General features: G+C 39.3%; 1 long non-coding RNA gene across 1 annotated transcript; it reads right to left on the bottom strand.

Annotated features, from left to right (window-relative positions):
- Positions 1 to 31,827: 31,827 nt before the first annotated feature.
- On the bottom strand, positions 31,828 to 58,102 carry LOC132775384 (uncharacterized). Its single transcript, XR_009631520.2, has 3 exons — positions 58,000 to 58,102; positions 33,767 to 33,858; positions 31,828 to 32,048 (listed from the first exon to the last, which is right to left on the bottom strand). It is a non-coding gene; the product is annotated as an uncharacterized lncRNA (long non-coding RNA).
- Between the last annotated feature and the right edge of the window lie 13,987 nt (positions 58,103 to 72,089).

Below are 72,089 nucleotides of genomic sequence, written 5' to 3'. Positions count from 1 at the left end.
ACTTCAGCTTCATTCTTTTTCAACCTTAGTAGATCCCAACTACAGGTTTTTTTTTATTAAAAAAACTCACTTTTTTACTTGTGGCAATATTTGATTTATTTTTTTTTTGTTATTATTGGGAACTATATAGAATTTTATTGTGGAAGTTATTTTGATGCCCTCGTGGAAATGTTGCCAAACTACATTTAGTTTACTTTGGGCAAGAAGGCAATTTCACTTTACAGATAAAACTTCTGCCTAAAATAGCAATAGGGTAAATCCACGAGGCAGGCAAACATTATCTATAATGTTTATTACAAGCACTCACCCTCCATGTTTCTGATTTGCTTTTCAGATGTTTAGTCAGAATTTTTGAAGAACTTCCATGCATATGGGGAGGCACGTGAAGAGGGGCAGAAAGATTTGGGGTTAGCATTTTCTTCATCTTCATTCTTTTATCCCATGGGGTTTTTGAAGTCTGAGAGCTTAAGAAAAAGAGTCTTTACTGTGAGTATGAATACAAGGTGTTGTAGCTTTATTTCAGAGGAAGTGGAATAAGGTTGAACACTGAAAACCATCCATTGCATGGCTATCATCCTCCTCCCAGTAGAATCAAAACAAGGAAAAGCTTCATGAGAACCACCACTCCTCTTAATGTTCCCCCAGCAACTGCAAGAGCATCCCTCTGGGAAGCTAAACCAGGGAATCCCAATTGGATGGTTGCCATGAGGGTCTGCCTCTAGAGGCAAACCAAAAATGGACAACTTGGAAGTCCCTGAACAGACTCAAAAGTGGTGTGGGCAGATCAAAAGACAACCTAGCAATATGGCACTACCTAAAAGAATCCTTGTGCAACTGTGGAGCAGAACAGACAACTCCGCATCTGTATGCTTGTCTGCAATGTCCTGCCTCATGTATAGAGGAAGAATTGTTGGAGGCTACAAACAATGCAGTCATTCTTGCCCGTTTTTGGTCAAAATAATTAGCTGCTTGTGCTCCTTCTATTTTTATCAGTTTTATACTAGTTTGTGCAATGCTTTTCATACAAAATAAAGAGGAAGGAACTGGCAAAATCACCTCTGAGTATCCCTTGCATAAGAAAACCCTATGAAAATCATTGGATCACCAGAAATCAGCAAGCAAGTTGAAAGTGCATACAAAGACATGACATTTCTTCTATGGCACAGTCACACACCATTTAGCATATATCATATGGTGGTTAAAGTTTGAAAATTTGTGGTGCCTACATTCTGTTTTGCTGTTTCCTTAGTGAAACTAAATGCATAATTCCAGTGGAACTGGACTGCCTGTGATAAAGGACTTTGCCATAGAAATGTCTGGGCCTGGATCTACACCGCCCTATATCCTAGGATTTGATCACAGATTATTTGCTTATCCCAGATATCTGACAGTGTATATAATCTAGTTAAAAGATTATAATCTGGGATCAGATCCTGGGATATAGGACAGTGGGTGCTTCCACACAGCCCTTTATCCTAGGAGCATCTGCATTTAAAAAACGCAGATGTTCCTGGGCCCCTATCCACACACAATTCACACAATGTTTTGGATTTTCCTCTTCCCCCCACCCCATTCTCCTGGCACATCATTTCTATGTGCCAGGAGAACTCTGGCAGCCCTCTAATGGAGGCCAGGTAAGTCCTTTTGATTTTTACAGTGTTTTTTTTGGGGGGGGGGGGGTGTTTGGGGAGGGGATTGGTATTATCACAGTTTTCTGGGCTAATATATCCTGGAAAACCATGGAACTACTGTCTGGACTGCAGTCCAGACACTGGAAGTAGTGGGTTTATTCCACACCTTCCAAGAGGGCGCGGAATAAACCAACCAACAAATTAATTTGTCAGAAATCAGGGTTTTCCTGGTTTGTGATTAATTAATTTGGGTTTGTATAGGACGTCATCTGGATAGTCTCTTTTTTATTGCAATAACTCCCACATTAAAGGGGCTACCTGAATGCCTGGGTTACTTACTTCATAGAAATGAATGGAGAATTTTGTACACACAAGTATATCAAACATGTATAGATAAAGGTTTCCCCTGACGTTAAGTCTAGTTGTGTCTAACTCTTGGGGGGGGGGGGGGGTGTTCATCTCCATTTCTAAGCCAAAGAGCTGGCATTGTCCGTAGACATCTCTGAGGTCGTGTGGCCAGCATGACTGCATGGAGCTCTGTTACCTTCCTACAGAAGCAATACCTATTGATCTACTCACATTTGCATTTTTAACTGCTAGGTTGGCAGAAGCTGGGCCTAACAGCAGGAGCTCACCCTGCTCCTGGATTCAAACCACCGACATTTCAGTCAGCAAGTTCAGTAGCTAGTGATTTAACCTGCTGCACCACCAGGGGTTCTATCAAGCATGTATAAGAATGGATAAAGCTCAATGAATTAAAGTCGATTGTGCCCACAACGTCTACACAAATTTTGAGCAAGGTTTTTTTTCTAGGGAAACTTATTGGAATGGCAGCTGAATGCCTGGAATCTCAGACACAAATGTGTCTCAAATGAAAAGGAATGGATGACCCTTTGGTTGGTGAGAATGTGGTAGAAGCAGACTAACGCAGAACAATCTCCTTCTTTCATGAATTTAATGCTTTAGGGGAATTTTTTTTAAATCTGCATGGCAGTACATCTCACCATTTCATTAGTCTCGCAACATCTGTGTTGACTTAGGAACCTGTAGCTAAAGTAATTAGTACCAGGTGGCGAAGAAACTGCAAACAATTTATCTGCCATTTCAGTATGTTCCTATTAATTTTTTCCCTATCACCATTTGACTTCAAATTACAAGTAAATTATATCTGCTGTATTATACTCACTCTGGTCAGCTTGGCCTGGAAAACGGAATGAGCAGCCTTTACAATAGAAAAGAATGATAGATGTAGTGATCCTGGTAGAATACATCCTATATCCTGTATCTGCACATACGGGTAGGAAATATATCCATCATAGTAAATCCTCAAAAGGTGCAGAAAGAGCACCGATGCCCTTGTGTAAAACTATCAACGCCATGGCTAACGTCTAAGCTGCCAAAACACAGAAGCTCAATGAATCCATAATGCTGAAGAGGGCTCCTAGATAAGCATATAAGTGGGAGTTATCAGCTTTAGACTTAAACAATAACCAGTCCATACTCCAGGAAATAAAGCTCGGCTGCTCACTGGAAGAAAGGATATTAGAGGCAAAGATGAAGTACTTTGAAAGGAAAGCTTGGAGAAGACAATGATGCTGAGGAAAATGGAAGGAAAAAGGAAGAGGAGTTGATCAAGGGCAAGATGGATGGCATCCTTGAAGTGACTGCCTTGACTTTGAAGTAACTGGGGGTGGCCACAGCCGACAGGGAGCTCTGGCATGGGCTGGTCCATGAGGTCACAAAGAGTCGGAAGTGACTGAACGAATAAACAACAACAAACAAAAAAAAATGAAATATAGCAATATATGTGATGGTCAAGTCATCTTTTAATTCTAGCAAGTATTACATAGGGGACTTCACTTATTAGCCTTAATGTATGTATGATCAGCTATTTAACATCTAAATAAATTTTAGCTACATTTGTTTTAGCTTTTGTAAACAGCCTTGAATCCTGCAATGGGAGTGGAAATGGGAAATTAATAATACTAAAACAAACAGAAAAATCATGGCTAGGCAGAAATTTTCCACAAATATACAAGTAAACAGTTGCAATTTCACGGCAAAAAAAAAAAAAAATCAGCATGATTTCCCCTGTCACTGGAGAACATCTGAAGAAGGGTTTGTATTGCAGTGTTCAGTGATGTCTGATGACTTCCATGCCACTTTAAGAAAAAATCACTTTTGTCTGAATTTTAAGAGCTGTATGGATCCTAACTTCAGACTAGATTCTAGAACTTCACACCATGCAGTACCTTAGTTAGCTTTTTTGAAGTTACAACTGGAACACATTCACTTAACTGACATGGAAGCCACCCAAAAATGCATAAATAGTTTCAAGACTCTTTTCAGTTTCATCTTTGCACTGAAAGGGTGTTTCCTGACACAAAGGTAAAGCAGACATGAGTTAAGCATATTACTATACTGAAATGGGAATGGTTACCATGAAGGAAGAACAAGATTGTGTCCAAGATAAATGAGGAACAAGAATTTAACTCTTTTTCTCCTGTGCTAGTCCTACAAAGATTGTCTTCCTCTCACCACTCCCCAGATTGCCATTTCAACTCAGAATTTCCCAGTCAGCATAACACTACTGGCTGACATTTCACCACACATTATAGTGAATACGTGGGATCCCAGCAGAAGGGCATGGAAAAGCCATTGCTCCATGCCCCACATCATGCAACTTGCCTTTTTCCCCATCCCACTGAGGGAAGCATTGCAACCGGCTTCCCCCCATTGCTGGTAAGGCAACATGAGAAGGCTCCATTGTGTGATGGGTTCAATCCTGAAATGGGAGAACAAGCAGCATATGATTGGGAAAAGTGCCAAGTCTGTTGAGGTTATAGGAGACATTAAAATGTAACTTTCCTAAGCTCTTCAGCAGGAGGTTAACATTCTTTCTTCTTACCTGTTAAAGACCCTATAGTATGTTGTTCCTCTTCTGTGGTGATGATTTCCTTTTTTAAGGCATACACTGAATGCAATAACATGTTTAACTTGTGCTTGGTTTCACCTCACTGCAAAGGTATAAAAGAAAGGTGGTCCTTTTTGGTCCTTGCAATTTTTGAAAATAGGTTGGATAATTTACAATTAGCAGTGCACTAATTTATGTAATGAGGAAGACTGGGGACTGGATGAAAGTACACATTATTCCAACAGTAAATGCCAGGGCCTCAGGCATCTGTTTTGGAAATAAAATTGTAATATTATTTTAAAATTATAGATAACTAGAATATTCTATTTATTTATCACATACATTTCTATCCCGCCCTTCTCCCCATAAGGGGACTCAGGGCAGCCTTACATGAGCATCCAGTGATGCAATCCATATATATACCAATAAAATTACAATTAAAACAATAGAATCCATTTATTTCTTCACATTCTCAGTGGTTAATAATATCTGTGGGATTTGTCTCATGGGTAATTCTGTTATTACAAAAATAGCAAAAATAATCATGATGCCTTATAAACTATTATGGCATATGCTTGATACTTCATGGTGTATTTAAAATCTTATTAATTATAATTAATTCCTCCAAAAAAGAAAGAGGGAGAGGGAGAGATTAATGGCCAGTACCAGAGTAGATGCGAAAGTTCTGCATCGCTAGCATCTGTCTTCAATAGAAATTCCTTCAATAAATAATTTTAGAGAGTCTAATGTATTCTTACCGTGATTATTCTGCTGAATAAGATACATGGAAATCTTGAGAGAAGTTTTTTCTTTCTTTTGAAAGCTGGAGAGCAATGTGCTGTTGAACTGGGTATATTTGTGAATCTATGTCTGCATTCAAAATCAGGCAAATGTTATCTGAGGATTCTTTACATTTGTGCATAGGGAATAATATTTTATTGTAAAAAAAAAAAAGGAAATGAAAAACGTACTTCATCTTGACCAAAGCTGGCAATACTGTACTTTAACTGTGAAAGAGGGTCTAGCCTAGCAAACCTTTTGTATCATTACCCCAATACCCCCATGCATATGGGATATATTGAGTATGGTGATCAGATCATGATATGAATAAACATAACAGTTTAAATAATGCACCAGTAAGGCCTTTTTGCGAACCACCATGAGGATTTCGGGGGGGGGGGGGGCTGAAGCCCCTCAAGCCCCCCCCCCTCACACCTACATGCCTGATGGAACTGTTGGATTTCTCAATTTTAGATTCTTTTAGTGACATGAAAGTCACTAAACAGGGGGTCCTCCATGAACTTGCATGTTGCTGTGAAATGACGGTACGTAGAACTATACATGCAGAGATAGATATACAAGGGTTATCTGAAAATTAAGGTTACAAGTTTTTTTAAAAAATACAAAAAATGAATATATTTTAATAAAACTTACATGAATTATAGCATAAGTATTGCATTATTTTGCCACATAATCACCATTGAGTTCAATATATTTTGTCATCTGTGAGATGGGTTTTTGATGCCTGTGTCATAGAAGTTTCCATACGCCTTTTTCAGCCCGTTCCTCACTTTGATTTTCACCTTGCTGTCATTGGAAAAGTGTTTTCCACCAAGGTGTTCCTTCATTTTAGTGAACAAATGATAGTCACTGGGTGCAAGATCATGGCTGTGAGAGGGATGGCTTAAAACATCCCAAACAAATGAAGTCAACAACTCTTGTCTTTCATAAGCGGTGTGTGGACACTCATTGTCATGAAGGAGACAGACTCCCACTGTCAGCATCCCAATATGTTTGCTTTGAATGACTCTACAAAGTTTCTTCATGGTCTCACAATATAGTCCACACCCATTTTGTCACATGCTGTCTTGACATTACGTCCTCTCCATAAACTGAAATGATTTCACAACAAATAGCAGCAGCATTCATTCCCTTAGCATTTAGGTAGTGTATTACAGTGTGAACTTCGCACTTGGTGGGGAAACAGAATGAGAACACTCATTCTAACCTTCACCACAATGCCAGTCGGTGAGCTATTGATGACTGGCAGTATTCCTTCACATCTGTTGGTCTCCCACTACATGGCAGTGATACCAACTTCCCCCAAGAAAATTCCCCATGAGAGCTACGTGCCTTGTAACATTACTTTCTGGATAACTCTCATACATGTAGGGTCTTGACCATAGTCTGTAGTATACTTTTGAGGGTTAAGGAATCTGGGCTAGAGGAAGAAGGAACTGATAGAAAGTGATTCTACATGTAGTGGGAGATGTATTTTAGACGCTGCCTCCAGTATGCCTCCTATCATGTAGCATCCTTGCGAAATATCTACCAGGTCAGAGGCATCAGAATACCTCTGAGGTGTATCAAATGTCAGCATACAATTCAATGATATAGCATGTGAAACATGGTTTCTCACCAGCTCAAATAATTCTGGGCTGAAATCCAAGACTGTTGCTCTTTCACCATGCAAATAAAGACCTCTAGCTCTTTAAAAGGAGAAATGTAGAAAGGTGAAGCCCAACCACACCTGACTTGACTGACTATCACTCACTTAGAAATAATCAAAATCATCTAGGTTGTGCACTATAACAGTTAAATAGGCTGTGTGATAGGAACCCTCCTGTATATCATTTTTAAAAGAGACATTATAGGAGATGAGGTTTCCGTGGACTGAGAAATGTCTATCTGAAAGTTCTGCTTTTACCCTGTTAATCTAACCTTACTTTCATTAAAGGCAAAATGGCCATTCCATGCATAAGCATAGAAAGCTTCTAGGTGACTGGGTCATGACTGAATATTAGAGAAAAATATCAATCATGTGTCTTCACTTTTCTTCCTTCTCAACATCAGTGTAAACGTATAACTCTTTGATATATCATAATCAAAAATTGGCCTTACTGCATCCCACCTTTATCTATGTGTATGTGACCAAGTTCTAATTCTATATATCTTTTAGTATCAAGATGCATTCAGGACTTCCCTCATAGCATTGGCATGTACTGTAGTTAGAGCTGATGGGAGTTGAAGTCTCATAAGCCCTTCAGCAAATAAGTTGTTTCTATCATTCCCATATTGTGGCAAAATTAGGGAAAGTATTCATATTTCACTTTTTAAAATTAATTGTGAAATTGTGTTATGAAGTAAAAGACTCCAAAAAATGGGAAAACCAACATGTATTTGGTGAAGTACCTCACTATAACTTTTAAAAAGGGATATACCTTGCAATATGTATTGTACAAAACACATATTTGTGTTTTACAGTACCAGGATTTCTTCATAATAGCGGTGCAGAAAATACTGTCTTTAGTTTGTCACTGGCTAAAGCCAGTTCTTGATAGCCACAAATCTCATCACAGACTGTTATGTTAATCAATGGTTCTTTAATATTCTTTCTAGTAGAGGTACAGAAATTTATATCCAAGCTTCATGGATTTCTCAGCTACTCCAAGGCAATCATTTTGGTTGCTGTTACATTTTCTGATACATGTGTTCCACTATGTGATTTGTAATTACTAGTTTCAAATTCAATACCTGATGTAGTACCACATGACTCAAGTTTCATTGGCTATTTCCTCTAGTACACCATACACTATAAATAAAGACACTGTGGAGTTTTCGCCTGGAGTTTTCATAGTCAATGCAAGTATTCTATTGTCACTGATGTGTCTGTGGCTGTGTACATACACACATCCTTGTTAATATATCTATATATGCAAAGACAGAGTTAATACCAAAAACTTCATTTACATGAATCATTTTGTTTTTCATTTTTTTAAGTAATGTCAGATGACATTACTCAAACTGACAACACTGAATGGCAAAAGCTGAAACATCTGACTCTTTATTCCTATAAACAGTTGATATCAATCATTCCACTTATAATTTCTTTTACAGTTTAATCCTTCTAAGATCCATTTTGTAACTGTTTGAAGTGCTGATTAATGTTTTATCCACCTATTTAGTACTCACACATGATATGTATGCACACACAGATGCATACATACAAAATGTCTGCGTTGGAGCCCAGGAGGCCAAATTCTAACTTGGGGAAGGGCTTGATGACAACATTCTAGGCAACATCTAGTTGGCAAGTCTAAGTGTAATTTTTACAATATCACAGAATCCTAGAGATGGAAGGGTCTGCAAGGGATGTCTAGTATAACCTTTTGTCATGCAGGAACACACAGTGAAAGATGTCCATCTAGGGTTTCCAAAGATGGCACTCTCTTCCACTACTGGAGGTTCTAAGAGTGAAAAAGGTTTGCCCTATTGTCTAAGTGGAATCTGTTCTCGTGTTATCAGACTCCATTGGTTTGTGTTTTAGTCTCTGGAGCTTCTATATGACATTCCTTGGGATATTTAAAGATAGCTATAATGTCTCCTCCCATATCACCACCAACCATAAAAAGCAGGTGAAAGCTCCTCATTCCACCCCAACTGCCATTACCCTGACTTTGGAGGGAATGAAGAAGAGGCAATATTTGCAGAGCATGCTGTATTTCTTCAATTCTAAGATATGCTCCCCCCCCCCCCTATATAAACATCTCTAAAACGGAGTGTACTTAGGACCTCATCAAATTGAAGTCCTTAATGTGGGGATAGCAGAAGGGAGACATAGGGCAGCAGAGCAAATCATGGGGCAGCAGCATGGTGGGGAGAATCTGTCACCCGGTGCCCCGCATCACCTGCACCCCCTGCTTGCCCATAGCATACTTGACAGCATAGCTTTCTGGCATGATTCTGCATTGTCCCCATGATTCTCTACCTGAACACAGCTAATCTCCCCTGTTCAGGTTTTCCCCTCCTACCATGCTTCCTCTGTCAGCTGGCACAGAGCCCCTCAACAAGTAGATTTGTGTTGTGGGATGAGATCCATTGGACTCCATGCTGTCTAAGTTGTGGAAGTGTCATAGAATGGGGAATTTATCTAATGTGATGAAGTCCTTAGAATCACAGGTGTATCTTATGTATTTTTGTTGGTGGTAGTGCTGAAACTAGGGTGCATCTTATAGTTGATGGCCTCTTACAGTTAAAGAAATACAGTAAGGCCCCTTCCTCACTGTCATTCCCTTTTCCACATGTATTGTATCTTATTTTGATTGTAATCCTTATGGCAGGGACAGTTAAATTTACTATTGTAAATAACTCTGGGAGCTGGGTTGCTGTGAGGTTTTTGGGCAATATGGCCATGTTCCAATAGCATACTCTCCTGACATTTTGCTGGCATCTTCAAAGGGTTTCATGGCAACCTAGTGATTCTGGCCATGAAAGCCTTTGACAACTCTACCTTTTTGGCTGGCAAGGAGGTTATGAACAGTCTAAATAAAGAAACCAATTGGAGAAGCATTCCAGGGTATTCCAATATAATACTTTTCTGTGAATGGTTCTTTATACTCAAGTTCTGATTATTAAACAGCCTCCCACAACTGAGGAATAATAAGGATAACAGTTGAAAGAAGATTCAGGCTGGATGGAGAACCTATAACTAGAGGTAACTCATCCCTGCAACCATACTATCTATCAGTTTTCCCTTATGTATTGCCCCTCTCATGTGCATTGGGTATGCTGGCTAGGGATGGAGAGAGTTGTAATCCAACACATCTGGATAAAATCAGGTGCACTGATGGTGACCTGTATCACAAAGGGGCCAGGCTTAAAAACTGTAAAAACATCCCCACTATTTTTGCTAGACAAACAAAATTAAAAGACACCCAGTGAGCTAAAATTGGAATATGTCTTTTAAGCTCTGGTGATATTTCCCAGGTGTCCCATGCAACAGCTTTCCAAAAATGGAATTGGTTTGCAGTTTCATAATTCTTTAAAATATTTTCAGGACACTATGATGCCACCTTATCATGTGACTTTTATTTTCAAATAACACCCCTTGGGAAAATCAAGAAAAAAAGGAAATACATTACTTTGCCCTGATGCCAAGCTGAAGTTGATTGGTCCTGAAAACAATCAAATCAAATAATATTAACCCCCCCCCCCCACACACACACACCAAAGTGATGTAAAATCTTTTTTTCCAATTTTTGTTGTGCTTTGCTCTTTTTTCCTGGCCCCTCCATTCCTCCTCCCCCACTCTTTGCCAGCAAAGCAATAGACATGCTGATTGTTCAGATGGGTGCAGCTAAATTGATGTGATGCTAAGGAAGAACAAGTACTTGCATCTTTCTTGACAGAGAGAGCTTTCTGGTATCGCTTCTTCCTCCATGATCTGTTAAGAATTAAATTTACAAGAGCCCCATCCCATCTCAAACTTGGCAACCATATGCATTGGAAGTGTTGAAATAACCATTTTTGTGTTCCACATTTTTCTAAAAGACACAATATCAGTATTCAACCTAAAGATTGTATTCTACAACCACTAGGTAACATACATATAGATTTGCATTATGCAATCACAATGTAAGACCTTGGCCTACATTTTTCTAATAATGTTTCCATCCTTTTAATCCAATCCATGGCTAACATCCAGTGTATGTATTTTCATAGCTATATCACTGATGCCACATCCCAGTTGCAATTTTCTTTCCATATCCAAACCTAGGGCCTAAGCAAGGGAATCTATATGATGAATGAACATTTGGGAGGGAATAAGGTTTCCATTTCTGTTTAGAATACCGCACATATAGTTTTGCGCACATGCTCTCATGCATGCACATGTTCTGGATATGCATCATATGTCTATACTATGTATGTTTTGTGGATTTCTACTGCTGTTTAAAGAAGAAAGGGGGGAAAAGAAATGCTAATTTAGCTTTATGATTGGGTTTTTTTGGGGGGGGGGGGCTAAATCCAATCTCTGTTCTATTAATTTGATTCCAGGTTCAATTTTGAAACCTGGATTGACCCTTTCTGCTACATTCGATTGCCACTGTACTTCTAATATACTTTACCAGATGAGATGATTCATAGTTCAATTGGATCCCTATGAGCTATTCAGAATAATAATTGGATAAAGGAATATTGGATGTCTTTGCAAATGTAACTAATTTTAAAACCATTTACCCCGGACAGTTAAGTAGAGCTAATATGCTAAAGGTGTAATGATTTTAAGTGTATATGGAAAAATAGTAGAAGACAGGAATTGTGCTGCTACAGTGTTCTGTATAATGAAATTAGATCTTTTGTTAGCAGTGAAAATATTTCAGATTGGCTGAAGTAATCAATCCTTTGTAAATGTGTTTTTGAAATGACCTTATAATTGAGTCAATATGACTAGCATCTATACTGATAGCAGGACTTGTCTAACCTCAAGGTATAGAAAAGGAAAAAGAAGAGAAGAGAGAATAAAAGAATAGAGAATAAAAGAATCCATGGCATGATCAAGCAAATTTCAGCTCAGCTCTCCATTCTAACACTTGCTGGAAAAAGTCCACCTATGTTTTTTTTTAAGATTTCATGTCTTTACTTATTTGATCTCAAGTGAATACAATACATAAACATGTCATGAGCAGCATTGAAGCGCTGTAAAGAACAATTTTTCCTCCACTTTTAAGCCAAGGAGATTTTTGGACAGTCAGCAACATTTCTGCTTTTAAATCTTGGCATTCCCGAGTCCTGTCCTCTTTTCAAATAAGCTTTCTCCATAAGCTTTCTCTCTCAATGCCATTTTCCATGTTCTTTAAACATACATCTGAATGAAACAAGCTTGTGGTACAATGCACACCTCGTACAGTAAAACATTCACAACAGTGCCTTCTTCAGAATAGACAACACAAGTAAACACTTAAATAATATGCCAACCTTTCATTGATTCTGATGAAACTATGCCTCTGTAACTACAAAAAGTAATTAAAAGTTACAGCTACCACAAAAAAAAAATACATTTCCTCCCTCAAGTTATAAAGACAGTATAATTTAGTGATTTTCATGTGGGATAATAAACAAATTGCAACTATTTATTTGTAACTAATTACATCCATAGTCTGCACCTATAGAGCAGTTTGAAATGATCCCAATTGCATTTCCGTAAATCAAAAATCGTACTTGGTACCAAGTGAATAAAAAAATAGGCAAAGTCTGTGCATGTATATGTGTGTGTGTGAATGCCTTTAAAATACATCTTTTGTGTGAGAAGAAAGTGAAGGAACTCACATTTAGTGAGACAAAGCTGTTCTTTAGATTTAGAAAACCAGCTGGTAATCCTTCCTTTGTTCAGTGAAAATGGAATATACCCTCCGATTCCTGAAGAGAAAGCAAGCAGGCAAGCAGGCAAAGTAGGTTACGTTCACAGAATACTGCAGATGTTCAGCCTGACTTACAAAAGACCACTTAGTCTTTCTTTGACTGCTAATGCCACTGAGACTTGCCCACAGGAAAGCCAAGGCATGGATTTGAGGGTGGAAAATGCCCCTGGCCTTTGATCAGTAACTCAGCAGCCATACAATTATGGTTCCTCAGACTGTTCTTCCAGAATAGAGTGCCTTGAGTTGGTTTGCACTTATTTCTTCAAGTAAAGTGGCAAGTTTTCCATGGTGACCAGCTTGACTACTATACCAGAGATGGAGGTGTGAGCTGTGTAATACGCTGCCATGTTTTCCATTGCAATGCCAAGGTTATTTAGATGCTTCGGCAACAGCTACCACCAGGGGCCCATTGCACTGCTGTAGCATTATGATTCTACTTTTACTCCCATATTTCCATCCTGTACAATCCTGGGTTTGGCAATTTAGAGCAGGACATCCAGAATTCTCACCCCGAGGGCGCCAGCTTTTCACCAGGCTGCAAATCATAGGATTCCATGGGATGGAACCATGGCAGTAAAAGTAGAATAATAAACATAGGCCTGGTTTTTTTTAATGTATACATATATATTAGAATATTTAGTGAATGTACACAGTAAAATGGTTGGCTTGTAAATAATAATGGCTGGCCACTGAAGCAGTTTCCACCTTCCATGTTGGAGAGACACACTCTGAGTTTTAGTTTGATGGAGCTATCCAAGGTACTGAGATCTGTCTTCAAAATCATGTTGTGTCATGTTGAAATATGATTAAACCATCATCCTATTTAGCTCCTATGTAGTAGTTTGTTGGACTATGATTCTGTAAACTAGGCCCCTTCTACACTGCTATATAAAATCCAGGTTCAGTTTTGAACTGGATTATACAACAGTGTAAACTCATACAATCCAGTTCAAAGCAGATAATGTGGAATATTTGCATTGGTAATCTGGATAATATGACAAGGCAGAAAGGGTCTTAGTTTCAAACCCCCACTTGACCTTGGAAACCTACTGGGTGGCTTTGGGCAAGTCACACTCCTCAGATTCAGAAAAGGACAAAGGAAAGCCTTCTTTGAACACATCTTGCCATCAAAACTCTATGATAGGTCCATCTTAGGGTTGCCAAACATTGGAAGCAATTTGCACACAACAAGAATATGGAATAAAGGGGTGCATGGACTTTTGGTATTAAAATGTTATTTCATTTACTATGCATATTAAGGTAATTTGCACTAGTAGAAGAGGTAATAAGGCAAGGAATTATTAGGAGGGGGTTGGATAATGGAATGTTGAAGGTGATTGGTGGAAGGTTTGAAGCAAGGTTTGAAGGGATTTGTATAAAGTTTGTGAATGATAGTTGAAATGACAATTCACATAGTCAATTTTGGGAGTTAGAAAAAGGAATGATGATGTGAAGAGTAAGGTTAAGAATTAGTCAGCCAAGTTTTGCAATTAATGAGTAATTTTTACTAGGCATGGAGTGTGTGAGATGATGTGAGTTGTCTTCTAAAGATATGATGGTAGAGATAAAGATATGAGAACAAGGGAAAACCTTAATTCTTGGTGATAACTGAGATTCATGGAAGTTTTTACATTTGATAGTAGCAGAGATTAAGCTAGAGCAGTGGTTTTCAGCCTGTGGGTCCCCAGGTGCTTTGGTCTACAACTCCCTGAAATCCCAGCCAGTTTAACACCTGTTAGGATTCATGAGAGTTGAAGGCCAGAACATCTGGGGACCCACAGCTTGAGAACCACTGAGCTTACCCCTAGTGGAAGAATGCATAGACTAAATATCATAAGAAGCATCTTAGCATTCAGGAAGCAAAATGTCTTTGGCTAGCCCTGGTGCTTGATGAAGTGTAGTAGGAGAGAAAATACCTATTTACACAGCTATGAGGTTGAATCTGTAGCTTTCAGGATGGTTAGGCCCTGGACAAGAGCCACTGACTTATTATAATTATACATTATTCTTTCTTGGATGTGTCCAATCAATTGCACATTGTTTGTTTTTACTTTCTCATTTTTAAACTTTTGGTACATTTTCACAAATGTTACTATTTTATATAAAATGCCACCAGGTACAGTTATTTGAAATAATCTTAGATTAAATATATAAATTCCTTGGTAATTAAAAAATTGGGGCTGTGCATTTTGTTAAAAAGACCATAAAGCCAGAACAAGAGAAACTGGGTAGTATAATTAAGAGTAAGCTTTTTTTTAAAAAAAAAACCCATCTTCCTCTAATCCTGGGACCAGTCCAATCACATCTTTATTAATTACTTAGATGAAGGGTTAGAATGCATGATCATCAAGTTTGCAGATGACATCAAATTGGGAGGGATAGCCAATACTCCAGAAGACAGGAGCAGAATTTAAACGATCTTAACAGATTAGAGAGATGGGCCAAAACTAACAAAATGAAGTTCAGCAGTGATAAATGCAAGATACTCCACTTAGGCAGAAAAAAATGAAATGCAAAGGTACAGAATGGGGGACACATGGCTCAAGAGCAGTATATGTGAAAAAGCTCTTGGAGTCCTTGTGGACAACAAGTTAAACATGAACCAACAATGTGATGCAGTCAACAGGATTTTGGCCTGCATCAATAGGAGCATTGTGTCTAGATCTAGGGAAGTCATGCTACCCATCTATTCTGCCTTGGTTAGACCACAACTGGAATACTGTGTCCATTTGAAGGGAGAAGTTGACAAGCTGGAATGTGTCCAGAGGAGGGAAACTAAAATGATCAAGGGTCTGGAGAACATGCCCTTTGAGGAGTGGCTTAAAGTGCTGGGCATGTTTAGCCTGAAGAAAAGAAGGCTGAGAGGAGACATGATAGCCAATATGTGAGAGGAAGTCATAGGGAGCAGAGAGCAAACCTGTTTTCTGCTGCCCTGGAGACTAGGATGCAGAGCAATGGCTTCAAACTACAAGAAAGGAAATTCCATCTGAACATTAGGTGGAACCCTCTGCCCCGGAGTGTGATGGAGGCTCCTTCTTTGGAGGCTTTTAAACAGAAGCTGGATGGCCATCTGCCGGGGGTGCTTTGAGTGCGATTTTCTTGCTTCTTCATAGTTGGTTGGACTGGATGGCCCACGAGGTCTCTTTCAGCTCTATGATTTTATGAATCCTGCTTCTGAATGGCTGAATTAAATATTTTCTGAGTTATACAAGAAAGAAAGTAAACCATATTGGACCAGCCTTTAATCTTGTGTGTGTGTGTGTGTGTGTGTGTGTGTGTGTGAAGAGAAGAAGCATTAAAGTTATTCCAGCTGAAAATACTAGGACAAAAAATGTTTAACGACAACTAGCTCAACCTCTCAAATAGATGTCACAAATCTAGTTTTCTGAAAATTACAGCAATTTCTTCTGCTGAGTACATCAGTTGCATCTCCTCCATTGATCAGCATTATCCTTACATCTATCTTGTAGTGTTTCAAACAGCAGCTTGATTTGGAGTTGTTTTCTGCTATTAACCCACATGTTGTCTGTTATAGGTTTCAGAATTATATAGCATCTCAAGCATTTCTCTTTTACAGGAATTCTAATACAACTGCATTGCTGCTTGATCCTTCCATAAGAGCAGGGCACCTTCATCTCCAGAATAATATTTCATTCTATACGCATCACCCACTTTTATGACTAAATACCCATGAGGCCAATGTTTGCTAACAATATAATTGTTGTTGTGTGTCTTCAAGTTGCTTTTGACTTTTGATGACCCCAGGGAGAACCTATCCTTGGGTTTTCTTGGCAATATTTATTCATAAATGAAATGGTTTGTCTTTGCCTTCCTCTAAAGCAGAGCAAATGTGACTTGACCAAGGTCAAGAAGGGATTTGAACACTGATCTCCAGAGTTGTGACAACCTAACCAGTACACTATATTGGTTGGCCATATAGTGATCCTATTTCACCATGTTCAATAGCTATCCTGTATTAGAGGATTCTTTAAACACAATAGAGATATTATTTGGAGTTTGATAATAACAGTAAAATCCAATAACATTGGACAGTTGCTGTTAAGAAGGATGGAAGACATCATATATTTCACAAGAAATTTTGTGTTGCTGAAATCTCACATGTTTACTTTACCCAGATTCTAATGTTTTTAACAGTGGATGAAACAGAAAAGAGAATGAGAATTCCTAAAACAAGGAATTGGGAACCTAATAGCCTTCCTGACATTTTCAGACTACAATTCCAGTTTTCCTCCAATGGCTCTGCTAAATAGGGCTAATGGCAGTTGCAGGGGAACAAGATTAAAGGGCTACATGTGGCGGAGGTTGGAAGGATTTTCTTTTCTATTCTGTGTAACAAGTAATGTGTATTAATTATTTATCTTGTTAAGCTAAATACCTTTAGGGCTGTTAAACATTTCTCCTCTTCAGCCTGTAAGCCATTTTCTTACCAATTTTGAATTGATTTTTCTAAAAGAAAAGGAACACGGAAGACTTTGAATAACTTCAGTTACTGAAAAAAAGAAGAGTAATATTAAAAAGATAATTTGGGATTTTTGCAATGTGTTGCATGATCAGTAAATCTTAAAAAGTAGCTATCCAAAGGAACCATTTTTATTACCTTCAGTAGGATTACCATAAGTCAGAGTCATTTTGAAGACACATAACAACAATAACAAAGCCACAAGTTATCATCATATTAGAAATTAAAAGATGAAATCATGAAATTACAAAAATGGATTTTTTTTTTACATTTAGAAAAAGATCAACTCATTTGAGCAAAATATGGGGAAAGAAAATGTCTGTCCTTTCCCACACAAGTTCCAAGGATTTAGGCCAAAATGTATTGTTTTTATTAGTATTATTTAGCACTAAATTCTGAGTCAAGGGTCTTCAAACTTTTTAAGCCAACAGATAAGCTGGTTCACAGACCCACAGGCTTTTGGAGGAGTCAGACTTAGTTTGGAGAAAAATAAATTCCTTTGTACACTGCACACATCTTATTTGTAGTGCAAAAAAACCCACATAAAAATAATATAATATTTAAAATGAAGTATAATGTTGACCAACATAAACTTCTCAGTGTTTCAATGGGAAGTGTGGGCCTACTTTTGGCTGATAAAATAGTCAAGTTAATTAGGATTATTGTTGCTGTGTGCCTTCAAGTCATTTCAAATTTAGGGTTACCCTCGTTCTAAAGTTTAGGGCGGGTGGTGGATAAATGACCTTGGAGGGCCACATGGATCTTGGTTTGGGGACTCCTGCTCTGAGGGAGCCATCAGCCAAGGCAGATGAAGATTCCCCCATTTGTGAGGTAATGAATCTGTTTTGAGTTTTATTCCAAACATCAAATGAACTATCCAAAGTGCTGAACTCGATTGCCCCCAGATTAGTTTAGAATCTTGGATTGTTCCTTCAATCTGACCAGGAGTCCCATCCCGCAGACCACAAATTTCGAATGCGTCCACCTGAGGGTGGGTGACCGGGACAGAATAGGGATTCTTGTAGTGTACCGTCCACCTCGCTGCACTACAGTCTCCCTGCCTGAGCTAGCGGGGGTGGTCTCGAGCCTGGTGGTGGAGTCCCAACGGCTTCTTGTGCTGGGGGACTTCAACATCCATGCCGAGGCAACCCTCACAGGAGCGGCTCAGGACTTCATGTCTGCCATGGCAACCATGGGGCTGTCCCAACAAATAACTGGCCCCACCCACTGTGCTGGACACACATTGGACTTGGTCTTCTGCCAGGGATGGGAGCAAGGTGGCGGTGTGGAGGAGCTGTCTATCTCTCCGTTGCCATGGACCGACCACTTCCTGATCAGATTTAGGCTCACTGCGCCCCCTAACCTCCGCAAAGGTGGAGGACCCATTAAGATGGTCCGCCCCAGGAGGCTTATGGATCCGAACGGATTCCTGATGGCTCTTGGGGAGTTCCCCGCTACCTCGGTAGGTGACCATGTCGAGGCCTTGGTCGCTCTCTGGAATGGGGAGATGACCAGGGCAATTGACAGGATCGCTCCGGAACGTCCCCTCTCAAGTAACCGAGCTAAACCAGCTCCTTGGTTCACTGAGGAGCTGGCAGCGATGAAGCGAAGGAAGAGGGAACTAGAGAGCGTGTGGCGCTCGGACCCAAGCGAGCCAAATCGAGCACGGTTTGTGTCCTTTCTAAGGGCATATGCCGCGGCAATAAAAGCTGCAAAGAAAACTTTCTTTGCGGCCACTATTGCGTCTGCAAAAAACCGTCCGGCGGAGTTGTTTCGGATTGTCAGAGGTCTTTTAACTCCCCCTACCTCAGGAGGGAGCCCTGACAACTCGGCCACGCGCTGTGAAGCATTTGCTCGGTTCTTCGCAGACAAAGTCGCTTTGATCCGTTCTGGGCTGGACGCCACATTAAATGCAGTCTCGGTGGATGTGACACAAGCACCTGCTTGTCCTATTTTGATGGATTCTTTTCAGTTTGTGAAACCCGAGGATGTGGACAAGATACTTGGAGGAATGAGGCCTACCACGTCCATCCTAGACCCCTGCCCATCCTGGCTTCTGAAAGAGGCCAGAGGGGGATTGGCTGAGTGGGTAACGGTGGTGGTTAATGCCTCCCTTCGGGAAGGCACGATTCCAGCGAGCCTAAAACAGGCTATTATAAAGCCGCTGTTGAAGAAACCATCACTGGACCCCACCAAATTTGACAACTTTCGGCCTGTTTCCAATCTTCCCTTCTTGGGCAAAGTCATGGAAAGCGTGGTGGCCTCACAACTCCAGGTATTCTTGAGAGACACGGATTATCTGGATCCGGCACAGTCTGGCTTCAGACCGGGACATGGTACCGAGACGGTCTTGGTCGCCTTAGTGGATGATCTCCGCCGGGAGCTAGACAGGGGGAGTGTGTCCCTGTTGGTGCTCCTGGACCTCTCAGCGGCCTTCGATACCGTCGACCACGGTATTCTTCTGGGACGCATTGCAGAGATGGGCCTTGGAGGCACCGCTTTGCGGTGGCTCCAGTCATTTCTGGAGGGTCGTACCCAGAAGGTGTTATTGGGGGACTCCTGTTCAACACCACAGCCGTTGACCTGTGGTGTTCCTCAGGGCTCCATACTGTCCCCCATGCTGTTTAACATCTACATGAAGCCGCTGGGTGAGATCATCTGGAGTTTCGGGGTGCGGTGTCATCTGTACGCAGATGACGTCCAACTCTGTCACTCCTTCCCACCTGCTACTAAGGAGGCTGTCGAAGTCCTGAACCGGTGCCTGGCCGCTGTGACGGTCTGGATGAGGGCGAACAAACTGAAATTAAATCCAGACAAGACAGAGGTACTCCTGGTCAGTCGCAAGGCCGAACAGGGTATAGGGTTACAGCCCGTGCTGGACGGGGTCGCACTCCCCTTGAAGGCACAGGTTCGCAGCTTGGGTGTGACCCTGGACTCATCACTGAGCCTGGATCCCCAGGTTTCGGCGGTGACCAGGGGAGCATTTGCACAGCTTCGGCTCGTGCGCCAGCTGTGCCCGTATCTTGGGAAGTCTGACTTGGCCACGGTGGTACACGCTTTGGTCACATCCCGCCTCGACTACTGCAACGCTCTCTACGTGGGGCTGCCCTTGAAGACGGCCCGGAAGCTCCAGCTAGTCCAGCGTGCGGCAGCCATGTTGTTAACCGGAGCGGGACACAGGGAGCACACAACGCCCTTGCTGTCCCAGCTCCACTGGCTGCCAATTAGCTACCGGGCCCAATTTAAGGTGCTGGTGTTATCCTACAAAGCCCTAAACGGTTCCGGCCCAAAATACCTTGAGAACCGCATCTCGGCCTACGAGCCCACGAGGACCTTAAGATCATCCGGGGAGGCCCTTCTCTCGGTCCCGCCTGCCTCACAGGCACGCCTGGCGGGGACAAGAGAGCGGGCCTTCTCGGTGGTGGCCCCCCGGCTGTGGAACTCCCTCCCTGCTGAAATCAGACAGGCGCCTTCCCTCATGGCCTTCCGCAAGGGCCTGAAAACCTGGCTCTTTGAGAAGGCCTTCAACTAAGTGCTATGTTTTTGGAATGACCACCGGAATGGACCATGACTACGAGATTGATTATGACCCTAAACAAGACGAAGCGGATTTTTAGTTAAGTAGCTGTGTATTAGTAAGATGTGTGTTGTGGTCCTGATTTATTGTAACCTGTTGTCCTTTGTGTTCTATGTTCTGTACACCGCCACGAGTCGCCTTCGGGCTTGAGAGTGGCGGTTAACAAGTGCAAATAATAAATAAATAATAATAAATAAATGTTCAGAGTAAAACACTCTGTTGATACGAGCACCATCTATTGCTACAGCAGTCAACTGAAAGGAACAGAAATATTTGCTTCTGTGAATATGTGTGTATCAATGCAACATTCAGAAGGGTCTGTCAGAGGATCAGCAATAGCACTTATCCAGCAGAAGAAAATAAGTGGGAAGAATTGAATAAAGGTTTTCCCTGCTTCCATTCATAAATTAAGGTCAGTGATATCAGCAATATTGAACAAAGATGTGCACAGCTTCAGTAGCTGAATGCTGGAGAGGGTAGAACAAGGGAGTTGAGTTGGTGGTGGCAATAGCTATGTCAATAGATGTGGTGCATCATATTTCTAAGGCTGTGAGTGCTGAAGCCTCATTTTGAAGACTGCAAGAGACTGAATTGCCTATAGGTCCTTAGTTACATTAACATCATGCCTTTTCTCCAGCTGTTATATTAGGATCCAAACCAAGCCCCATTGATTTCAGTGGGGTTACTTTTGGTAGCATTAATGTTGGATTTAAACACACATACACACCCTGAAGAGAGTGAAAATTGCTTTTGTGCTGCACTAAACTGGCTACAACTTTAATCAAGTTCCCATGGCTACAGGCAGGCTATGTTTGATAATAAACCTGAAGTTGTAAAATAATAAGGCATAGCTCTGTACCTGTAGAGAAAAGGTATTTTTCAATTTGCATATTCAGTTGATTCAGTATTGCAGCTGCGAGGACATTTTCATTCCTTCAATTTTATTCCCATAATCTCTCTCTGTTCCCATGAATGCAGACCCCTTTGACTTGACATGAGGTAGTGCCTGTTGTTGCCAATCTCTGAGCAAGCGAGATCGCAAATCTACCCTGCTGTTTGGGTGTGTAGAGAAACATTCAAGCTGCACAGTCATACTATTGGCTATGTTGTCTAAAGATGATGGAAGCTACAATTCAACAAAATCTGGAGAGCCACATATTGCTCATTCCTGTCATAAGAGATTGTGGATATACAGATGAAAATATGGGGCTAGTCATAACTGGAGTGAAATTAATGAGCCACATGTAGGTGAACATTAAAAGAAGTCTCCTTGTTTTCATTGAGCTCTTCAAGTTGGAACTAACAATTAATTTGCCATATTTCATCAAATGTAAGATGCATTTTCCCCATTTAAGGGACTTCAAAAAGGGGGTGCACCTTTAATTCAGTGGCTCCTTAGATTTGTCGGTTTTGGATCTTTCTTGAAACTATCTTACTTCTGAGAGATTCTGTTCAGTTTCTATCGCTCCATTCATTCCTCCTCTTCCTACATTTCTGTGTCTTCACTGCACACCATAATCATAATTGTGTGCCCTCTGAGCATTTTCAATCCACTTTTAGCCAGTTGGCTGCACACAATGCTTCTTTTTCAATCATGGACCAAGCATTTATTAGAGAGAATATTTTCCCTTTTGTAGTCCCCATGTGGTCACTCAAATGACATGGTCCCTCAGTCCTTCACTTACATACTTAGGCAATCCCTCATTGTTCTCCAAGTGCGGTGTCCTGGCACTGAGTACCTAGGTGACTGTGGAGCCCTATTCTTGACCCACATGTTATTCCGCAGTGAGGGCATCAGTTTCCAGATGGAAGGTGGTCCCGGTTGTGGTTGGTTTGACACACCTTCCTCTTGGCACATTTCTCTTTTTCACCCTCCATTCATGCCTCTTCTAATTTCACAGCACTGCTGGTCACAGCTGATCTCCAGTTAGAGCACTCAAGGACCAGGGCTTTCCAGTTCTCGGTGTCTATGCCAGAATTTTTAAGTCTTTTCCTGTCCTCCAAAATTCCATTTTCCATTCCTGAGTTTGAAGTATAGTAACTGCTTGAGGAGATGGTGATCAGGCATTCAGACAACATGGGCAGTCCAGTGGAGTTGATGGTGGATGACCATCACTTCAATGCTGGTGGTCTTTGCTTCTTCCAGCACACTGACATTTGTCCACCTGTCTTCCCAAGAGATTTGCAAGATCTTTCAAAGGCAACACTGATGAATCATTCCAGGAGTTGCATGTGATGTCTGTAGATAGTCCACATTTTGCAGACATATAGCAGGGTTGGGGAAACAATAGCTTTGTAAACAAGCACCTTGGTATCCCTACAGATGTCCTGGTCCTCAAACACTCTGTGTTTCATTCAGAAAAAGCTGCACTCACAGAGCTCAGACAGTGTTATATTTCAGTGTCAATGTTGACTTTTGTGGCGAGGTGGCTGCCAAGGTAGTGGAAATGGTCAACATTTTCCTTCAGAACAGTCCTTCAGAACAGGGTTGGGGAGATGATAGAGCTAGATAAATGATAGATAGATAGATAGATAGATAGATAGATAGATAGATGATAGATAGATAGATAGATAGATAGAGATAGATCTCAGCCAAAACCAATACCCCATTTGGAAAAAAATACATTATACCTAGAAATAAGGAATGCAGAATTAAACAAATGTTGCCAGACTTGCCAATGAAATCTTAAATACTGTTAATTGGTATTATTGACCATATCATATTACATACTTTTTAAATTTATTGATAAATGGGCAGGGGGGTCATAGTGAGATAGGCATATTACCAATTCTTTTTGCTTTTCTATGAAAAACCAAAGCTTGTAACAAACCTAGCTGAAACATGATACTTCTCTCAATATACAAAACAAGTCACCAGGGATTACTTTGTATATGGAGGCAGAAAAGCTGGGCAGGGGTAGGGATCCCATTCTGTTCTGCAAGGATATATTTGATAATAAGACTAGTGTGTCTTTTAAATATCTAATTCGTGACAGAAAGGAGTGAGATTCAAAAGGCATTGAATGTGTGCTTGTGCTGAGCTTCCAGCAAAGCCTCCCTGGTTGTAGAGCTTAAAATGAATATCAAAAGAGGGTGGAAGAAAAGTATTCCCCACAATTGAACAGCAAATAGAATATTGACATCTTATTTCACACACACACACACACAAATGCTGTTCTATCTTCATTTGGAGTGAATACATTGGCGAACTCTTGCAAGATTTGAAGTATGCTTGACAAATGGCCTGTTCCATTTTAAACAGTTTTAGCTTTTTCAAAATTTAGTTTGAATACTTGTCCCTGAAAAGCTACATAATTTCCTCCTGCTTCTGTGTTGTATATGTACTTAATTTATAAACCAAGAAGAAGTGGAGTGGCAGAGGATTAAACACAGGAGAGTGACTACATATGGGCTTGAATAACAAAAGGGCTGCTGCTTGAATAGATTTGCTCCTCTGACCACTGTGAATAGGAAGGACATGCATGGAGCATCAAGAAACCATACTCTGAATGTATAATTCTCAATCAAAAAGAGATTATCAGCAGTTAAAGATCACATTGAAGGTTTAATGGGGTTGCCCATTTATCAGGGATACAAGTTGTAAGGAATGACAGCAGTCAAAAACATTGCTGGATACATCAGCTTCATTCTCATACCCAGCATTTTATTGTTTTATCCCATTATTACACATGCACATTGACTTCACAGGGTGCAATGTAGGCTAATAGGTATTTAATGATTAAATTGGAGGTTACAAAACACCACAGGGTTAAACCAGTAGCTACCAGTTTTTGAGATCTCTGTGTTCACAATGTCAAAAGTTAAAAGCATGCAATTTACACATTATTAAAATTCAAGGTCAGTGTATACAAGTATAAGACTATAGCAGGAAATGTAAAGCTAAAGTCCCATGAGTCCTCTGGCAATTACAAAGGTATTTAAAAGACAAAAGTTGTTTTAGTATTTACACTCCATGTACAGTGTATCGCAGAATGTGCACGCTCACACACACAAATAGCTAGCAAAGGTCAAAGATGTGAAAGGAGCTTAGATTTAGGGCAGCCTGTGAGAAAAATCATGAAGGGACCTGGAGATGTGAGCATACTAGTGGATGATCAATTGGGTGACATAGTAACCTCTAATAAAGCATGGAGGACCTCAGATGAAAAACAAACAAGGATTGAAGGATTAGGTGGGCTTGGAACGTGCAGCATGAATAGACTTGTTTGTTCTCCGTATGTGACCTGGTGTCCAGACTCAGAAATACCATTTGGATTAGGCTCCCAGGAGGAACTGTGAGGACTGCAAGGAGACTGTCCAGGGTCACAGAACACCAGGTGAGTAAATGGAAGTGGCATTGTGGATTGCCCCACAGCTCCAGTTTGCTTCTTTTCTCTGTGCAGTTCAAAACCTGCTGCATAAATGTAATAGAACAATTTACTGCCTCACAAAAAGAGCTACATTTTCCCCTCATTAAGCTGTTTATAACATGAGCCATTTTCATTTAGCCATCCTTGCTGTTGAGGAAATGAAATTAATGTCAAGTAACAAATAATTCATTGGCAGTTATATTCAAGTCGGGTTAGTTTAGATGTGCATATGGGTCTCTTGGAGCAATGCTGAAGGAGCCAATCTGTTGTTGTTGTTGTTGTTGTTGTTGTTGTTATGTTAATCACCTATCCTCATGGCTCAAGGCAGGATACAACATTGTTAAAACACCCAGATAAAATATAATACCATTAAAGTGCACAGGCTTTTAATGTTTGATACTGTTGTTTTTAAATTGTTTTAAATTGCTTTTAAACTTTGTTAGATTTTAGCTATTCTTGTAAGCCGCTCCGAGCCCCAGGGGAGTGGCGGCATATAAGTTTAAATAATAAATAAATAAATAAAATATTAAAATACATCAAACTTTAAAACCTCACAGCCTCTGAGGATGCCTGCCATAGATAGAAGTGAAACATCAGGAGAGGATGCTTCTAGAACATAGTCATACAGCCCAAAAAACCTACAACAACCCACTGCACTCATAGTAGTTATAGCAGTCTGCTTAAATGAAATGAATGGGAGAATGATTTGGGATGGGCACTGTATTAATTCCTTAGGGTAAGAAGTCTGTTTACTTATACAGTAGTTCTAGCTGTGGCTGATGAGACTCCTGCTTTCTGTCCATAGAAAGGAATGGTGGATGATATGCTTTGCTATTGTGACAATCATTCACTGATGCTATATTAAATATGGCCACTCAATCTGCTACCTTCTAGCACAGGCATGGGAAAACTTTAGTCCTCCTGGTGCTTTCGACTTCCTAACGGCTGTTAGGAATTGTGGGAGTTGAAGCCCAAAACACCCGGAGTGCTGAAGTTTGCCCATGCCTGTTCCAGCATCTCAAAGCCTATACCTGTGTTTTTAAATAAGTGAATGATTCAGAGTGCCAATTATGAAATGAAAGTTATGGTGTTCTAGTTTACCACCTGGATAGTCTACCTTTTGGTAGAATACTTCTGCTTTTGAAGGGTGTTTCCTTGGGATCAGAGATTATGAGCTATACATTAACACTGGAAAGACTGGAAACAGCTTTATTAATGAGAAATGGGATCTATTTAAATGACAGACCTGAATGCCAATATCAGTGCCTTCTCTTTGGCATAATTTGGTCTGTTTTGTATGATGAGTCAGGGTTTTACATTGCTGTTAAGTGTTTGCTTCCATTATTTATTACCTAAGGTATAGTTACAGTTCTTATTTTATGTCCTCTCACATTTCAAAAAGGAGAGAAATTCCTCAAAGAGGAGGGGAAAAACACTTTTGTTTATAGCAAAAAAAAGTTATGGTTGGAGCTAAACCTCACCAAACACTCAAACACAAACCACATACCACCACCCTCCACTATTTCAAAACATGGACACATCAGTACTTGATTCTAATTCCATGTAAATGAGTACACTGCTTGGATTAAGAGCTGCATTTTGAAGTACTGCATTGATAGAAGTAGCTGGAATAATGGGTGTAAAATGCCAGCCCCTATTATTATCCTCAAATAAACTACAACCACTGAATCAATGGGTTTCACCGAATGTGTATTCCCAATTAAACAGTTGATTCAGCTGCTCTATTTCAGTTGAAATTGAACAAAAGGATTCTACCCATTAACTTTTTAAGACCTAAAGTATTTCCACTTCTTGTGTACAGTCTCTCACGCTGTCTGGATAATCTCTCAGTAAGGCTTGTTATATTTTTTGTCATATAATCTAAACTTTCCAAAAAGTGATAAAAAGCAGGAGATGGGCATAAAATGCAATTATTAATGGGTGATGATTCTTTATTTATACCTCTATAATATGCTAATTTTCATACACAGGACAACATCTATCTATCTACCTATATCTATATATTATAAATATAATATTTATTATAAATATAATAAAAGTCTGTGTATTCATTGTTGGTTTGTATGTATGTATGTGGCAGCTTTCTGATTGGCTCCCACTTCCACAGGCCACTGTGACCCCCATGAATGATGGACCTGGACCAAACTTGGCACACAGAAACCCCATGACCCATTTTTCATTCTGGTGCAGTTTAAGGGAGGATAGACCATGGATGGTGGGATTTGTAGTACCTTCACTCACTGCCCAGGACCACTGCGACCCCCATGAATGATGGACCTGGATGAAACTTGGCACACAAGCCTCCCATGACCCACCTCATGCCCTGATAAATTTGGGGGATGATGGACCATGAACAATGGACTTACAGTACCTACATTCACTTCCTGAGACCACTGCGAACCCACCAATGATGGATCAGGACCAAACTTGGCACACAGATCCCCCATGACCCATTCTACATTTTTTTAAAAAATGGGGGGAGAGAACGAATTAATAGCATTTCAATGTGAAAAATCGCTTTGAGATAAGAATGTTTTGACTTAAGAGCTCAGTCACAGAATGAATTAAACTCTTGAGTCAAAGTATCACTGTATATTATGTCATCATTTAATAAAGATGCTTCTCCAAACTTCGGTTTAAATGGGGGCTAGGTAATTGCATGGTGAATGGAGAGGAAGATGTTTTGTTTGCCCCAACAACTCCACCATTGTCCACCCCATCCCATTTGGGTATACTGGAAGTGATATTGTGTCACTTCTCTTGACCTTTATATGAGGGAGCATTTGGTAGCATTTGGTATTGTTGAAGGACCCAAAACACCACTATTTTGTTTTTGAGTGAGGTGAAAAATCTGCTGAAAATGGGCCTTTTAAAACTTAAGAATTACCACAAAAGTGGAGAACAGGGGCTACATATGGACTAAGGCACATACTTCCCCCAGCCCACATTTAAGTTATGGCGGTTCCTCACATAAGAGTTGCAACCCCATACCTCTAAAAGACACCAAATTGCAGATGGGTGAATTATAGCAATAGCAGAAAAATACCTTTTTGAGTTTCCTCTCTTTTGTGGAAAAGTTGAATAACTCATCCTATAGGGAAACTGTTGTTGTTGTTGTTATGTTTATTTATGCCCCACTTTTTCTCTCCACAAGGAGACTCAAAGCAGCTTACAGCATTCTACAGCTGAATCTCTGAAATTTAGCTAAAGCCAGACATTTCCATGTGTGTGATAGTGGACTTTCACATTTGCAGGAGCAATCAGTGAAGGATCAGTTTTGACACACACAGGAATTCACAGAGTTAATTGAAATGGCATTATTGTATACGTGGTTATGAAAAATGACAACCAAAAGCAGTGTTTTAATGGAAACCAGTCCCTTGTACACATTCTAACACATGCCATATATTCAGGAGAGAAAAAGATGGGTTGCTTAATACTGCTGGAGCCGAGTTACATTAAAACCATGTATATTCCATATAAACTTAAGTCAGCATTCAAATTAAAACAAAACAGAGAACTCAAGAAAAAGGATAATATATAAGTTGACAGGGCCTAGAGGCTGCCTTAACTTTGATCCCAATGAGTCATGCTCATTTTTGCACATATTTACTCTGATATTGAATTTTTTAAAATTGTGGAAGTCAGCCACTTTGTAAAGTGACGCTTACTTTACAATATACTTATTCCATAATATATCACACTGCAAAGGAATTGGTAATCCTTTGGCACATTTAAATTTTATCTGGAAGCCAAAATACTCCTTTAAGCCTCTTCTCCCAGAAATGTGGAATGGCACAGCATCACAAAATACTGAATTGTCGCCTTTAGTTAAAACAGATTACTTTTGGGAGAGTATTCCTGGGGCTTAATTTAAACATGGGTGCAATACAGAGATAGGCATACAAAAGACCCATTGAAATCAAGAGTAATAAAATGCACAGTTCAAAGGCTATAGCTCCATTTGTTTCAACCAAGCTTGATGCCCACTTCTAAACAGATTTACTCCCAATTAAATCCAACAGATATTTTTCCAAGAAAGAAACATTAGAGATGTGTTGTATGGTGAAGAGTAATGTCTGACCAATAGTTTACTTTCCTCAATAAGGATTCATGTGTTTAAATGACCCTGTATCTGGCAGCCTAAATATTCAACTTTTTGTTGTCATTCATGTTATCTGAGTAATTATATAGTGTTCCAACATCCCTACAAATTGGCACAGAAATTAAAGCATGTGTGCTGCCAAAAGCAGGCAATATAAAGAACATTTGAAACACAACTTCAAAACTAATCTCAACCCAACTGTTGGAGAAGAAATCCTATTGGTTCTAGACAGCATAGTCAAAGGGGAGGATCACTGGGAGTTGCAGTTCAACAACACAAAGTTTTCTGTGCCAGAGAATCCTTAAGTCTCACTCCAATCTACAAATCTCAGGAAATCATAATGTAAGGGTTTCCCCTGACATTAAGTCCAGTTGTGTCCAACTCTGGGGGTTGGTGCTCCTCTCAATTTTTAAGTCAAAGAGTCAGCATTGTCCGAAAACACCTCCAAAGTCATGTGGCCAGCATGACTTCATGGATCACTGTTACTTTCCTGCTGGAGCAGTACCTATTGATCTACTCATATCTGCATGTTTTTGAACTGCTAGTTTGGCAGAAGCTGGAGCTAACAGCAGGAGCTCATGCCATTCTCCGGATTCAAACCTCTGACCTTTCGGTCAGCAAGTTCAGCAGCTCAGCACTTTAACCCACTGCGCCACCGGGGGCTCCTTAGGACAGAACAATGACAGTTAAAGTGGTGTCAACTTTCTGTAGTGGTGCAGTGTGGATAGTACAACCAGAGACAAACCGTACCACAAATATTTTATAACACCATTAGCCTACAATTGGTCAAAGATCAACAATGATACTATTGAGTATACAGTATACAAAAATGTATCAAATAGCACATTCCATTTTTTTCTGCCAGTTTCTTTTCATTCTTTTGTTCACCTTTGTACCAGTTGTTGGTATAGTTTGTGAGGATTCTCTCCCTGCCTTCAAAACTGTCCTGTCTCCTTGTGTTCACAAATGTTCAACACTGGCTCTTTACCATCTCTGTAAATAAGCTTGTAAGTATTCTATTTAGCAGGAAAGTTTCCTGCCACTGAGTAACAGGGGTGGGAGGTTGTTGTTCAAGAGATGTTGAAAGCGTGCTCACAATTGCTCTGCATAATCCTTTATCCATTCTGCCAGAGTTCCTTTTTAGAGCATCTTATTGTTCTGTCACATTCCTCTTTGTTCTGCTGTTTTACTTCTTCCTACTGTCAGTCTGAAAAAGCATAAGCAAATCCCTCATTTGGATATGAAGAAAGGATGAATGAATAACTAACCTTCTCACCTGCACAGTTTGTCAGGCATTTCCCAACCAACATCCTATTAAATAGCAGAAGGAGTTGGGGGTCATGTCTGAGATTTTTTACTATCACAACAAAATGGAGGAAGAGGGTAGAAATGGCCACTTGAGCAATGGAAACCTGGGCATTTCTTCTGCAGATGAAAACAAATTACATTATTCACCAAGGACTCAGCTGGCTCTACCTGCAATGCCCCACTCCATTAGTCACAGAAGTGTTCAAAATAGGCATTTGAAACTTCCAGACCTGGTTTGGGTATGACTATGTACATTGCCTGAAAGCTTTTTCTCCTATTATTTCTGATCAAAGCTCAGAGAAGATGTAAAAAGCTATCAATCTCAGTTCCTTGAATCTTTTTCAAGGAACTGAGTTCTGACCTGCTCCCCTTCAAAGATAAATAATAATTATATGGATTGTTAAGGAATTGATCACTTTTTTGCTTTGGCTTTAGATGTGCCCTGGTGATTGATAGAATATGGACACCCCAAAATTCTTCCCAAATTAGAACTGAATCTTCCCATAAAAAAGAGCCTTCCACTCCAATTTCAAACATATGCTGTGTGTAGAAGGAACTCCTTTGGGACACATATAAAATTAAAGACACTGTCTGTAAACCCATGTGGCTCTTTTTGGTTGATGGAACTCTCCATAATCATCCACCTCAGATCATTATTACTCTCTCTGAGTGCTGAGGTTTGTAGTTCTGAGCATTCATCTTTTCAATAGATAGGGGAACTGAGACATCACAAGTTAGTGTGAGCACTGCCCACAATGGCAGTATATTTGTTCCAAGGGACATGGAAGTTATTTGCTTAGAATAAATATTTATTATTTATTTATTTATTTATTTATTTATTTCGAGGTTTTATATACCGACCCTCTCACCTTCAAAGAGGGATTCAGACCGGTTCACAACATGTGTTAACATACAAAGAATATACAATAACAACACAATGCCACTTCATAACACGATTAAAATATCAGCACTATACACATTAAAACATTATCATCACAGTTAAAAGAGCCAAATTGTCCGACACCATCACAATCCCATTCATCATCCTCCTTTCATGTGGGCAAAGAATTAAATCAGTTGTCAAATGCCGCGTTCCACAACCAAATAGGTTTTAAGGCCTAAATAATCTAAGAAATATGGTTGGCATAATGAAAATTAAACGTAGTTCATGTTTGATCAGTCCACACACAATCTTGCCAGAGATAGAAAATATACCACGCAGATTATAAAAAAAGAAAAAGTAGTTTACTTTTCATAATTCAGAACAACACATATACAATTATGTGATCAGTTGCATTGACTAATATAATGTCCTTTTTGAGAGATTTAAAGGGGTCTTTCTTGTGGAGAAACTCCTTCCAGCATCTCATGAAGCAAGTACACACTCCAAACAGTTTCTCTCTGTCACTCTCTGCTTCTCTGCAAGCACCTGCACAGCGCAAGCCTGAAAAATATAACAGTATTAAAAAGTCCCAGGCTCAGCCAGCTCCCCGGGCATAGCCCAACCAATCAGCTATGTGCATCTTATTTTACAGTTGACACATACACACTAATTTTTACATGCTCCAACAATATGGGACTATTTTCTTATGAGAATTTTAGAGCTCACATTTACCCGTATTTGGATTTAGATAAGATAGTTTTAGTGTGAATTTCTGATAGTTACTTGAGCTTATCTTTAATTGAGAAATGTCTTGGCTGCTTAAGCCTTAGCTAATATCTACGCTTCAAGCTCCATTATGGAGTAAACATGCACTATCGTGACCTAAATAAATGTTTGGTTTATGAAGTGGGGAGCCAACCTAGCAAAGATGACTTTTGGGTGTTTTCTACTGATATAAAACACCTGATGGGTCAATTTATCATTGTTAAAGTTGACTTTATACCATTTTGTCACAGTTTGATCACTCACAAATCTATTTTGGTATGGTTGGCCTAATTCAGATCTGATATGCAAAAAACATTTACTCCAAAACCTAAAACAATATTAGACAAAGAAAATACACGTCAAGAATATTCCATTTTGACTATACATAAAAAGGAGTTGAGTGACAGTGCACCCAAATAATAAAGAGATACCTAAAATGTTCAGCATTGCTTAACTTTTATTGAGCTCCCTGTTAACCAGCTACCCATCCTACAGCAAACTTGGTCAACAAAGCAATGCTTCATATTTTGAAATTCACTATCATTTGATAGGTAGGTAGAGTTTATGAGGACACCGCGTGTAAAGAGTAGAAGCCTCTTTACATTTTGAAATATACGGTGTTATTAAAAGGGCTTTTCAGACTTCTTGTTTCTCTCCTTCTTGTTCCAATGAGACACTGGCCATGAATTATTGCCTTTTCATGCCCCTTCTACACTGCTATAGAAAATCCAGATTATCTGCTTTGAACTTGATTATATGGATTAATTGAACTGGATTATATGGCAGTGGATCCCCTTGGTGGTGCAGTGGGTTAAACCACTGAGCTTCTGAACTTGCTGACCAAAAGGTTGGCAGTTTGAATCCATGGAGTGGGGTGAGCTTTTGCTGTTAGCCCCAACTTCTGCCAACCTAGCAGTTTGAAAACATGCAAATGTGAGTAGATCAATAGGTTCTGCTTCTGCGGGAAGGTAACAGCACTCCATGCAGTCACGCTGGCCACATGACCTAGGAGGCATCTAGGGACAATGGCGGTTCTTTGTCTTAGAAATGAAGATGAGCACCAACCCTCAGAGTTGGAGATGACTAGACTTAATGTCAGTAGAAACATTTACCTACATGACAGTGTAGACTTATATAATCCAGTTCAAAGCAAATAATGTGGATATATAATGTGGATTATCTGCTTTGATAATCTGGATTATATGGCAGTGTAGAAGGGGCCTCAGATATAAGTAGATAATCATGGCATATATCTATAACCCCCCCCCCCCCCAAGTCCCCAAAAAGATGGGAAACAAAGCTCAACATGTTCATCTTCATTCCTCCTGCATATAGAAGTCAAGACTAAACTTTGCAGCATGGAACACTGTGAATTCCAGCTGGTGAGATACTTCTGCTCACATTTGGTGCTTTCATGCTTGCATATTTACATAACTCTGTTCCATCTGTTTGTTATTTGTTAAAGGTATTTGGTAAGAGAGAAAGTAGGCTGCATAAGTCAAAAATAATAATACCAGGTGCAATTCGGTTGCTTTCTCAAAATACCGCCAGTATTCTTCTATTTGTATGGATAGATTTATTTATGCTCCCATAACAGTTCTTCAGGCTGGAAACAAAAGAGAGAATTAATAGTCATTAGCCACTTAACAACCATTAGCTGAAGAGGGAAGGTGAAGAGCAGTGGGAAGGACAGAGCTCTCTGTGTTACATGGGGCCACTTTATACTCCAATATTTATTTATTTACCTTATTTATACCCTGCCTTTCTCTACCTGGGGGCGGGGGGGCTTACAAATGGCACCTACACAGTGCCTCAAAACATACAAAATTCAACTAAAATTGTTTGGATTAAAAGTACAAAATAATATGCATGATTAAAATACATTCAGAGTTCAAGGTCTAAAGCCATTCCAGGAACAATTGCACATAATTCCAGATTAAGATTACTGCACTGCACTATTTTTCTAAAGCATGCTCCCAGAGCCAGGTTTTGACTCTCCTCTTGAAGGCTAATAGGGAGAGGACTGATCAGATATTGCTAGGGAGGGACCACCACTGAGAAGGCCCTGTCTCTCATCCCAACCAGCTGCACTTACAAGAAAGGTGGGACCGAGAGCAGTGCCTCCCCAGATGATCTTAGTCTCTGAGCTGGTTCATAGTGCAAGATACGTTTGGACAGATAGGGCTTTATAGGATAAAGCCAGCTCTTTGAATTGTGCTCAGTAGCAGACTGGCTGTCAGTGGGGCTGACGTAATGGGGGGCTGTGTGCTCCCTGAATGTCACTCTGGAGAGAAATCTGGCTGCTGCTCACTGGACTAGTTGAAGCTTCTGAACAGTCTTCAAAGGCAACCCCATATAGAGCACATTGCAGTAATCTATATGGGATTTAACCAGAGCATGGACCACTGTGGCCAAGTCTGACTTCCCAAGGTACAGGCACAGCTGGCTCACAAGTTTTTATTGTGCAAAATCTACCCTGGCCATCGCTGAGACCTGAGATTCCAGGCTCAACAATGAGTCCAGGATCACTCCCAGGCTGCGAACCTATACCTTCGGGGGAGTGTAACTCCATCCAGCACAGGCTGTAACCCTATACTCTGTTCAGCCTTTCGGATGACCAGGAGGATCTCTCTCCTCTAAGTCATCATCATGTCCTCAGTTGCAATGAGAATCTTTCCAATAATCAGTAATGAAAGAAGGTTCAGTTGCCCATACATTGAGTCTCACTGTGTTAGTAATGTATCCTGCAGCCGCAAGAATGCTATGGCACTTCAGAAGCTATTTTAGCACAAGTATTCTCACCTTTTCTGTGAAACAAGATGGAATGATGGGCATTACCCTCCATGGAAGATAGATAAAGAAGGTACAAGAAAAGAAGGGAATGCTAAGTTAAAGTTTACTGCTTTTATACTCTGTCTATAAATACATTTATTATACTATAGTTATGTAATCTGTATAAACATAAAGCTGTACCAGAAACTGAACAGACATGTTCTGCAGATAGCACCAAAACTAGCCGGGGGGGGGGGGGGGAGGCAGAGGGGAGTGATTTGCATTGCTACATTTTGAAATATTATACAGAAAGCTATAATGGTAATAAACCGACAATGAAGTCTTAGTCATATTAAGGGCACTTTGCTTTCAATTGCTAGAAACTTAGAATGTGTATTGTGAGATTGCTGCAACTTTCGCTCAAGCAAAAGGTTAATTTGTACTAAATAGATTAATTTTAGCACTGGAAAGTGGAGAGATGAAGAAACACCAAAATATCTTGAGCTCTTTCTAATATGATGAAGTGCAACAGTGTCCCCTAGTGGGAGAGAAAACCCTTTTCTCTTTATTAGTCCTCCGCTAGTAAATTGCCTAAGTAATGCCTGAGCTCCTTGAATGAATTATTCAACCGTACTGCCTTGCCCAAATAAATGTTAGATGTTTTAGTTTCAAAAATTGCCACTGAGGAAATTGGCTGCAGAAGGGTATCATGATTTGTCATAATTTCATTTTCCAGAATTACGATTTTGCACAGGAGATTGGAATCGTCAACTGACAATTATGGAATGTCACTTTAGTTGGACAAACAATGAATAGCACTGGAAAGTAGTTACATTATGGGGCATGTGCAATAGGTTAATGCTCCCTGGCACACATTCCCTATGCTTTCTCATTTTATCCCAGAGACATAGGAAATATTTAGTTGAACCCTAAACATCTCCTATTTCTCTTGAACCCTAGGGTTCCCTGGTGGCACAGCAGGTCAAACTGCTCAGCTGCTGAACTTGGAGACTGAAAGGTTCAAATCCAGGGAGTCAGGTGAGCTCCTGTTGTTAGGCCCTGCTTCTGCCAACCTAGCAGTTTGAAAACATGCGAACGTGAGTAGATCAATAGGTACCACTTTGGCGGGAAGGTAACGTTGCCCCATGCAATCATGCTGGCCACATGACCTTGGAGGTGTCTACGGACAATGTTGGCTCTTTGGCTTAGAAATGGAGATGAGAACCACCTCCCAGAGTCGGACTCGACTAGACTTAATATCAGGGGAATCTTTACTTTACCCTTAGTCGAACCCTTCCCCTTCAAAAGTCAGGGATTTGAAGAACCATGAAGACTAAGCTCACACTGAGATATTCAACTCCCAATACCCCAGTATACAAAAGAATCAAAGAATACAAATTGACCTCAAAACTTCAGTCCTCTGCTAGTGCAGGAAACATTGGATTTCGACCTCAGGCTTGGCTTTAAAATATCTAATGAAGCATCCACCACCTTCTGCAGTGATCTATTCCACTTTGAAAGCACTCATCAGTGTCTAGAAAATTACTCTAATGAGACCTCTAAATCCTTTTCCTTGTCTTTTGAAACCCTCTGAAGCAAGAGAAAACAAGTGGGTTGCATTAGCAGCATAGTTGTATAGGTGGTGGAGGACATGAAAGAATGGACATAGGCTCTGTCCTTTTCTGCCTTTGCAGCTCCAACTTTCAGCCACAGCTGTCCCTTCCCAACACAGCTATCTCCCTGGTGATAACAGGATGGAGGGGCATGGAGGAGCATCCACCATTATCCATATTGATGGCACCTTCATGCCCCATTGGTGAAACAAGAGCTGTGTGGGAAGGAAATAGCTGTGGTTGAAAGTTGGCATTTAGAAGGTAATAGAGAATCGACACCTTTGTTCAATTTGTCAAAGTTTTGCTTAACGATCTCCCCAGGCCCTTTAGTACTTTACACTGGGAAATAGGCCAGTCTTTGTGCCAGAAGATAAAGGCACAGACCACACATTATGATACACAAATTCAGTTATAGAACACTTCAGTTTTTCTGGATATTCCATCTCTGACCCCAGAACAGCTGTACTTGAACAAAAACAAAATTATAAAGGAGACTTGGAAAGAAAAACAGTACAATTTGAATATATCCTCAAATTGCAGTCCATTAACAGTGGGTTGACTAGAGACTATGCTTTCATTGCACACTACACATATTATAACACTAGTTAACACTTCAGACTCACGAGGGCCTTCTTTGTCACATCTCCTTTCTGACATGTAATCACTACACCATTCATATGTCATCTATTCAACTCAACTTTAGATAACTTTGTCGAAGGTCTTCATGGCCAGAATCACTGGGTTGTTGTAGATTTTTTCGGGCTATATGGCCATGTTCTAGAGGCATTCTCTCCTGACATTTCACTTGCATCTATGGCAAGCATCCTCAGAGGTAGTGAGGTCTGTTGGAACTAGGAAAATGGGTTTATATATCTGTGGAAAGACCAGGGTGGGACAAAGAACTCTTTGAAAGCACTTATCAGTGTCTAGCTCCAGCAGACAAGAGTTCTTTGTCCCACCCTGGTCATTCCACAGACATATAAACCCATTTTCCTAGTTCCAACAGACCTCACTATCTCTGAGGATGCTTGCCATAGATGCAGGTGAAACGTCAGGAGAGAATGCCTCTAAAACATGGCCATATAGGCCGAAAAAACCTACAACCCTTTAGATAACTTATTTCCTCCTGCCTTTGCCCCCTCCCCCAGTCATAATTAAAACTGAACTTGTCACCTAACCCCCCCATTTTGCTTTACTATGGGTAATGTCATTATTTGCAGCAGAGGAAATAGACTTTGTCTATGAAAGCTTATGCTGCCAACTTTGTTCTTTCGGTTATTCTTTAAGTGCTACAAGATAACCTTTCCATATTGATATTCCAGATTAAAATTCTGATCACTACAGGATTGAAGTCACAGGAGCTTCATTCTGTAGCTAATTTGGCAGTATAAAGGACATGGTCAACGTATGGATTTCTCCTTCTCTGCCAACCAATGTATGTGGATGTTCTCATGAAAATCTCTGCTGGGAAACTGCAGTTGGTGAATTCCATGCATATTGGAGCTGGGACATCATTTCCACACTTTTTGCATCAGAAGATGTAGGTAAACTAATGAGATCACTGAACCGTGTAAGCTATTTTCAGATGTTATAAATCCTGCATAACAGTTGCTCCATTGCAGCAGCACTGTGGTCCAATTTTTTATAGATTTATTTTACTTATTTATTGATCTTCTTGTGTTTCTTGCTCTGTGGATCCCAAATTTCTTACCAAGGAAAAGTTCTACAGAAATTGAAAAAAACTATGTCAGCTACTGGCTACTCCCAAGCAGAGAAACCCAGTGAATTAAGTTATGAATAGTGAGTTCATACATAGGTAAATCATATTAATTCATCTACTCTAGTCTACATTAGCCATGTAATGTATTTACTTCCAATGCTGGCATATTTTTTGAAACAATTATTTCAAAGATAAAAAGATTAGTTATTGTGATATTCTTGCACCTCTCTGGGTTCTACCCACATTGTTGCCTTGGATTCTACCATCAGGTTACAAGATTTAGTTTTGTTCAGTTGTTCTTCTGACACAGAAATTTGTATACGTTTTTCATATTCATATTTCCAAATTTACACATTGTGCCCACATTTGTCCCATTAGCTAAAACACAGCATTTTTATTGTATGCATTTTTATCCATTTGTACTGTGAAATGAATCTATGTTTTAGAGTGCATATTTTATTTTTTCCAAAATTCACCCACAGTACTGCATAGCATTGGCTCATCAAGAGCCTCAAGATATACAAAATTGCTATTTCAAGTAAGAATTTCAATGGTAATGGAATTCTTTTCCATACATAAGTAGAAAAACAGACTATTTAGAAATGCAGAGATTTCTTTGGAATACACATGTGTCAGCATAAGGAATTGGTGAGACTGTTGCACTAGGATTCCAGAAAAGCAGGATTTAAATCCCTGCAAATCCATGGAAACCTATTGGGTGACCTTAGCTTAGACAATCAATGCTTTTTCAGCCTTAGAGCATGGCATGGCAATGGCAAACACATTCTGAACAAATCTTGCCACAAAAATCTGGTGATGGTTCATCATTAATTGGAAATAACCTGAATATATACAATAACATTTTAAATACTTTGTTTACTTCTGACACTGTCATTTCTTCAAAAACGTATGTCTCTGTTGTGTTAACTTTAGGGTTCCATTGTTTAATCTCACTACCTTTATTACCTTTTTGGTAATGAATTCCATTCTTCATTAAGTATAGAAACAAATTCCATTTTCTTTTCTCCATAAACTAGGGAGCCTGTAGTCAGCAGCAATTTACAACTAGAGTCCTAATACTTAATAGAAATTTTACGAAGTACTACTTGTTGTATATTTCAAGTAATCTAGTAACTCATACAGTGAAACACAATTTGTAAAATGTAATATTTGTCATTGAATTGTTGTATATTTAATTCTAGTTACTTGGCAAACAATACCCTCATAACATACTAGGAAACATTTTACACTGTGTTGTTCTTTCTATGTAAATAAAAATATTGTTTATAAAAATGATAAAGGTTTACAGTTGAAGTCCCACGGGCAGAAAATTGCTCTGGAGTTTTTGAAATCTGGTTTCAGCTCTTCTAATTGGTGAGAGAAGCCTTCATAAATCATTCTGTTGACTATGCCATTGAACTTTTGTATTTCAGGCTGCTTTTGCTTTAATGATCATCCTTGGCATCTGATTTATGCTATCATAAAAACAAATTTGCTATACATTTAAACATGCAGTGGCCCAGTTTAGACATCTATTTATATCATTGTAATTTTCTTTTTTGCTGTCTTACTTCTCATCACATGTCCTTCCGATGGTGAGAACATGATGGATGACTGGGACATCTGTAGGGAGACCAAGATGCTCGTTTATAAAGCTATTGTCCTCCCAAACCTACTATATGCCTGCAAAATGTGGACTGTCTACAGACATCACACTCCACTCCTGAAATAATTCCAACTGTGTTTCCTCCAAAAAATCCTGCAAATCTCTTGGGAAGACAGGCAGACAAATGTCAGCATGCTGAAAGAAGCAAAAACTACCAGCGTTAAAGCGATGCTCCTACACCATGAAATCCACTGGATTGGCCATGTTATCCGAATGCCCAATCACTGTCTCCCAAAGCAGTTACTATATTCCCAACTCAATAATGGGAAACGTAATGTTGGTGGACAGGAAAAGAAATTTAAAGATGGGCTTAAAGCCAATCTTAAAAACTGTGTCATAGTAAGAACTGGGAAGCCCTGGCCCTTGAGTGCTCTAACTGGAGGTCAGCTGTGATCAGCAGTGCTGCAGAATTTGAAGAGGCACAAATGGAGGGAGAAAGGGAGAAATGTGCCAAGAGGAAGGCGCGTCAAGCCAATCCTGACAGGGACTGCCTTCCACCTGGAAATGGATGTCCTCACTGCAGGAGAACATGCAGATCAAGAATAGGGCTTCATGGCCATCTACAGACCCACCGCCAAGACACTACTCTTTGAGGACCATCATCCTTGGGCTGTGAGGGATCACCTAAGTGAATAAGTAAGTTTATTTTTGCTGTCCTACTCCTCAGCACATGTCCTTCTCATGAGAACATGATGGAGGGCCTTCTCAGTTGATGCTCCAGAGTTTTGAAACTCTCTTCTAGAAGAGGTTATGCTAGATGCCTCCTTGTTATCCTTCTGTAGCTAGATGAAGTCTGTTTTCTGTTTTAGCAGGCCTTTGAAGTTAGATGAAAGGACTTTAATAATGTGTATCATTGTTCATATTAGTTACAACATTACACAGATGAAAACCAGGACATGTTTGACCAAGCAGAATGTAGTCAAGATGGCAAACAGTATTAACAAAAAAGAATGTGCTTGCTTGAAAAGGATGAAGCAGTTTACTTTTTCCTGAGCTTAATTGGAGATGTTGGAGATGTTTAGCTGTATCCATTTTAATTTTTGTAAACTGTTTTGATCCTATGATTAGGTGAAAAGTGCAAAATAAATAAATAAATAAAATGTATTTGCCATTGATTTTATGGAGGACTGCTTTTTTTTTTGTGAAAATGAGTAGTTGAAAACAAACATAGGGAATCTGAGACCTTCTCATTTACCACTTTCTAGTGGTGGTTAAGGCAAGAAATATTTTGGTGCAAGGTTCTTACTGCTAGTTACCAAGGAAGTGGATATTTGGAGGGGGAAAAAATCAAAACTAAGTAATAAGGAACTATATATGTCAAATAAAGAAATAGGATGGAGAATACCAAAGTTAAAGGAATACTACGAACCATTTCAATTGAAAGCGATTTTGGAAATGGTAGAGGAGAAACAAGAAAAGTGGGTAAGAATAGAGAATGAAGCAAATAAAGGTCAAGGTGATTATGGAATCTTTACAAATAATTTAGAAAAGGGAATAGAAAAAACAATAGGTCCAAGGAAAATGGCATTAAAAATACGGGGGAAATGGATAGAGAAATGGATGCCACATTTATCAAAGGAAGTCCCAATAGGTAATTTAAGAAATGAGGAGGGTAAGAGCATCATAAAAATTGAAACAGATGGGATATAGTAAAATCAAAGATTTATATAATGAAAACAAGGAATTAATGGATTGGAAATGATTGGAAACATTAGGGGGTGGGATAAATTGGTTAACACTAAGAGGAATTTGGGAACAAATTAAAAAGGAAGAAAGTAGTAAGGGAGATAATATAATAGACAAAATATTAGAAGAGAGGTTTGGAGACAAAAAAAGGACTTAATAAAATATGTTGAAGACTGATAGAAGATAAGGAATCTATGTATAGAATAATGTGCCATGTCATAGGACGTTTTCAACATGGAACCAGTATGGAGTCTGCCGGAGCCCATCACATGATGTAGGGCTACTTCTGGTGGTGCTGCATTCTGGCTCTGTGTTGAAAAAGGAAGAATTCAGAATATGGGTGACTGACCGTGTTCTTACATATGTATATATATACTAGCTGTCCCCTGCCACGCGCTGTGGCCCAGTCTGGTGATCTGGAAAATAAAGTAATGAGAAAATGTTGGTTTTTAGTATATGTAATTTCTTTATGCTTGCGGGTAAACAGTACTTCTTGTTTCTTTGTCAGTGTTGATGTGGAGAGTGCCCGGTTTGCCCACCCTGGTACATACAATATAGAATTGTCTTTCTTTAAGGGTCCCTTTCAAATCTATGATACTATATTTGTGTGTGAATCATATCTATCTATCCATCTATCTATCTATCTATCTATCTATCTATCTATCTATATCTATGGCTGGATGGCTCTTTGTCAGGAGAGCTTTGATTATGTTTTCTTGCCCTGATGAAGGGAGTTGGATTGGATGGCCTTAAGTATTTTCTGTTGGTCATGAGGGTTCTGTGTGGGAATTTTGCCCCATTTCTGTCATTCGTGGGGTTCAGAATGCTCTTTGATTGTAGATGAACTGTGAATCCCAGTGACTACAACTCTCAAATTTGTAGTCTAATTCCCCCAAACTCCATCTATGTTCATATTTGGGCATATTGAGTGCTTGTGCTGAGTTTGGTCCAGATCCATCATTGTTTGAGTCCGCAGTGCTTTCTGAATGTAGGTGAACTACAACTCCCAAACTCAAGGTCAATGCCCACCAAACCCTTCTAGGGTTTTCTGTTGGTCATGGGAGTTCTGTGTGCCAAGTTTGGTTCAATTCCATCATTGGTGTGGTTCAGAATACTCTTTAGTTGTAGGTGAACTATAAATCCCAGCAGCTGCAACTCCCAAATGACAAAACCCGAATTTTTTGAGTGATGGTCATTCCTTGTGTTGTGAGACGTTTTGTTGCCAAATTTGGTGTAATTTCGTTCATTGGTTCTTTTTGTTTTTAAGGTATTCATTATGCACAGAGCATTTATATAAATAGAGAGAGAGAGAGAATAAAAGTTGCTCCCAAGAGAGTGGAGCATAATAGAAAGACATATTAGTGACTTTTAAGATAAAAAGCATCATGGTTACAAAATAAGTGTGGGAACAATGTGCTGAAGAAAGTTAGAAAAGAGGAAAACGAGAAAGAAATTGAGGAATTGCACTTCTGTCTATACCTATTTTAATCTATTTTTGAGCAGGCATGGGCAAACTTCAGCCCTCCACATAGTTTGGACTTCAACTCCCATAACTCCTAACAACCAGTAAGCTGGAGGGCCAAAGTCTCCCCATGTCTGGTTTAGAGGCTCAGGATTAAACTATATACAAACTACCTCCTCTCTGCTTCTCATTCCCCCATCACTACCATGCAAGATCTATTTTTAGTAAAACTAATCTATGGCACAATCTCATACACATCTACTATAATTGATTTCTGTGAGACTTACTCCCATGTCAGTGGGCATAGGCTTGTAGCCTCACAACATTAATTCAGAATTAATTCACATTTTCAGCCACCCATTTAGAATGGTTTTAGGTTATTGCTGCATATTGTAAATTCTCCTCAGGATGCCTTGCAGTACTGGATGCAGAATATATAAGGCAGCATATATACCTGCTACATATTGGGCTTGATTCCATGGCATAAATGCTTGAACACAACCCCAACCTTGTGCCCTTTAGATAGTTTGGACTCCCATAACACTTAACCAGCAAGATGTTATGTGAAATGCAGTCCAAAACAGCTGGATAACCTTGGGTTTGGAAAGACTGAGAAAAAAGTTTCAGAGCCTCAGTCTAACAATGTGGTGATAATACTGCCCATTCTTTTTAAAGAAACTGATTCATTAATTCCAGGTAGAATTCTGAAAAAAAAAAAGTACAGGTAGATATGTATTGAACTATAAAGAATATGCAAATCGGGTTCTTTTGAAAAAAAATCATAATAAATTCTATGGATTCAAAGCCTTTGGTGGAAGGGTTTGAAAAATTTGGGGCAGTGGAGGGACAATATGGTGTGTCTCACAAATGCAGTTGCGTCACAAAATATACATTCATAATACGATTCTTATATACTGGACGTGGTTTTCTTTTTTCTTTATGCTTTAATGCTTTCAAACAGTTTGATATGTTTCACTGCCAATGTAATGCTGGTAAATGTGTTATAAACTATTAAATACATTCCGGGAACGCTGAGAGTTTTCCGTCATTCTGTTTATGCTATGAACATCAGCAGGTATATAGAGTTTACATTAAAACATAATATCCAATCCAACTGTGATACCTTCACAAATGGAATACCAGCATCACTATTAGAACCCCAATTAAACTGTGCATTTCCTGACCTTGGTCAGCAAAAATAAGATGCCTAATGTTCATTAAACATGATGGAAGCTGTGCTTTGTTCATTTATATAAAAAAATTAAGTTGATTCAACAAATTAAGTTGATTCAACAAATTGTTAATATGCAGCAGGGGTTTTTCATGAAACATGAACAGGGCCAGCTGTACTGTTAGACAATATGTGGTTGTGTCAGATCATTGAATCTGAGGTATATCTTTGGACACAGAGAAAAATATTTACAGGATTTATTTTGTATTAATCAGTATATATATCCTTGTCTATTTCATCCTATATGTGAGGCTGGAGAAGAAATTTAAATTGCAAAAGTAGTTTCTTCTCAATCTCTGAGGATGCTTGCCATAGATGTGGGTGAAACGTCAAGAGAGAATGCTTCTGGAACATGGACATAAAGCCCTGAAAACTCACAGGAACCCAGTTTCTTCTCAATTCATCAGTAGGGTGGGGAAAGAACAGATGGAAATTTGCCCTTCCCAATGGGCTGCAGTCTCCCCTAGCTTGTATTATTCCTCATTATAATACCTGTCATCTGAGCCACACTCTGATGTTACTCAGCCACCTGTGTCCTGGAATTTGTCCGTGAAATGTTGGAAGGTATGAATTTATAATACATTTTCAAGAAATAATGAGACTTTTTCCCTTTCCACATTCTCCCATCTAACTTCTACATCATTATGTTATTTAACATTCGCCCCTGTTTGCTAAACTATATTGCTAACCTCTTCAAGCCACATCTCTTTTTGTCCAGTTTTTCCACAAATGAACCCTATCTAATTCTTGGCTCTAGCTCTATGAATATAGATCTGTTTCTGGCAGCAAATTAGTTGATTGATTGGTTTAAAACGTTTATGTACCATCCAACTAGAAAGGCCCTTGGGCAGTTTATAAATTCACAAACAAACAAAAAACCAAAAAAGTCAGAAATCTTAGGATCAGTTACAACATTTTTTGCACTCTCTCCCTGCACCACTCTAACCTGCAACCATTTTTATTCTCTCCCTCCCACCACCATTAGGTCATTTATTTGATTATAAATAAGCAGATAAAAATCATTTTATATGTTTTATAAAGAAAACAGCTTATGTATTTTCTTAGCAAGGCCTTCTAAATGGTTGTGTGGAGAACTAATTGTGATTCAGTTTCTGCCTTGCCAGTTGATTACTCTGCTTGACAGATAATCTTTCACACTTCCAAATAAAAACATCTTAGGACTCCATCAGACAGAGCTGGGGAAAGTGGGGAAAGACATCTTCTTTGTGTGTGGAATCGCCTTCTTTGCATGGCATTCTGTCTTTAAAGAAGAAGAATTTACTTACCCCCTTCACACAGGATTGCCTACACCCAACTCAACCATTTGTTTAGAGGGGACAGAAGACATCATTCTTAAGACAGAGACCTTTTATTTCCATGGGCTTCTTTTTGTCCCTTCCTGATCTTCTTACCCTCACTCATGGAAGTCCAAAATCTACTAGGCATGATTCAACACGGGCAAATTTGACAAATCCTATCCCACATGTTTTTCCCCACTTTCTCCCATTTTCAGACATGTCAGGAGCTCAGAAGACACTTTCTAACCAGCTCCAATCCTCCACCTAACTCCCAATTCCCCTACATTTCAGAAACAATTCAGAGACTAAGCAGCACTGCGAGAGGGATCTTGCAGTGGTGAAGCAGTAAATCCAGCCTTGCTACAGTTTCTTTCCATACATAAATGACTACAGAAAACAAGAATAAAATAAATTACTTATTTGACCACAGATCTCCTCACTTTGTCTTCAAACATACCATGTACACAGCTGCAATTTTGAAAAAAAGAATGCTTTTATACAGGCAAGCTCACCTACATAGGTGCTACACGCAACCAGAAATGTCAACCATGCAGCACTATTACATTATTAGAACAACTATGTCTGTATGTGTGTGTAGGTGGTCTCACACCTCTGTATACATCACTGACCTTTGCTTCCGTAGGGAAGATCCCCTTCCATTGTGTGTAGGCACTTCTTGGACTAAAGGCTACTGCTTGGACTGCAATAGCAGGAGCAGAGCCAGTACTTGTGAAGGGGACTCCCATTGGCAAGGACAGCCCAACCATTGGGCAGAGTGAGAGAACCTCCAGTCTTAAGCAGATTTGTGATGTCACAAAAAAGGAACTAGATTCTACTTAATGGAATATTAAATATTAATAGTTTCAGGTAGGGTAGAGGATATTTTAAGGACTTTTGCCTCAGATGTCTAAATAAATCAATTAGCTCACTGTACTACTCTTTTCATTTGGATGTCACCTTCATATCTTACTCATACTAGTGAAAAAGGTTAGACTGACCCTGAAATAGGAAACAGTGACAGGTCCAAGTTCCGATTTTCATTCCTTATACCATTCAGTTGCACAGACTGACCAAAATGCCAAAAACTGCAAGGGAGAGGCTAAAATTTATTAGAAATGCCATTTGTGATATTGAAAAAGAAAGTACCTTTGACATTTAAACATGGTGGGCCACTGAAACATATTTTAGAAGTGAACTTCCTCTCTCTAATATGCATAGTAGGGATCAGTGGGGATTTTATCTTGTGTGCTTTTTAAATGAGAACTTGCCAAATCTTCTTCCTGGACATAGCTGGAATTATTTCTTTAAAAAAATCTGGGAAGAAACAAATGTGACACATTCAGGCCACCTTAGTTCACACTTCCCCACACATTATGACTCCTATCCTGTCAATGATTCATAAGTGCAGTTTACACATGAGTAAGTCCCTTTTCAGATGTCGCATAGAGGTCTGTTCTCTTGCCCATGTGCTCTGTGCAAAAACTTTCCATGCTTACAATGTCAAACCTTGGAAAAATGAGAAAAGGGGAAAGGTAGGTAAATCCAGGAAAAGCTTGCCATTTGAGCTTCTGGGAAAGGAAAAAGTGGGTGCAATCCATCTAAAAAGGAGCCTTATTTCTTCAACCACGTCCAACAGACTGAATTGAGACCAGCTGTTTCTCTATGATCTAAAACTCTACCTCCTCCCTCACATTCCCACCCTTACAGGGTTGGGTGGTGCAAGAATGCAGAACCATGCCTACCAAGCTATATGCTCATGTCAGATCTTAGCCAATTAGTGTTGACTGTATGTTGTGTACCAGTGACAGAGCATTCTTCATTTGTCTCTAGAGCAAAGATCTTTAACATGCAACAATGATCTGAACACAGCAGTTCACAGTCATGGCAATTTTAACTACGCATTTAGTAACTGAGGGGTGATTGCTCCCTGTGTGTCCCCACAAATGACCAATAATATAGCATAAGGAAGTTGTAATTTCATGTAGCAGCCTTATGCACACACAATTTGAATCTAGTAAGTCTATCTGGTTCTTTACGTGTATAATTCATTATAAAGTGCTGGAAATCATATGTCATCATATCATCATAGTCACTATCACCATCATCATTCCAAATTATTTATTTTTGTTTGTTGTTCCATTATGAATAAAATTGTATTGATCCATGTTTGCATTCTCACTGTCGAGACAGGTTTGTGCAGAGACTTGTATTCTTTCCAAAGCCCTCAAGACACAAGTCTGCAGTTTGCTGTGGATTAATTGACTGTGAAATTACAGTTTAAATAGCAAAATCTCTTTAATGTATTAGAACTATAAAAGTGTGGCCAAATAAATAGAGTTTCCCTGCTTTGGAAACAGAAAGTGGTGTACAACTTCCATACTAAATTTGGATTTAACATTTTTTGATGGTGAACCTTGCAGCTTAAGCCTGCGATATGAGACCCTGGGGAGGAATGTTTATGTTGTGAATAGCTTTGAAATGACAGATACGATTATGTAATTCATTTTGAACATGAAGAAGAATTTCACTAGATCAAATCAATGGCCTATCTTGCCCAGCATTCTTCTCTCTCAATAGCCAATGAGTATTGACCCTGGTATTGCTTATCAAATACATGTACCATGTGCTATAGACTATATTTTATAGGAAGGAACTGGCAAAATCACCTCTGAGTATTCTTTGCCTAAGAAAACTTTATGAAATTAATGGTAGTCACCACAAATCAACAGGTGACTTGAACCCCCCCCACCCCCCCCCCCCCACACACACACATACTGTAAACAATGGGACTGGATTGTGGAAAGAGATCTTCTTTCTGTATTCCAAATGAAAGTCTAAATCCCAAAGGGTGAAAAAAGACATGGACGGGAGGGGGTGGGGTGCCACTCTTGAAAATAATCCAAATGCAAATAATGGGCCTCGCAGGGAACTGTCCCTGTCCTGAAGGTGAATTGGTGGGAGGGAAAGGGAGAGAAAGAAAAGAAACACACCTGAATAACTTACTATCTGGCCTTTATTACAATGCAAAGATTTGTTTTATCACTGGATTCTTTCCAGGGATTATGGGTGGGAGGGAGATAGGAAGCTGAGCTTTATGAGTATGCAAAGCTTCATTACAGTACATTCAAGGTGACACAGGAGACTGTGAATAAAACACAAACACAAATAACATTGTGACTAGATTTCTAAACTTATTAAAGACATATTCCCCTCTTTTGTTATCCATTGGGAAATGATGTGTGGGAGTACACAGAATATGCCAATGTGAATGGAATGCAAATGCTTGTTTTTTCCCCTTTTATAAATAATAGCATTTTTTTTCCTTATATTTTTTCATCAGCTAGCCTTTTGGTGCAAACTAGTACACTATGAGCAAGGACCAGTTTTGAGCTGGCACAATGTAACGCTACTTCATTGGATTCAAAATTAATCAAACTATGTATACAATGGGAATAGAATGGAGCTGTGCTCAATGCTCGTGCCCTTTCTGAATGTGATGCTGACTATTACGCAATCCCAGGGAGCGTTTGCTTAAGGAGGTCTCAGAAACCTCCTTACACAAGCCAGAAAAAAGTCCAAGTGTTTGCATTAATATTCAGATACAGAAGCATAACACCTTAACAGAGTTCCAGCTTTTTCTGTGACATTTTGCTTAGCCTAATAAACATATTGACCATCACACAATTTTGAATGTTTAACAGATCAACACATACATATAAAAATGCCAACACAGAAGTATCCCATATCGTCCACATTACAGTTGATGGGCCAAAGGTATCTGCTTATTCTAGACAACATTTCATATATTCAAACAAAGATTCATACTTTCCAGTACATATTTAAATTGCTGATAGCCAATGGGATGGGTTGAGCTCAGATATTTCAATTTATTTGTGTCTCTTTTTGCTTCAATGTTGTCTTGATAACAGTTCTCACTAAAAAGTGTACAGCATTTAGACCATGAAAATATCTAAAATATTTCGCTGCCTTGAAATATTTCTGACTCTCAATAATCCTTTGTGCACATCTTATCTTATCATTGCTAAAAACATAAATATAGTAGATAACATTTGTTGTATCTATACAGATCCCTATGCACATTCCCTCATAAATTGTTGTTCAATTAAAGTTAGACTTACTTTAGCTATGTTATACAGCCAGCCCTTCACATTCCCTTGTGTTGGACTGCAAAAATGAAAAAAAAAATCACAAATATAGGTCCAATTTTTAAATTCAAGAGAATATTTCTCTAAGAATGTGTAGGTTCTCTGACATGATTTTATGATCAACTTCCATTGGAAAGTGACCATACAATCACAGTGGAAGAGCTACAAATATCTAGAGAAGTGTTTTCTCTAAGCATTTGTAAGTTCCCCGGCACAATTCTATGGTCAACTTCAATTAGATTTGTTGAGAGGCAGCCATTATCCTGCTAATTTAATAATTTGTTGAAAGGCAATCATAATCTTGTTAATTTAATATGCTGTTTGGCATGTTATATAATCTGTGTTTAGAATTTTACCCCACAGTGATCTCTCTTTTTAGAAATCTCTGGATTTTTCATGCAGTTATCTTACCCATTGCCTGAAGTGCAGAAAGAAGGTGAGACCTTTCGGTGGCTATCTGGTTGTATGTTGTGGGTGAGAAAATATGGCATTGTGAGATGGTTTGAGTGTGCTAACTGCCATTTCTCTACTTGACTAACATGAGAACATCATGTTTGATAAATGAGTTGGGACTGACAGGAATAACTGTGAAAACACCTTTCAGTGTTACTGCATTTTACATCTTCTCTCTAATTGTGAGAGAAGAAACTTGTGGCCACCCAAAGGTTGTTGGCCAATAATCTGTCATCATTCTTGACCACAAACTATGTTGAGTCACAGTACCACAACATCTCGAGGACCACTGATTCTTCACTCATCTTCTAAAGCACTCATCAGTCTAGATCCAATTGCTGAATCAATTGCTGAATCTTATATTGACATTTATGGAAAGGAATCTACTCTAGCTGAGACCTGCAATTGATTAAAGGCCATTGTATTTCTGGTATTAGGACTGATGTAGCACTTTTTTTCTGCCTGCCAGGAACACAAAGGTCACTCTGCCCATCTAATTTACTCATCAAATATTGGCCGTCTCAGTGGATAACACTCTCATTTAGATAATTTTTAAAAATAATGTAAGGCTTGTAAGGAAGCTCCTGCTCCTAAAATCTAATTAATGATTTCTCCTAACCAAAGAAAAATGTTTATTCAGAAGAAGCCAGGGATTAGCAGAGGGCATTGTGAAGAGCTGTTTTGATCAAATGAAAAAAAGAACAACCTAGATCCTGAATTCAAAAGCTCTTTGCCTTGTCACTGCACAATCATTTTCCTTTTCTATTCATTTGAACAAAAGAGAAAATCCTAACCTGCCTTTATTTGCTGCAACCAGGATGACACAGCCGCATCTGTATTCAGACCAGTTTTCGATATCAATTATTTTGAGTTTAAAATGTTTTCGAAGAGTAGGAGGGTTCTTTTTGTTTCCCTTGATGAAAAATAAAATGACTATTTTAAAAGGAATATGGATAGCCTTGTTCTTCTTAAGCCTCAGTAGCAGGGAGTTCGTAATTGAAAAAGTTGTGAACAATAGGACTCAGAACTTGCTCATTTCATTGGAGAAAAAATAGGCTGGAAAGCTAACTGGGCGGTATAAAGTACTGCACTGAGCAGTAAAAGCTTTGGTCTCCAACCCCCACACCCTATCTTTTTTGTTCTTTGTGACCTCTGTTATTCTCTTGCAGTGGGTTTCTCATGAGTATTCATGGTGTTTTTTCTCTGTTTCTTTGTGCATGGTGGGACACAATCACTGAGGATTGCTTTTCATGTTCCTTTTCAAACATCGCTAAATGTGCCATAGAGCTTGAGTTCATATATAAACACAGGCACATTTTTCTTTAAAAACTTATGTTATAATCATGCCTCCAGAAGAAATAGTATATGTGGTCAATTGTCAGATTCAGAGATTCTAAGACCCAATATCACATCCAAGAGGAGTAGATTCAAAAGGGTCATAATTTACTCTATCACAGATAAAGTGTACACCATTCCATTTACCAGAAGGTCCTTGCAGTGGTTATCAACCTCTGGGTCTCCAGGTGTTTTGGCCCACAACTGGAAATCCCAGGCAGTTTACCAGCTGTTAGGATTTCCGGAAGTTGAAGACCAAAACATCTGGGGACCCACAGGTTGAGAACCACTGCTTTAATGCCTTGTCCTAATTATCCCTTTGTCAGAGGCTATAAAGGGGTGCTAGAGAGAGTATGATAGTCCATTTTATGAGGGTGCAAGGTGGAGCCAAGGGTTAAAATGGTTTTCCCCTGTCTTCTTGTTATTTCTCCCACCGATGTTCCTATTGTGGAAACAACACTCGTCTATGACTTGGGGGGAGGGGGGATAACCAGAGAAAACAGGGGAAATTGTTTTCTTCCTTCAACTCCCCCCTCCTATAAAATAGACTGTCTTTCTCTCTCTAGCACCCTCTTGTGGCCTCCATGTGGATAATGGAAAAGTAGGTAAAGGTAAAGGTTGTCCCCTGACATTAAGTCCAGTCATGTCTGACTCTGGGGTGTGGTGCTCATCTCCATTTCTAAGCCGAAGAGCCGGCATTGTCCGTAGACACCTCCAAGGTCATGTGGCCGGCATGACTGCATGGAGCGCCGTTACCTTCCAGTCGGAGCGGTACCTATTGATCTACTCACATTTGCATGTTTTCAAACTGCTAGGTTGGCAGAAGCTAGGGCTGACAGCGGAAGCTCATGCCACTCCCCGGAATCGAACCTGTGACCTTTCAATCAACAAGCTCAGCAGCTCAGTGCTTTAACACACTGCGCCACAGGGGGCTCCGTTTCGCAGAGGTTATAAGGGGGAAAAGTACTATTATCCTAAAGGTAAGTTCTATCTGATCTTGGAAGTTAAGCAGAATCAGCCCTGGCTAGTACTTGAATGGAACACCACCAATAAATCCCAGGTCCTGTATGCTATTATTTCAGATGAAGCAACTGGCAAAAATCCCACTATGTATCCCTTGCTTCACAAAACCCTATGGAATAATAAATTAAGTAGTGCTGGAAGAATGTGTATGCCTATTAGGCCTGGGTAACAACGGAAAAATTTGTTTCTAAAATCGATTTGTATTTGGGGGGGGTTTTGTTTCGATATTTAAAATAATTACAAAATTTTCCTTTTAAAAAGTCCAATATTTACGAAATTTCGTAAATGGTAAAAAATTAACGAATCAATTTCCGAAACAATAACGAATCGATTCGTTAATGGCGGACGCGACCGCGAAATACGCTAAAAAACCTCCAAAAACTTCTGAAGCTTCCCTCTCCCTCTGTTATTGACTGTTGGTGTGATATTATAATTTTTTTTCACTAATTAAACCATAAAACTGGCCCAGACATGCAGAAATAATAACGAAACGACCTCAGAACAATAACGAAACGAATACAATAACGAAATACGAAGCATTTACAAAACGTGTTTAAAAATTCGTTTTTTTAAATAATTGCTCCAGAATGGTTCGTTATCGTTTTGTAATTGGAAAAATTAACGAATTATTAATGAATTACGAATTAACGAAACGAAACCGCCCAGGCCTAATGCCTATCTCAGAAGCCCATCCTGGCTTCTGAAGGAGGCCAGAGGGGGATTGGCTGAGTGGGTAACGGTGGTGGTTAATGCCTCCCTTCGGGAAGGCAAGATTCCAGCGAGCCTAAAACAGGCTATTATAAAACCGCTGTTGAAGAAACCATCATTGGACCCCACTAAATTTGACAACTTTCGGCCGGTTTCCAATCTTCCCTTCTTGGGCAAAGTCATGGAAAGCGTGGTGGCCTCACAACTCCAGGTATTCTTGAGAGACACGGATTATCTGGATTCGGCACAGTCTGGTTTCAGACCGGGACATGGTACCAAGACGGTCTTGGTCGCCTTAGTGGATGATCTGCGCCGGGAGCTAGACAGGGGGAGTGTGTCCCTGTTGGTGCTCCTGGACCTCTCAGCGGCCTTCGATACCGTCGACCACGGTATTCTTCTGGGGCGCCTTGCGGAAATGGGTCTTGGGGGCACTGCTTTGCAGTGGCTCCAGTCATTTCTGGAGGGCCATACCCAGAAGGTGTTATTGGGGGACTCCTGTTCAACACCACAGCCTTTGACCTGTGGGGTTCCTCAGGGCTCTATATTGTCCCCCATGCTGTTTAACATCTACATGAAGCCGCTGGGTGAGATCATCCGGAGTTTCGGGGTGCGGTGTCATCTGTACGCAGATGATGTCCAACTCTGTCACTCCTTCCCACCTGCTACTAAGGAGGCTGTCGAGGTCCTGAACCGGTGCCTGGCCGCTGTAATGGTCTGGATGAGGGCGAACAAACTGAAACTAAATCCAGACAAGACAGAGGTACTCCTGGTCAGTCGCAAGGCCGAGCAGGGTATAGGGTTACAGCCTGTGCTGGATGGGGTCGCACTCCCCTTGAAGGCACAGGTTCGCAGCTTGGGTGTGATCCTGGACTCATCGTTGAGCCTGGATCCCCAGGTTTCAGCGGTGACCAGGGGAGCATTTGCACAGCTTAGGCTCGTGCGCCAGCTGCGCCCGTACCTTGGGAAGTCTGACTTGGCCACGGTGGTACACGCTCTGGTCACATCCCGCCTCGACTACTGCAACGCTCTCTACGTGGGGCTGCCCTTGAAGACGGCCCGGAAGCTTCAGCTAGTCCAGCGCGCGGCAGCCATGTTACTAACAGGAGCAGGACGCAGGAAGCATACAACGCCCTTGTTGTTCCAGCTCCACTGGCTGCCGATTTGCTACCGGGCCCAATTTAAGGTGCTGGTGTTATCCTACAAAGCCCTAAACGGTTCCGGCCCAAAATACCTTTCGGACCGCATCTCGGCCTATGAGCCCACGAGGACCTTGAGATCGTCTGGGGAGGCCCTTCTCTCGATCCCGCCTGCCTCACAGGCATGCCTGGCGGGGACGAGGGAGAGGGCCTTCTCAGTGGTGGCCCCCCGGCTGTGGAACACCCTCCCTGTTGACATCAGACAGGCGCCCTCCCTTATGTCCTTCCGGAAGAGCCTGAAGACATGGCTATTCGAGAAGGCATTTAACTAAATGCTACAGTAACTGGAAATGACAACTGGAACGGAATGTAGACTACGAGATTGGTTATGATTCTATGTTAAGACGAAGCGGATTATTTTAGTGTAAATAGATGATAGTGTATTAGTGATATGTTGTTTTTTGTAGTTGTAGTTTATTGTGAAATATGTTTTTTATATGTTGTACACCGCCGCGAGTCGCCCTAGGGCTGAGAGCGGCGGTTAACAAATGCAGCAAATAAATAAATAAATAAATAAATTGACCATCTCTGGTGTAAACTAGTATTTCTTAAGTTATCAGATGTGGAGAACTGATTTTTTCTGAGAGTTGTAGTTCAAAATAGTAACTTGCTGACCCTATCAAATAATGCAGTATGTATTTTGACTTCTTTCTCTCTCTGTGGGATAGTGACCTATATTGTCATAAAGACTAAAGGCTAAAAGGCTAACTTTTTTTGCTAAAGTTTATCTCCTTGAATATTGGGATACCTTTTTATCAGTGTCAAACTTCAAATGCAGGTTGGGCAGGGGAAAAGTTAATGAGGTATTATTCCTTAATCAGCGAGGTCTCTTCAAACAAATAGTCATTAATCCAGAATTTAAAAGATTATTTTGCCAAGAAACTAAGTCTTCTATCCTATCTCTTGGGTTGTCTCTCCTAATAACATGTGTCTAAGAGATAAATGAATGCATTAAAGATCTTAACTGCTCTTTGATGGACTACAAATGGACATAGTACAGGGCAATATTTGAACAGTAATGATTTGTAAGCTGATGGCAAAGGCGCCTAGACCACAGAGTAAATAGCTAAAGGGGTCATGAATCTTAATAGCCTCCAAATCAGAAAGATCTGCAACTTATATGCTTTAACCGGGATGTGTATAGAATGTATAAATATTAATAGGGCTGGCAAGGACTCAGCATACAAGATCTGTCTAAAATTTCACAGTGGGAAGATTGAAGCTGCAATGTGTTGAGAAGCAATGCTACCACCTGAAAATGAGCTGTCAGCATATGCGTGAATAGGGAAATGCATTCATTTTCCCTGAAAAATACACTCAACCATTGATGCTACCCTAGTCCTGAGTGACATTCACCTCTAGTTAATATAACTACTATGTCCATTACTCCAGTTTGCTTAACTTCTCATCCTTAGCATGATGTCGTTGCAATACTCATTGAGGTCAGTTGTTGCTTTTGTTGTGTGACTTTAAGTCACCTTTTACTTATGGCAACCCTAAGGTGACTCTACCATACACTTTCTTGGAAGACTTTGTTCAGAGGAGAGTTGTTTTCATAGTCTTCGTGTGACTTGTCTAAGGTCACCCAATGGGTTTTTATGACCAAGCAGGAATTTGAAACCTGTTGACTCAGTATTCTAGTTTAACAGTTAGACCACGGCACTATACTAGTTCTCTATAGTAGGTTACCATTGTTCCTGGTGCTGTTCTGGGTCACCAAATCCCCTCTGAAGGCTACCCTACTTCATTGCCATATGATTTTGACCACATATGGTTCTTAGTTTCTCCTCTTTATGAATGTAGTCCAATATGTTACATCCATAGTAAGACAGTACAACTGGTATTTCCTGGTCTGCTACTCCCCCACCCCTCCCCGACAGATGATGCCAGAGTCAAGAATGTCACCTTAGTATCCTCAGAAAAAAATTGCTATGCTATGGATAATCAGTTATGGCCTTCTATATAATGCTGGTTTGCAGTTCTCATAATCCCTCGCCATAAGTGACTAGGTGAGCTTATTAACTCCAAAATGATTCAAACAACAATTGCACTTTAGATTTACAACTAAAGGTGTACAAATAACAGCTCTCTCACCTCAATACAATCTTGCAATATTGTATATCACATTAAAGCTGAAAATATCCTAGACATAACTCTGTGAGAAGAAGACGCTTTTGTTCATTTGGGGGGGGGGGGAATCAAAGCAAGCCACTGAATTTCAGCCAACTTGGACGAGATCTGTCTGTCTCTTTCTCTGTCCATCCATCCATATATACTGTAACACACATGGAGAGATTTTGTATATGTGTGCATGTGTGTATGAGAGATCAAGTCATGGAGACAAAGAGAGTCTGAGTAATATGCACTGGACATAGAGATGGACTACTTGCTGGAGGTCCAGGAGAGAGATGACTCTTTTTTTCCTGGAAAGATATCCCCACCACCACTTCACTAGTCACCAGGAGTTGTGAGCAGTGCTAGAAAGGGACGTCTTGGTGAAGAATGCTAGCAGGGATATATGCCCCACCAGCGATCACCATGTTGGTATGATCACCAGAAGAAATTACAACAAAAAGTGAAAAATGTCCTTTCTGCAGATCTTTTATTGCAAGAGAGAGAGAGAGAGAGCAGACACAAGCAAAAATGCCTCAGTTTTCCTTAGCAGGCTTCTCAAAATGGTAACCAGAAGTCATGTTGTTTCATTCAGCATGCATCAGATCATTCTATTTATTTTCAACTTTAATAAATAATAAATATAGATCATCAACTTTATCAACCCTAGATGGATAGATAGACAGAAAGATATCTATGTTGACTGAAACAAAATCACTCTCTAAAATGCTTGTGTGGATAGAGTGAAGTATTTTTTGTATATTTTCATGCATTTAGAAGGTTTTCTGCATGATACTGGGGCAAAATTTACTTGGAAATCATGCCTATTATTTTTTAAAATTTGGGAAATTGTGGGCTTCAGAAAGATTGGTGTGGGTTTTCGGGGTCCACAATAGTGTGATCTAGGGGTCACATATGGCCTACAGACCAGCCAGCCACCCTAACTCTGTATCAATGATCCCTCTTATCTCATTAAACACAGTGCTGTTGGGCCATGTTTGCAGATAATAATGTCTGGTTTTGCTTCATGGATTTATGTATGGATAGTGATAATCAATAAATATTTTGCCTTATGAGGACACTGCTTGACTAAAACAGTGTAGGAATGAATGAGAAACAATAACACACAGTAGCAAAACAATACCAGGCAAAATATGTCATTGTTATTGTAAGTCTATTTTCAGTCCTTGTTGCAAAGTCAAAAAATATGCAATGACATTTATGCAGAATTGTCCTAAGCCTGCTGAAAATATCAATGAAAGCATTCTCATTATTGCAATAATTAAAGAAAATTGGCATGACTTACAAAGAAGAGCAACCAGAATACTAATTTGTAATGCCGGAGATGTGTTTTAAAGGCACATTTTCACTTCTTTTCTTCTTTATTTCCTTTTCTTCTTTCTTTCTTTTTTTTTCTTTCTTTCTGTATTTTGTGGAAAGAAAGACAGGTCAGGGATTGTCATTAGTATACAGAGAAGGAAACGAAGTAAGGTGCACACTGCAGAATCAGCATCTTAAAAGAAACAGCATGAATCAAAATCTTAGAGTGATGCCCATGTAGACTATTCTTGAAAATGTCTGGCACCACATGGTGCTTCAGTTATTCACTGCTATGTTTAAATTAGACATTGCACAGCAAGAAGTTTGGAAGGGGAGGAACAGTTTTCACAGCATTCTAGCATGTAAGCTCCTACCCTAGGTCTATGCCCTTTTAGCTCTTCTACTGAAGTACTTCTGCTGTGTTCTTTCATTTCACAGCATGAACTAGGGTGTCTCAAAGGTGAGTTTTATTAAAAGTAGGCTTACTTTTTGTTCTACTCCAAGGCAAAGCTCTGTTGGGTGCTAATTTAGTTCCATACTTCCACTTGCAGTAGAATGGACACATTTCAATTGTTCAAAATATTGCACATGAATTTTCTTGCCTGAACCTAGAAATGGAAAAGTGGCTATCCAGGTGTATTGGACACTGGCTCTTAGTAGGTGTGGGATAAACCCACTACTTCTAGTCTCTGGACTGCAGTCCAGACAGTATTCCCATGGTTTTCTGGGCTAAATCAGCCCAGAAAATTTTGAGAATACAAACCCTCCCTAAAAGACCACAAAAGCACTATAAAAAAAACAAAAGAACTTACCCAACCTTCATTAGAGTGCTGCCGGAGTTCTCCTGGTGCGTAGAAATGATGCGCCAGGAGAAAGGGAGGGGGAGGAGGAAAATTGCTCCTTCCCCCCGCCCTTTCTCCTGGCACATCATTTGTACGTGCCAGGAGAGCTCCAGCAGCCCTCTAATGGAGGTTGGGTAAGTTCTTTTGTTTTTTATAGTGCTTTGGGGGGGGGGCTTTAGGGGAGGGGGTTAGTGTGTCCCAGAACTTTCAAGGAGAACACCTGGTTCTCCTTGAAAGTTCTGGGAGGACATCTGTGTGTGTGAATAGGGGCCCAGGAACATCCACGTTTTTAAAATGCGAATGTTCCTGGTATAAACAACTATGTGGAAGCGCCCTTGGTGATGGATTTTGTGTTTCATTTTGTTTTCTTCTTCTTTATTAAGTTCAATTCATGGTAACTGTTTTCTAAATGTGTTAAATCCTCTACCCAGTCTTTGATTATAGGGAAGGAGACCTGTCAATAAATAATCACTAGTTCAAATAGATGGGCCAAATTAGACATGAAATTACTTCTTACAATTCTCTTTTATCTTGTTTCATGGGCTCAGAAGGTGATATGGAGTTGGGTGGAATGAAATTACCCCTCAAAGAGTACACTTTAAACTATAAGGAATTTGAAGTTTTCGATTCATAGGCCTTTGTTAAAATGCTTCCAAAATGATAGTGCTAGAACCCAACCCTAGTCATGGTCCTGAGTTATTTTCTGGCATCTCTGTTCAAATGTACTCATTGAATGTATCTGGCCATCTACCATCATCTCAGTTGAAGTACTGACAAAGCAGTCACTTTGAGTGCAATTCAAGCCCTTTTTCCTCCTTACAAGCTTCTTCCAAACAGCAGGAATCCTAACTTTTCCTCATCCAGTTCTATCTTATCAAGTTTCTAGCACTCATATTTGTTATTTTTCAGATATGATTACGATGCAATTCTCATGATCCCTCAGCATAGTTTATGCTAGGTAAGGTTGATGGAACTTGTAGTTTGGAGTGCTATGTGTTCCTGATCCCTCTTCTACATGTTATGATCACCTCTTTCTTTTAGATGTGCATGTGATACTGTAAATATGGTACAATATTACTGTTGCAGTGTTATACTGCAGTCCGTTCATGGTTTATTTCATAGTAAATGGACATGTTTGCTCTTTAGTCCCGTTGGGCTTTAGTGCAAAATAAACATCCATATTGTTGTCAACTAAAAAGCTCGCCATGGTAGGTGGCACAGATTTTATTAAACCAGTTATTTTATTAAACCAGTTTGCCACAACAAACCTCTTAACGCTGGGCCTCTGGATGCACATCAGAAATTACATAAATTAGTTATTTCTGGCCCAGAGTGAAATGATCTATAAGGCTTTAAAATGAAAATGTAGAACATGTGAATACTATCTGTGCAAGCTTACCAGTGTCACAGCTTTTTAAGCCATTTAACATACACTGAAGGTCCTAATGTGAACAAAGCCCCAGTTTCCAAGCGTGAATTATCCAAATTGCAATCCAATATCCATGTTAATTATTATGATTTAATTATGGCATTTTTTCTTATTGCAGGCCTATTTAGAAATCATTCTTCTGTGTAACCATGAGAAACATTATTAGTACACATCAAAGAACACAGTAAAACTCTGAACGAATCTTAATGACCCATGCAAACCAAAGTAAAACATAAAATTACATGAAGTAGTAGGTTTACTCATTAATCCCATTTAAAGCATGATTACAGTTGTGCTGTGATTAGTTACTCTTTCGACCATGGTGTATTGAACTTCATGACTTGCTAGAGAAATACTGTAAATTAGTGCATGACTGTAAAAATTGTAGGAGATGGGATAGTATTAGAGTTTCAAGGGATAGAGAGAATGTGCTACTTAAGTCAAAAGTGGCACTTTAATATAGTTAGTACAGTCCTTGAGAAGTCTTACCAGTAGCCTGATTTGGCATTGAAACATGTCTCTCTCCCTGATTGATAGAGAAAAAGATCCCCTACTGAAAACCATAGAATCAACTGAGCAAAGAAAAATTCTTGTTGACATCTACTGTCCCAATGTTTCTAATTATGAGACCAGTGCTAAATAATAGCACAAGAAATGTGCAAAGAAGGCTATCACTGGGATGGAAAGGAAGGAGAACCTGTCAGAAGCACCTTCCTTCCTTCCTTTCCTCCCCTTCCTCCCTCCCTCCCTCCCTCCCTCCCTCCCTCCTTTCTTCCTTCATTCCCTCTCCTGCCTCCCTCCCTCCAGGTGGATCACGCAGATCTTATCTAGGAACCACTTCCAACTGCTTTGCCTCAATGCTACACAATCCTGGGAGCTGTAGTTTTGCATGGTTTTTAGCCTCCTTTGCCAAAGAGTGCCATACTACAAACCCCAGGATCCCATAACATTGAACTGTGGCATGGCTGCATCTAATTCAGGCCTGGGCAAACTTTGGCCCCTCCAGGTGTTTTGGATTTCCATTCCCATTATTCCTAACAGCCTGAAGCCCGCTGCCTGGCTGAAGCCCGGCAGCGGAAGCCAAGTGACACCTGAGGGGGTGTCACAGCCTCCTCCTCCTCCTCCTCCTCCTCCTCCTCCAAGGCATTGACAACTGAGGCAGGCCTGGAGTGGAAGAGCCCCTCGGTCAGGAGTGGCCTGAGTGGAAGAGCCTGTGAAGTTTCCCCAGTGCTAGTCCTGTTTTTTCCTACTGCACATGTGTATCTGCCATTAACAAAGCTGTTTCGGAGGTTTCAGAAAGTTTTGAAAAAAATGTTTTTAAAGGAAGTGACTTTAGACTCAAACCACCAGTGCCCCCTAGAGCTGAAATGAGTTTTGAACCATTTTTTAAAATCAAATAAGCCTAATAATCATATATAAAATATACATAAGTATAAGTCAACCTCATATGTAGGCTAAGAACACATTTTGGGAATGCCAGCTGAACCACAAGAACCCCCTGGGACCAGTCACATTTTATGAGCCTTAGAGGAAGGCAATGGTAAAACTTATCTGAATAATTATTTACCAAAATACCCCTATGATAGAGTAATTATGGGTCACAATGGACTTGAAGTCAAGTAAGGACAACAATAATGCACACTCAATGCATATCTCTTTGCCTTTGTTGAAACTGATAGTAGTAATCCTTTGATTGTTTCCTCATTCTCCATCCAACTCCATATCTCATTACACATTCTGTTGATCAATCAGTTGCCATTTAACACCAAAATGACATAACTGAATGAATGTGTAACAGCGTGCATTGTGTGAAGATTGTGTGTAGGATCTTGTCCAAAGACAGTCCTGTCCACAGGAGCCGCACAGAACAGAGTGCAGAACCAGAATGGATGTGCTGAGCATTCAATTTCATAGATTGAGGAAATCAACAATGTCCCACAAACGAATGTAGCAAATGCTTTTGCCAGTTTTCCTAAACCGAATGTAGCTTTATGCTCATACTAATGCAGCTAATGACTTTGGATCCGTTAATATGCAGTTCCTGCAGATGCAATATCTGCGCTACCACTTTATGAGTGTTTAAATACCTTGTACTCTCTCCCATCCATTACAATAATTTTAATTGCCAACTTGGCCAAAGATGGATTTGTAGTATAAATGCCCTTGTGTTGGATGGCCTTTTGAGCACTAATGATTTTCTCGTTGTCCTTGCAGCCACCAAATGTCTACACCTGCTTTCAATACTTGCATTTAATGAATATGAAACCTCTGGATGAGAGGTGCCAGTTAAGATCATTAAGTTCAGATTTACAAAACATCTCATGTTGGCCCAAATTAAAAAGGATTATAGACAAAACTTTGGGAACCAGCATAAGTCGGAATGTGAACCACAGACACTGTTTTTACCTATATACTTTGAACTTCATGCAAACATTGTTAGATGCATTATATCTGTACTGTTCATTTTAGTGGTGATTTGTACTGTGCTTTATTAATTTTTAAATTGGATTTTTTGTAATATGTTGTTTTTTCTTAACTGATGTTGCCATTGTTTAACATGTTGATGTAATTTTACCTCTATTTTTAATGTATTGTGGCATTTATATGTGCTTCTGTAAGCTGCCCCAAATCCTTTTTGGAGATGGTGGTAGGGTATAAATAAAACTATTATTATTATTATTATTATTATTATTATTATTATTATTTAAAAATTACCCAGCTGAGTTTTCATAAGTGGCTCATAGACCTCTTTAATCTGTTGCAGTAAATGTGATATTAGCTCTCAGAGGCTTGTTGTGATAAATTTGCTGACGATTTTGAGATAAAAAATATTCACCTTCATGGTGATTTGAATGCCATTATGAATATACAGCATTCACAGGATGGCTTCATTTATCTGTGTCTGACAAAACATGTCCTCTCTATACATTTTCTAATGCACCACCATGACTTTAGATATTCTTGGGCCTTGTAATAAGGTTCCCCATTATATTCATTTCCGCATACCCACTTGAAATCCATAAAGATATCCCCTGCAAATAATGGGTTGTATTATAGATTCTATTGAGGTTTTGTAACCTAGAGAGTTACATTTTTGCAGCCTTCCATATCCTCTCTCATCCCTTGGCCATTGGGGTTTCCTCAGATAAAAGCCATTGTTTAACATGTTGGTGCAATTTTATCAGGGAACCTTGATAAAATTTTATCAGGGAACCTTTTATCAGGGAACAGGGGGAGAGGATCCCCTGTGACCAATAGATCTATAATGACTGTTTTCAAGTCACAAACACTCTCCTTTTTATGAACAGGGCACTTGTGAATGTGGTATCATCTCAGTTGCAAGCATTCTGGGATGGAAATGTTTATCCTGTTATACCCATATTTACTCAACTCTAGTGTGCCACCAAATGTAATGCACACCTCAATTTTCAAAATCCTGGAACAAAAAGAAGTATTTGTTTGCTAATAGCATGTGTGGTGGGCCCCCAAGAACATCCACATTTTTAAAAAATGGATGCTCCTGGGATAACGATCTATCTGGAAAGGCCCTTACAGGTGCATCTTAGGCTGGATCTACACTACCCTATATCCCAGGATCTGATCCCAGATTATCTTCTTTGAACTAGATTATATGAGTCTTCACTGTGAGTTAATATGGGATAAGAAGATAATCTGGGATCAGATGCTTGCTCTCTAGTGACACAAATTGGCTTCTCTGAGTCCTCCAGGGGAGATATAGAGCAGGTTATACATAAGTTATTATTATTATTATTATTATTATTATTATTATTATTATTATTATTGGCTTTCTCACTTCTGTTTTCTGCTTTCTCATTTGGGCATCACACCCATCAAGAGAATTGTGTAGGAAGATGGTCTACAGAGGACTACAGGGGTTTCAAGGAAGTGCAAAAGTACGCTCCAGGTCTTGTCTGTGTGGTTCATTGTGCTCGCCCCAATTATATTCTATTACTCTAGTGCAGCATGTTTTGAATTAAGCCTGTAGGGATATAAACATTTACTATGATGTAAGAGGTTTTCCCCAAGTGGAGATTAATTGCTTGAGCTAAAGGCAGCTAGAAACATACTGTTTCTAGAAACAATATGTCTAGAAATAAAGGTAGTTAGACCACCAGATAGGTGTCCATATTTTTTAGCTCTAGAAGCCCTAAGATAAAGTGGTAGGTAACCCTCAAGATTTATATTGGCAAATGTCCATATTCCCTGCAGTAAAATGATGTCAAAATTCTTGATAATTCAAGATAAGAAATACAGGAATTCTATTTTTTTCAGTGTTCTCAATGACAAAGGTGTTATAAAATTTCGTATTTTCTGAACAACTCTAATGCATTCTTTTGTGAGACTGTTGCAAATTCTATCCTTGAGATTAGTAACTTTTAAGTATGTTTTCTTTTTATCTGTGATTTCCTCTTGTTTTATATACACTTGTGTTGTATGCCATTTTTTGTTGTATGCCAAAAAAGGTTGTATGCATGTACTGCTCTAGCGTTTGACTCCCTCAAGGGCATGATCAGAATTCTTTAGTGGAGCATCAGGACACACTTTTATTTTGCACAGTTTATACAAAAAATCCTATATTTCTTTATGTCAATTTCTTTATGTCTTGACATCAAATTGTACTTCCTATCCACAAGGCTTCATTTCTGTTGTGCCTTTATTTTAAATAATTAATTTAATGGATAAAACATATACAAAGAGATTTTCTCTATTGTTTTATGATTTGGGAATATCCTTTTGCAAATCTATGGCTGAAAATCTGGTGATTAGTCCCAACTAAAGTCAACCTATTGAATCAATTGTCAAATGGTGAGCGATGTAAAGCTCACTGATTAGATGGATCTTCTCTAGCCAAAACAAAAAAAAGAGAATCTAAGCATCGATCTTTGTAGGTGTAACAGATCTTCAAATGCTGAGACATACAAAAGGGAGTTATGGAGAAAGCTGAACATCAATGCCCTCCCCTCATCTTGTAGTATTATTTGGGTGTTACAAAAGCTTATCCATGCCTATGTAATTTTGGTTGTCAGAGTTACTGCAGGACAAGTTCAACTACCGTATACGCCAGGGTAGAACTGCTAAAATCAACAAGACCACACACTTGACAGTAACCAAATTGTGCTTCCATGGATGATTAGCATCAATGTATTACAAAATGAATGTGTTTCTTTTCAGAGGCAGAAATCTCATGTGGAAGTCTTTGTATTTCTTCAATTGTTTCTGTAGAGAATGAGGAAATGTAACATTTAGATCTGAAAGCCTCTCAGATAGAAGCGTTTGGTAGCAGATGGGATATTTATGAGCTGTTTGTCTCCATATACCAGTCTTGTTAAGGAGCAGTCATTTTCTGCTTCATTACACGAAGATAGCTCTGTTTAGGGTTCCACTCAGCTGTGAAATGACTTTAAAATTTCTATAAGGAATAGAGATAGGATTTTTATAATAAAACGAATGCTGACAAAGTATACCAAAGTAGAAGGAAAATGGTCCAATATACTGTTTTTTTCAGGTTGAAGAGAGACTATACATCTGTGGTATTACATACTTAAACATAATCTGTGAGTTTATGGCAACATCCCTGTAATACCGTTATTCTACTTATCTAAAACAAGGAGATGTTGAAGTCACATATAAAGAGCAGTAGATTGTAATATCAAAAGTTGAAAAAGCAAAATATAGATGTGTGATGAAGCACATTTTATATATGAATGTGGCTTATGATCTGTTTATAATATGACGGACATTAATCATCATCCTTTTTTATATCTCACTTTTTCCCAAGATTAGGACCCAAGACAGTTTACAAATTTAAATGATTACCATACAATTGGAAATGTGCAAAAGTCAACATTAAACCAGAATTAAACTATTCACCATTTTTAAAGAATTTAAAATAAAATTTAGGAAGTTGTTTTTTTTTAAAAAAAAAACATAGTTTAAAATAGTGCTTTTAATACACATACACACACACACACACAGCCATCCACATTTCCAGATTTGATTTTTCATGGATTTGATTCATATGTTCTCTTCAGGAATCTCTAGATCCTCCAGTCTGAGTCTATGGTCAACTTTAACTGGAGTCATGCTGGAGGACAACTACTACTACTACTACTACTACTACTACTATGACAAACTTTATTTCTTATTCATCTCTCCCCAACACTAAAGGCGATGTACAACATATACTTAAACAACAATAGATAACTAAAATCAGAAAACGATTAAAACACATAAATTAAAACACATGTACATAACATAAAATCACACATCAAAATAATCCATACCAATAAAATGTCAATTTAAAATGAATAGTTTAAAAATAGACTGGGAAGACCTGCTGGAAGAGATTAATCTTTAGCATTTTTAATTCGTGGTTTTTAACTTTTGTGGGAGCACTGTGCCCCTAACTCCAATGAATGTGGAAGGCTGGCTTTATATAAAACCCTCTTATAGCACTGTCCTTAAAACCTTGAGATCTAAAAGCCTGAATATCAACGTCTCCACCTTTTGAGATGAAAGGACAGCAATGAGGAGAATATTCCATAGAAAGGGGGTTACAAAGAAATAGGAGCAGCCATTGAAAAGGCTCTCTTTTCTGTTCAAACCAATAGTAAAAAAAAGGGTCTTTCCTGTCAATCTCAGTGTCCAGGCAGGTTCATAGGGAGATTTGTGACTGTCACATAGCCTGAACCTAAAACATATAGATCTAATACCTAAGATTACAGTTTGTTTGAAAGAAGATGCAAGCTATAGATTGTCAGTTCAAATGAAATGGGAAACCATGGTTTGTGCTAAACAGACTTTTGCATAAGGAATCACACAAGGTGGACAAGATAGTGGTAGCCTATCAGTCCATTCTGGGTCTGTATTTCAAAGGAATTATGCAAGATGTTGAACCTATTTGAGTCCAGTCCCTTAGATACTATTAGTAAACTATTGTTGCTATTGAGGTTGGCCAGCACAAGCAGTTCAAAAACTGGGTGCATAAGCATTTTGTCTCAATTTCTTCAAGATGTTTGACATGCTTGGCCTCAGGCCCCAAAATGCATTCAATCTGATTTAATATTTTGTAACCCCGACAGTTATTTGTTTTTAGAATTACAGAGTTTGCCACTTTGAATAGTATGTGAACAATCTCAGCAACATTTTCTGATAATATTTACTAGGAAAAGCAGCCCTCCCAACAGAAAAGCAGTCTTAAATGAAACCTCTGAAACAGAATCCAACAGGAAAGAAAGTTTTTGTTTCCACCAAAAACTTCTGGTTGGCATTGAAGCAACAACTGCTACTTCGTATTGATTCTGGTGACTTTATTTGTCTTGTGATGTATTGCATATATTGTTTTTGGTAAGTGCTTCTAGACCTATGGCTTGAGAAACAGGTTAAAATATGCCAATTGTTAAAATGATGTCAATTGTTATAATGATACAGTCTCCCTGCACATTTCAATTCCTCAGGATTTTTCCCACTCTTCTGCCAGGTACATAATAACACCCCCCAGGTCTGGCTTTGTTTCTGGTGTCTTTTCAGTCAAAATGATGCCTAAAGACTCTCTCTATGTGCCACTGCCTTCCTAAGCTGAACAACTGCAACTAATAATTATTCCAAGATTTTTTGAAATGTCACTATTAGACTGTTTTGACATGAAAAAGATACAGGTGTCAGTCTTCACTAAGCTTAATTTTACCAAATGCTAGGTAGGAAGTAATGACTAGAAATTATGTTGTAGCTTGAGAGGACTGACTTCAGGAAATTGAAGTATTTTGTTTTCGGCAAGCCTGATTTTAACAAAATGAAGGGGAGGAACAATATGTGTTATTTAACAAATGACATCTGATGTGCAGTTTAAATTATATAAATGGTCAGATGACATTCACGTAGTAGCAGTTAATGTTGTTAATTGCCATAAAGTTGAATTTGGCTTATGGCAACCCTATGAATGAGAGACAAACCATGTTGTAATTAACAGCCCTGCCTGGATAGGAATGAGTCCATCTCCTTTTCCTAATGCCTTCTCCTTTATCCTTTTCTAGTGATTCATGTCTTCTCATGATACATCAAGATTGTGTTGTCTTGCTTTCTAGGGAGACTTTGGTATTGATTTGGTCTTAGACAAATTTATTGGTTTTTGAAAATTGTAGACTACAACTATCTTTATTTATGTATTTATTTACAGTAGTTATATTCCACCCTTTTCACCCCGAAGGGGATTCAGGGTGGATCACAATGCACACATACACGGCAAACATTCAATGCCATTTTTGACATACAAGACATACAGACAGACAGAGGCCATTCAGCAGTTCTTCCACTTTGAATCCTGGAGGTTGCCCAATTTGGGCACAGGGGGAGCTGTCGCTTCATCCACTATGACACTGAGCCTTTTTGATCTTAGTATTTCCTCCTTGTTCTCCAGTATTTTTATGGTGTCATAAATTAACCTCCCTGCTTTAAGCAGTCCCTAATGTCTATACTCACATTTCACAGATGTTTTCAAACTGCTTAGGTGGATAGTAAGCTGGGCTATTTTTAACAGCTGTTAGCAGTCGCGTGCTCAACCCCAACTTGCAAGTTGCTTTCTAACAAAAGCTGATGTCCACAAATTATCTGTTCTAGAAAGAAAAAGTAGAAATTTTAATCTCCCACATTTAAATTGTTAAATTTTCAGTTTAAAAGGAACCTTGTAGTGCTGGAAAAGGTGTGTGTGTGTGTCACCATATCATTACAAAATACAACAAACAACGCATATTCAATAATATGTGAATAAGGTCTGTAAACATTTTAAATCAATAAAGACAAATGAAAACAAATCAATGAACTTCTCACTGATTCTTATCTCAGTCAAACAAAAGCCATTAAAAGAGATTAAAGGACTTTCAAGAAGGTAATAGTACTCCTATTTAACTTTATAGCGATCTTCTGAACCAAGGACTCAAAAATGACATAATCCATATGCAGAAGTATTGAGAGGCAATCCACTCCCTACTAGCTAAAAAAAAAGCAGTGTACATGACAGTTTGTATGAATATTAATGTGGAGGATATGTGCCCTCTTTTACCAGTGTCCTATTTGTTGCAGTTTATGCAGAATGTAGTCTAGTCCAACAAAGTCCAACAAGTAGCCTCACACAGTTGAAAGAGGAAAATATAGTCTTTTTCCAGCAGTCAAAAAACATAAACTTGTAGCATTGTTCCAAATAATAAATCCTACAGAGTAACAAACTTACATAGTCCCTGTATGCACCAATATATAAAACCTTGTATGGTTTTACATATTGTTTGCATATATTTTAAAGGTCTTACTGTATGTACTTTTAAATTCTGTTTTAAATGTGGTTTTAAGTGTATATTGTTAAGTCATTATATGGCTGCCTGGTTGTAAGCTGCTTTGAGTCACCTTTGGGTTTGAGAAAGGCAGGATAGAAATATCGTAAATAAATAAATAATACATAAAATGCAGAGAGTATGGCTTCTCCAACTCCCAAAGTAGAAGAGAAAGCATGTATCCTAAAACACACCCAGTTATACCCCACCAGGTGTGGACCAAACTTACTGACCTTAATTAGCACCTGCATCTAATGATCACCAGCATGAGGTTTTTTCCTTAACACAGTGGTTCTCAACCTGTGGGTCTCCAGATGTTTGGCCTACAACTCTCAGAAACCCCAGCCAGTTTACCAGCTGTTAGGATTTCTAGGAGTTGAAGGTCAAAACATCTGGGGGCCCACAGGTTGAGAACCACTGCCTTGACACATATATCTACTTCAGCCTTGGTGTTGATGCTTGCAAAACCCACCCTGTTCTCTGTATACCTTAACACTATTCTGTCTGAGGACACTTTCAATCTACCGTATCAATTTGTAGAGAAAGCTCAATTTAAAGCACAGCCTAGAGGAAGTTCTGTTTGGGGAATTCTGGGAGTTTTAGTCCAAAAGGTAGCAATTTCCAATTCCTTGTCCAAACCACAACTTAAATAAAAAGAACCATCTTCTGAAAAGATCAAGGGGTATCAAGTGGCCATCAGTACTCGTAGCATCTGGACTTCAGACTGAGCAGGCACAGAGATCATTTAGCCAATTTCACCACTTTTGCCTTTGTAGCTAAACTACAAGAATTGTTTTAAAATTGACTAAAGTGTGGGATTGTCAGCTGCTTGAGTCCCCATGGGGAGAAAGGCAGGGTCTAAGTAAAGTTCATAAAATAAAAATAAATTAAAAAATCTGAAATCCCAAACACTTTCAGTTTAAAGTATTTTTGATATTGGACACTCAACCTGTGGTTTCTACAGAAACATCTACTGGAGTGCATGGTTGCAGATTGAATAAGTATAAAATTTAGGATAAGTGTGCTCCTTCCTCATGCTTCCAACATACCATTCATAAGTCTAGCTCATTTTGTCAATATGCAGCAGAGCACTCCACCTTAACAGCAAAGGAACTCTGCAGTAATATTTGATATGCTGTCAGCATATTTTTTAGTGAAACAATCATATTGAAAGTCCTGCCAAAAGCTAGAAACTGTCAGCCAGGTGGTTGCAAGTACAGGACTATGCCCTTTGTCATTTGGTAATGGGAAAAAATTAATAAATTCATAAGCAGAAGAGTCAATAGCAAAGGGTAAATTCTAATCTGCCAGGTTTTTGTTTTTGTTTTTCATGTGATATAAAAAATGACCTATTGTCCTCATAAGACAAAATTATTTCAAATCATGGTTTGCTAACAAGAACTGTAGTTCCATTCTCTGAAGCTGTGTTCAGGGAAAAGAACACTTCATACTTCATAATTTGTTTGGCTTTGAGTTGGCACATTAAAATAATGTGAGGCGGTAGAGCTTGCTTCACTTTTAGGATAATTTAAAAACATTTTGGTGCATAATGTAATGCCTTTGTCATTTGACATTCAGGAAAAGGAGACAAAAATTGGTAATAATAGCCTTGACTTCTGAATTCTGATGTCATCAGACTAAAGCATAGCGGTTTATAGAAATGGACTTCAAAGAGCTGTAAATCTTTGTGGTACCTTGATAATACTTTTAATAACCGTCTTTATCTTCTTCAGACTTTTTTTTATTACACCCCTAGAAATATAGAAATAGGAAAAAAAGTCAATACCCTTGAATGTTGCCTAAGGGCAAAACTGATGCAATTGGTGCCAAATGTGACAGCTAGCCTGTTAACTGGTATATACTGAATCAAGATCACATTACTCTGATGCTAGAAGACCTCTACTTGTTGCCAAATGTTTTCTGGTATCAGTTCAAAGAGTTGGTTTTATTAAAGCTCAGGAGGAAAAAACCTGGTGTTTGGCTATCTACGACAGCAGTTCTTAATCTTTCACCATCCAAATGTTTTGAAATTCACCTTCTGGACACTATAACCATTGGTCACATTGGCATCTCCCAACAAAAAGAAATACTAGAATACAAATTTATGCAAAGTACAAATGCTATGGCATTTTTACTTCATATAAATCTATATTCTAGTGTTACTTTTAGTTTGGAAAAAATACTGGGCAACATAAGATCTACATTGGCACTGATGAAACCTGTAAATTTAAGTGAAACACAGAAAGGAAATAAGTAATTATTGAGAATTATTTGTTTGTGTTTGTATGGAGAAGAAATGTTAATACGGCCATTGGAGGTCCAAAGTCTCCTTTGTATGAACCCTGCCTATTACTGAATAGTGGCTTAGACCAAGTTTTGGTAATACAGGTAAGCCATGACATTTGAGACATTGTTACAAAATAGCATAGGAATTCTTTCCCTATACTATGTTCAATTTACA

This window comes from Anolis sagrei, chromosome 5 (assembly GCF_037176765.1).
Source record: "Anolis sagrei isolate rAnoSag1 chromosome 5, rAnoSag1.mat, whole genome shotgun sequence".
Taxonomy (NCBI): Eukaryota; Metazoa; Chordata; class Lepidosauria; order Squamata; family Dactyloidae; genus Anolis; species Anolis sagrei.
The sequence above is the reverse complement of the archived record's forward strand: the minus strand, read 5'-3'. Positions and strand labels throughout refer to the sequence as shown.